Source organism: Nuphar pumila, chromosome 8, assembly GCF_984573655.1.
Source record: "Nuphar pumila chromosome 8, dmNupPumi1.hap1.1, whole genome shotgun sequence".
Taxonomy (NCBI): domain Eukaryota; kingdom Viridiplantae; phylum Streptophyta; class Magnoliopsida; order Nymphaeales; family Nymphaeaceae; genus Nuphar; species Nuphar pumila.
Genome location: NC_143256.1, coordinates 18,908,584 through 18,980,672, shown reverse-complemented (window position 1 = coordinate 18,980,672; position 72,089 = coordinate 18,908,584). Strand labels below are relative to the sequence as shown.

General features: G+C 40.6%; 1 pseudogene; it reads left to right on the top strand.

Moving 5' to 3' along the window:
• Window positions 1-31,591: 31,591 nt before the first annotated feature.
• On the top strand, window positions 31,592-43,572 carry LOC149829717 (actin-interacting protein 1-2 pseudogene; annotated as a pseudogene).
• Window positions 43,573-72,089: the final 28,517 nt, after the last annotated feature.

Below are 72,089 nucleotides of genomic sequence, written 5' to 3'. Positions count from 1 at the left end.
TGGCTGAGAGGTGAACCACCATATCATATTTAGGAGCACAATCGCACACAGAGTTTTAGTATCCTTACGGTTCTCCAAAACCGCCATTTAGGATTCCCATAATGTAAAAGGAACATTCAAGAAGAAACATTAATTACACTATTTTATCTTTTTTATCTTTTATCAAAAGACATTCTTTTCAAAAGATTTATTTTACAAATCAACATGCAAAATACAACATGTGACCTTGGCCCGTTACAAAATTTAACAGTGCAATTAATTCAGAAATCAATAGTTTCAAATGGATTTTTGCAATGCATAGAATAAACTTAGAGCAACACCTGCTCATGGTCCACATGGCCTACAGTGGATCACATCTGACCACTGGTGCATCTTATGCAAAGTGAACATGTGATCACATAATTATCCAAACATGTTCACAAATGCACATTCATTCACACACAATACGAATGTGCATGAATAAACAATTTACATATGCATATGAACACATGCTTTCAATATACATTTTTATTTTCATGATTCATCTCATGCATAATATACAGACGTACACATGATCATGCTGATGCAACAACAATGTAATTTCAGAATTCATGTGTTCACTATTGATGTCTTCTTTTAATCGTTGTAAATTTTGAAAAGATTTTTATATGAAAAACATGTGAAAACCAGACATCAAATAATAAAAACCGGTTCTCACTAGTGGATGAGACCGGGTCGAACTCAGGGAACGGGAATATTTCGTATTCAAGTACACAAATCTAAACTAATCTTTATTGCCGAATTATTTGAAATGTAAAATATTCAAGAAAAGTAAAAACAACTAACTATTACAACAAATGAATACCCTTCGCAGAGGGCGTAAAGTGCAATATTTACAAACCCAATTAAATTCCTAATTCTAACTGAAAAGTAAAAATCTTCTATCTTCATGTGCTTTGTGTCATAGGTGCACTTCAACTTCACTCCTTTGCGATCCTGCATAAATCCAACGAAACACAAGCAGTACACAATACAAGAATAAAACTAGAATGATGCTTTCTAAATTGCACGAAATGAATGTTGAAAATTATATTGATATAAGCAATGATAATACTACACGAGTGTAAGTATGACTAGGCATGCATTATTTACTAAATGAAATTTTTATGCTAAATTAAACATATACTAATGAAATCAAATACTCTTAACCTAACTGCTAAACACTAATATAATTGGTTGAAAACTATACACTAACAAATCATTTTAACAACTAATCAATTCAATTAGCAAATCAATTACTAGAAATTAACTAATAGCTAAGAAGAAAACTCAGTAGATGATACCCGAACACCTAATTTTTTTATAATGCTCAAAATCCACTAGTACTCAATCCACAAAACTCCTTCAACGATCAGTATTTTGTTACTCAAACCAAATCCAAAATTCCTGTGAATCTGTCGATCAATATTCACCAAATATCTTGGTAGGTAATAATTGATCAAGCTGGAAACTCAATAGATCTATGATCAATCAAGCCAAAACAAATAAAAAATTGATCAACACTTTCATTAGTTTTCACACATCATAGTTTTTAATCACCAGAAATCATCAACTTTTATTCCACCGTGAAATAGAATTTCCCGGTTAACAATTACTCCAGCAAAGCAAAGTGGATTTCCATTACAGCAAAAATGGATTTCCACGACATCACAAATGATTTCTGATCAGTCTTGCTTCACGGTGAATAGTTCCCACCAGAGATCGGCAATCAAACAATCATTGAAAAAGAAGAAAACACCGGCGATCAGAAATCAAGAACCTCACCGGAAAACAGGAATCCCATTAAAAATTGTTATCCGATATTCAGATTGCCGTCGGATTCTCAGTCACGATGATAGCTCTGAATTTTAATGGAAGAAACTCAATCCAGAACACCAATCAACATCAGATCTCAATAGATCAATTGATCGTGCTGATTTTTCACACAAACAAACACTAGTCCGATACTCAAATTATCGCTGGATTCTTTCACAGAATTTTTTTTTCTTTTTATGTTTTATTCTCTTTTTTTTTTATTTTCCAAATTGAAATTCAACATTATGCAGATTATCATTCAGAAAGAAAGAAATAATACGAAGAAAGAGAAGAAGAAGAAGAAGAAGAAGAAGAAGAAGAAGAAGAAGAAGAAGAAGAAGAAGAAGAAGAAGTTTCGATACTTACCAAACCAGACGGGTTAGAGAAGAAATGGCCTCCACCGTGCACTGTTGCCCGACTGAAATGCCTCCACCGGCAAGAAGATTAGGGAAAGAGAGAGAAGGGGAAGAAGGAGGAAAGAATGGCCGGTGGTGGAGAAGGGGAAAAGAGAGGGAAAAGAGGGGAAAGGGAAAGACTTGGCGTAAATGGTGAGAGACGCCCTTCCGCTCCCTGTTTTTGGGGTTTTTAAGAGCAACAAACCGGCTGGAACCGGTTTGAAACAAATGCAAACCGGTTCAAGCCGGTTTGTTTATTATTATTATTTTTTTTAAATTCAAACCGGTTCAGCCGGTTTATTTATGATTTTCTCAAATTTTTTTTTTTCAAGAAACCCAAACTGTGTAAACCGGTTGGTTATTTTATATATACTTTTTTTTTTCAATTTTGTAAAAACAAAAACTATGTAAACTAGTTTATTATAAAGTTTTCAAAAATTAAAATCAAAACTAAAAAAAACTATTCTAGCTATTTATATTTATATTTTTTTTCTTATCTAAAAAACAAACATTTAAAATGATTTTAAAAACTATTTTTTCTATTTTTTTATTTTATTTTTAATTGAAAACTAACACTATACTACTATGAATATAACAAAAACTAAAATATGTATAAAAATGTAAAATAAAACTATTTTTCATGCATTTTCTATTTTTAAATCATTTTAGCACATTTACTAAAAAACTAACATAAAATTGGGTTTTTAAAATATTATTTTATAAAATCATGCATATTTTAATGTTAATAAACCCTGAATTATATGCATGATCAACTATATGCATATTTAAGCCAACACAAAACTCAAGTTCATGAGCATATGTAAACAACCACATCTTTACCAAATTCGAGTATGCTCGGGTTACCAATCAAAACATACTGAGCCCGAAGGTATGTTAATCATACACGGCATAACACTAAGACCTCATTGGCAATCGGTTAGGCTTAGGCAAAACCATCACAGCCTCAACCGATAACCATATGCAGTCTCATATTAATTTCTCCACGTATGTGGTGTCTCTTTACGACACAACCATATAAAAATTTTGTGACATTTTTTGATACAAGAACAGTCACATAAAAGCATGCATAATCAGTCACATAACATATTTTTAGTAATATTCATAAGGCATGACAATCCTGTAAAAGTGTGCATAACAGTCATATAGAAGCACACATTATGTAACGTTTTATAAAGCATGAACAGTCTTATCATGACATACATGAACAGTCACATGATTATGTATTTAACCAGTCCGATAATTTGTCATGTAACCAACTGAAAATCAACTATATGACAGGCTGAAATTTTTGTTATGAAACAGGCCATAAACTGACTATATAATAGGTTGAAATTTTTATTATGTAACAGGCCATAAATTGGCTATATGACAGGCTGAAAATATGTCATATATCAGGCCAAGAATTCGGTAATGTACATGCAAAAAATCAACTATATAATAGGCCAAAAAAAATCAGACTTACTACAGTTCATGTGGCAGCAACAAAACAAGCCATATTCAATCTAACAGTGGCAGCATACCTGATCTTAACTTAGAGTTCAAGATGAAACTTTAAAGGTTGTTTTGATGCTGGCCTAAATGGCAGCATCAAACAAAGTTGGATATGGGTCCTAGACGATGATAATCGACTGGGCTAAAACCCACTGACATCAGCTCCATTTCATCATTTTTTTTGTTTGAGTCTATCCCAGCTGACTGCAGTCAGCTGGACTGTAACACATGAGATCTGCTCAGCTGACTACAGTTAGTTGGGCTTGACAGGCTTAGAAACTGCTCAGCCGACTACAGTTGGCTGGGCATGACAGATTATAAAATATGATCAGCCAACTGTAGTTGGTTGGGCACAGAAGTGTTTGAATTATACTTAGTCGACTGCAGTTGGTTGGGCATATTAGTGTCTCGTATTATTTTTTGAACCCTGCTCAGCTAACAACACTTGGATGGGCCTGTGTACTAGAGAAACTGCTCAGCCGACTTTTGTCAGCTAGGTTGTTCACAGTTCATAAAAAAAATGAAATAAATTTGAAAATCAATCCTAAAACCATAATTTACGAAATTTGGGGTTTGGTGACATAATGTAAAACATGAACAGTCTTATATAATGCATTAAACAATTATATTAGTATGTTATATGACCAGTCTGAACACTTATCATGTCACAGGCCGAGAACTGATCATGTACAGACCAAGAACCAGCCATATAATAGACCAATATCTTAATCATGTAACAGACCAAAAATCTAATTATGTAACATGCTGAAAATCTATCGCATAACAGGCCAAAAAAAAAAAAACAATCATTGACATCCGTAGATCCGGACCAAATTTGCACGTTTATGAGGCTTGTCAGATCTGTCCACCATTACAATAGGCAGATCTATCCACATTTGTCCATACACATGGTAGGACAGATTTATCCTTGTGAACAGTGGAACAAATCTAACTATATGCACCGAAAATCGAAACAGCATGCATAGGCTAAAAGAATAAAATTTATGGATGGTTATAATATATATATATATATATTATAACCATATATATATATATATATATATATATATATATATATATATATAAAACTAATGTAATGTTATCTATCAATCTCTCTCTATATATATATATACCTAGTAAAATCATATTCTCATTTTTTTCTTCTTTTTTCATTCCACCAAAAACATTACATAAACCTCATCTGTGCTATTTCTCTGCATTTGAATCAAGAAGGAAGCTTGTACCTTTTTTTGAAGCTCAAAAGAGACCAGGAGAAAGATCGAATGATCGGAGAGAAAAAGAGCCTTCTTCTCCTTCTTCTTTTCTTCTTATTTTTTCTTCTCTTTCTTTCTCTCCCACGGTTTCTCTCTCTCTCTCTCTCTTTGTTTCTTCTTTCTTTCTTTTTCAAGTTTTATATCAGAGGGGGCCTCTAGAGGGTGACGCCCCTCTAGGGCTTCCTCACATGGACAGGAGATAGAAGTTTCCATATGGGATTCTATCTCCAACCTCCTTTCCTAATCTTTCTAGATTTTTTTTGTTGACTTTTCCAACTCCTTCCTCTTTCTAATTACTTACTTTTTTTTAAAGCAACCAAAGGGGCTCTTATAGAGACCCCACTATTTGGTAACTACCATATCTAACTGAAATTTCAAATTAATTAATTTTTAATAATTAATTAATTAATTAATAATTAATAATTAATAATTATTCAAAAAATCTAGAGGGTGTCTTATCCCTCTAGGAGTCTTTTTAACCTTAAATTTTCTTAAATTAAACCTTTATACTAAATTTAAAGCTTTGATTTCGTTGGACCTAGATTTTGGATCTGAATTTGGATCCAAGATCCAAATCCATATTCAATATTCATATGGATCTTGAATTGAATCAGATCCTAATTAATATAGGTCTTCGACTGAGTCTAGATCTATATTAACTTGGATCATGCGGATCGGATCTAGTCTGATCCAACCCGAACCCGATCCTATCGAGATGGGCACTTTTTTAAAAAATGTAATTTTTGGGCGAACTATAGTTCGAATTCAGGAAAATAAAATATCATTGAATTCAATATTTCAAGGTGCATCCAATGATGTATAACTTGAATTTTGCCTCCGATTTTCACATGAATTTAACTCAAATTTTGCTTAAATTTTACTTGATTTTAAAGGTAAAAAATAAAAGTTTTTATCATATCTTGTTTAGCTCGTTCAGGACTTGTCAATGAGACTTGAGCCAAACCCAAACTCAATTGACACCACCTAAAATTGAGGATTTATCAATTTTTCTGCAACACAACCAAAATCTTTGAATTTGACTGTGTAAAAACACACGATATTACATCCCTACCTTCTTAAAAGAATTTCATTCACAAAATTAGAACGTACTGAATAGGTGTGGGTAGTGCTCACGCATATCGACCTTGGGCTTCCGAGTGCACTCGTCCAATCTGTGATGTTGCCAACACACCTTCACGAATAGAATCGTCCTACTGTGCAGTGTCCTCTCCTGGCGATCCACAATTTTCATCAGCTTCTCCTATGTCATCAAGTCAGGTTGTACATCAACCGCCTCATAGTGGATCACATGTGAGGGGTCAGTCACATACTTCTTCAAGATCGAGACGTGAAAGACATTATGAATCTAAGAAAACTAAGGGAGAAGTGTCACACGGTATGCGGTCTACCCAACACTCTCAAGGATCTCTAAGGGTCCAACATATTGAGGACTCAACTTCCCCTTCTTCCCGAACCGGAAGACACTCTTCGTGGGCGAGATTTGTACAAACACGTGGTCACCCATGGCAAAGTTGAGCTTCCTACGCCGCTGATTGGCATAGCTCTTCTGCCTGCTTTGTGCTGCGACCAACCTCTGTCGGATCAACCGTACCTGGTCTGAGTAGTGCTTGATGGCCTCTGGTGACTCCACTGCTCTCACTCCAACCTTATTTCAGCACACTGGGGATCTACATGGTCTGCCATACAGAGCTTCGTATGAGGCCATACCAATGCTGGCAGGGTAACTATTGTTGTATGAAAACTCTGCAAGCTTTACAGCCTATCTCACTCTCCTGCCCAATCTAACGCGCATGCTCTAAGCATATCCTCTAGTGTTTGTATCATGCGCTTTGTCTGACCATCAGTTTGTGGGTGAAAAGTCGTGTTGAACTTCAATGTGGCACCAAGGGCCTTCTACAACTGGTGCCAAAAATGAGACATAAAATGAGGGTATCGATCTGACATGATCGAATGTGGCACCCCGTGAAGCCAGACTATCTCATCCACATAGAGGTCTGCTAGACTCTCCAAGCTTTGACTGATCCTGATCGGTAGAAAGTGGGCACTCTTCGTTAACATGTTCACTATCACCTAGATGGCATCGTGTTGACAATGGGTCCACGGCAACCCTATGATGAAGTCCATTAAGTTGTCATCCCACTTTCACTCTGGAATGTTTAATGACTGAGGAAGTCCACCAGGTCTCTAATGCTTGATCTTCACCTACTGGTAGGTAGACACCGAGACACAAACTCTGCTACGTCCTGCTTTATCTTGTTCCACCAATACATCCGTTGGAGGTCCTTGAATATCTTAGTAGAACTTGGGTGAACAAAATACCTCGACCGGTATGCCTCACTCATCAGCTCCTCCTGCAGTGCCTTTGGAACCCACCATCTGTCTTTGAACATGATGGTTTCATCCTCCTCACGACAAAACTATGCATCATGCTTCTGGGCACTCATGCACAACCTCTCAAACTCTAGATCGATTGACTGAAGCTCCTCAATGTGGTCTATAATCTTAGGTTACGCCTGCATCCCCGCATAAAGGATGCATCCAGAATCATCTGCAAATGGTTGTCATCTCACAAACTCTTTGATCATATCCCAAATATGCCCTATTAAGCTAAGTATCATGACTAAAGCCTTCTGCTAAGCGTGTCTGCCACTACATTTGCCTTACCAGGGTGGTAGGTGATGGAGAACTTATAGTCCTTCAGGAACTCCAAACACTTGTGTTGCCTCAAATTAAAATCACATTGTGTGAATATGTACTTGAGGCTCTTATGATTAGAGAGGACCTCAAACTATTTCGCATACATGTAGTGACACAAGATCTTCAGTGCAAAGACAATTGCCGCTAACTCCAAGTCATACGTGGGGTAATTCTTCTCATGCACCTTTAGTTGTCGAGAAGCGTACGCGATCACCTTTCTGTGCTGCATCAAGACACAGTCCAGTCCGGTCCCTGAAGCATCATTGTACACAATGAATCTACCTGTCCCAAAAGGTAAAGTTAATAGTGGGGCTGTGGTCAACCTCCTCTTCAGCTTCTGAAAGCTCTCCTCACATCGAGGTGACCAAACCAACTTTATCTTCTTCTATAAAAGTCGAGTCATTGGAGCCGCTATACGAGAGAAGTTCTCAATGAATTGACAGTAGTAGCTCACCAATCCCAAGAAACTCTTGATCTCTAAAATTGTCTTCGGTTGCTTCCAAGACAACATTGCCTCCACCTTGGCTGGATCGACCTCAATGCCCTTCTTAGAGATCACGTGGCTGAGAAACATCACCCTGTGGAGCCAAAACTCACACTTTAAGAACTTAACATAAAGTTGATGTTCTCTCAGTGTCTGCAACACAATCCACAGATGCTCTCAGTGCTCCTCCACGCTCTCAGAGTAGATAAGAATGCCATCGGTGAATATAATGACAAAAGAATCCAACCATAAACTGAAGACCCGATTCATCAGGTCCATGAATGTTGCAGGGGCATTGGTAAGTCTAAAAGACATCACCAAAAACTTATAGTCCCCGTATCTTGACCTGAATGTGGTCTTTAGAACATCCTCTGCCCTGATTCACAACTGATGGTACCCGAAACAAAGATCTATCTTACAGAACCAGCTCCTTCTTCAACTCAACCAGCTCTGCAAGTGCCATGTGATACGGTATTCAGGAAACTGGTGTCATGCCAGGCATTAGCTCGATTGAGAACTTGATCTTCCTGTGAGGTAGCAAACCTGGCAAGTCCTCGGGAAAGACGTTCAAAAACTCATGAACCGCGTCCAACTGCTCCAAATGTGTCACCTAACTGTCTGTCGCAGACACACTGGCCAAGAACATCATACAACCTTGCTTATGGTACTTGGAGATCTTCAATGTCGAGACAATCTTCACCTCGCTCGTTGATCAAATCGCCTAAAACACCAATACAGACAAATCAGGGCGCTCTAACGGAACCTCATTTCTCCAACACTAAAGAGTAGCATTGTATTTAGACAACCAGTCCATACCCAAAATGACATCATAGAAAGTCATGTTCAGTATGATCAGGTCAGCAAACAACTCATGCCCCTCGATGATCACTCAGACTATAGGAAAATATTTCTCGCAAGAAGAAGATGTACCCATCGGTGACATCACGTAAAAAGCCTTCTCGAGGCTAGATGTAACAAGATCAAGCAAACTCGCAAAGGAGGAGGATATAAAGAATGGGTAGCACCCAAATCAAACATCACACGAGCATAGTGTTCAAAGACTACGAAAATACCTTCGAGCAGGTCATTTTGATTACCCTGTGTGGCAGTTGTTGCAGCGTACACTCTCCTGTTGGTCCTCTGTTGCGCCTATTGTTGAGGCCTATGTTGCTACTATTATTGTCCTCCATGAGTCGTTGGCTTGTTCGGACAATAGATAACGATATGTTCGGGCTGTTGGCACTAGTAGCAGACTCCCTTAAAGAGTGGACAAGAGCCCTAATGATGACTCTTGTTGCACCTTTGACACATGAACAAAGTCTTCCCCTATTGCTTCCTCTGTTGGGGTCGACCCTTCTGATGCCCTTGTTGTGTCCTCTGCCTCTTTACCTTACCCCCTGCCACCCACAAGTGGGTTCTTCCTCGCTTCGCCACTGGTGATGCCCTGGTTACCCCCCACTCTTCTGTGATTCATCCTTGAACCTCTTCCACTCCTCATTCAAGATGGATGCAGACTTGATCACATCACTGAATATAGTAGGACAACTCGTCATCACACGAACCTGGAGTCCGTCTTTCAGCCCACGAACATACTTCGTTGCCCTTGCCTTATCATTAGTAAAAAGGTTCAAGTAGTAGCGCTCCAAACTCCTGAATTTGGTGGTATAGTTCACCAAACTCATGTTCCCCTGAACAAACCCAAAAAAATATTGCTACATACGTTCTCGTGCATAAGCAGGGAACTAAGCATCTAAGAAATTCTCATTGAAAGTCACTCAAGGAATTACCTCCACTCTGTCGTATTTCACTCATCACAGGGTGTCCCACAATTTCTTGGCATCACCCTTCAATTGGAACATGCCAAAATTAGTCTGACTATCCTCAGGCACAGGCAGGATACAAAACGCCCTTTTAGTCTCCTCAACCCAACTCTCAGCTGCCTCTGGGTCGGCCTTCACTGAGAAGGTTGGAGATTCAACCTAAGAAACTTCTTGAACATCACCACGGTGGGGTTTGGAGTGACCTCGGCAAGATAGACACACATGATCTGTTGCGCCACCTGTGCCTGGACATATGTGGTCACTATCGTTGTCAAGGTGTTCAGGGCATTCAACATGAAGTCCCTTTGCTCCTGTCAATCAGCGGGAGCACCAGAAGTCAAAGCTCGGGAGCGGGTATACATCTAAAACATGAAAAATAGTTAAAAAATTTGCACCCTTATCAAACCTACCCCCTTAGGATTGATCCCCTCAACAATCATAATTGCATATTCACATCAAATTCCTAATTCACATAAAAAGGAATTAAATTAAGCCATTCTCACAGTCTATCATATGAAATTTAAATAAATTGATATTAGTAAAAAAAATACCAGGTAGCCCTTACTAGTGATGGAGACTGCTCTAGAATACAAGTCATGACTTTCTGATAAAATTTGGACATGGCTTGATTATCAAAAGAAAATTCTGGTACACAAAAATGATTAAAATATAATATTTTATGGTCGACTCTGATACCAAACCTGTAGCGACCCCAACTCATCCCTATTGAAAAGTAATTTTTTTTTAAAGCAATCAAAGGGACTCTTTTAGAGACCTCACTATTTGGTAACTACCATATATAACTAAAATTTGGAATTAATTAATTAATTAATAATTAATAAATATCTAGAAAATTTCATAGAGTGCCTTATCCATCTTGGAGTCTTTTTAACCTTAAATTTCCTTAAATTAAACCTTTATATCGAATTAAAAGCTTTAATTTCGTTGGACCTAGATTTTAGATCTGGGTCCAGATCCAAGATGCAAATTCATATCCAATATTTATATGGATCTTGAACTGGATCACATCCTAATTAATATGGGTTTTGGATTGAGTTCAGATCCATATTAACTTGGATCATACAGATTGGATTCAGTTTGATCCAATCTGGACCCGGTCCCATCGAGACAGACCCTTTTTTAAAAAATATGATTTTCGAGCAGACCATAGCCTGAGTTCAGAAAAATAAAATATAGTTGAATTCAACATTTTGAGGTACATCTAATGATGTATAACTTGAATTTAACCTGAATTTTGCTCAAATTTTGCTTGATTTTAAAGGTCAAAAATAAAAGTTTTTATCATATCTTGTTTGGCTCATTTAGGTCTTATCAATGACCCATGGGTCAAACCCAAACTCAATTGACGCTACCTAAAATCGAGGATTTATCGATTTTTTTATGGCACTTAGCCAAAACCTCAAATATCTCTAAATTTAATACACGATATTACAAGATCTCGGCACTCAAGCACACCCTCATAATTGTTAGGGAAAAGTAATATGTTTGACTCTATATAATTAGGGGTGTCAACGGGTTGGGTTTACTTCGACCAAACCCTATAGGGTTCGGGTTTGGTGACAAAAAAGAATACCCGATTAAGACTCATGTCCCGACTTGAAGAACCGATTAATATATGGACCCGAGTATAGTTTGTGAAATTTTATACCAGACCCAAGCTTGACTCAAGCTTTGATTAAGACCATAAATTTTCAATGTAAAAATGATAAAAAATTATTATTTTATCAGGTATGATCTGGGTCTGGTTCATGTAGTTCTTATTGGATCTAGGTATGATTTATCTTATAGTAGGCTCGATTAGACCTGGGTCTAGACTCGATATCCTACCTGTAAGACCCGCAATTTTTCAGAAAATATCTGAATAAAATTCATGAGGCATTTACCGGTAAAAATAGCATTTCTTCTCAGAATGCGAAACGAATCAATTCCTGCGAGCCAGTTATACTTAGGGTATTCGTCGAATTGCGAATATATGCTCAAATACTCGGGAAGCCATAACTTCCTAACTAAACGAAATCAATAGATTCGTACGAGCCAACTTTCTTAGTTACGTCAATACGAAGAAAATGGCGTACTCAGAGTTTTTCGGAAAAAATCGCCGGAAACCCGAAATTCTTGCGGGACCCACGGAAATATTGGTGGGACCCACAGAAATATTCCTCAGAAAATATCTGGTGGGACCCACAAAAATATCCCATGGAATATCCAAGTGGGCCCCACACCAAGGAACCTCTTGGAATTAAAAAGAAGCCAAGGGGGTAGTTTGGGCATGAGAAAACCCAAGAGGAGGTGGGCTTGGGCTATAAATAGCCCTCCCCACTCTCTCTCTTCTCATAAAAATCGACCCCCCCTCTCTCTCTTGCCTTCTCTCTCTCTCCTAAACCTCCCCTACCTAGCCTATCCCACCTGAGCCCACCTGACCTGGTCTGAGCCTGCCTGACTTAGCCTGAGCCTGCCTGACCTGGTCCTAACCCACCTGACCTGGGTCTGAACCCACTTGACCTGGTCCAAACCCAGTTGACTTGACTTGAACCTAGTTGGGTTTAAAGTCAAAGTCAAAGTCCTTTTTGGTCCAGATTCCGGTTTGGATTTCTGAACCCAGACTTAGCCTACTTGAGCTGAGTTCGAACCTACTGAACCCAGTTGACTTGGATTGAACCCTGTTAGGTTCAAACCACTTAGGTTGAGTAGCTTGACCTGCTCTACCTCTTTCTCAACTAAGTCAGCTTCATTTGACTTAGTCTGACCTCTCGAAGGAAGGCTCGAAGCCAAAGAAGCAACCCGGAGCCGTTTCTTCCACGATTTGAAGTAAGTTCGCTTCATTAAACCATCTCTCTCAAGTATTTGATTGTTTGTATATAGAATATACTTTCTGAAGTAGTATCTTGCTTTAGTTCTTGGTTGAGCCCTCTAGGACACTTCGGTGTTCACGCGCTCGCCTCGTAACTATCGTCGGATATATATGTTCGAATACGCAGTATATGCGTTCTTCAAAATAGTATCTCACCCTAGTTCTTGGTTGAGCCCTTTAGGACACTTCGGTGTTCACCCGCTCGCCTCGTAACTATCGTTGGATGCGGATCTAGGTGTATATCTACTGATTCTGCCGACGCGTCTTATATCGCACAGGCTATGTAATTTACCTTTGCCGTCGCGTCGTATGATGCCAAGGCTCCCTGCTTTCTGTACTTCCGATTACTGCACTTCCGATTATGCATTTACTTACGCCGTCGCGTCGAACGATGCCAAGGCTCCTGCTTTCTGCAATGTATTTACTTACGCCGTCGCGTCGAACGATGCCAAGGCTTCTGCTTTGTTATATATGTAGAATATTTCGTTCAGTTACACACCCTGAACAATAGTATATGCATTTCCTTTACGCCGCCGCTGTATAAAGCACAGGCTTCTGCTTATATTACATATATGGCGCGTAAGTGAGCGTTCAAACGGAGATCAACTCCAAAATCGCCCATGCGATTCCCTTACCGCTCCTCGTACAAGATTCTGCTTGACGAATGAAGCCCCTATTGGAAAGGCTTCGCCTTTTGGCAAAATGCTCTTTACGTAAAGACTAAATCAATTACGTATGGCCTAGCTATGGCCCAAGGTTCCTGCAACCTTGATGGATGCAAAGTACGCACAACGGTGCGCATCCATTTCCCGAGTTAAGCGTAGCGATTTCCCACCAAAGAGGGGAGATGCCGCTGAAACGGATAAAAGAAACGCACGCTTTCTCCGTAAAAGAGAGGAAGTGCTGCTGAAATTCCTGAAGGAGCTAAGAATGGCTCAGAAAGAACGTAGCAGAAGTGCTACCCAGTTATAGAATGCCTTCTACGATGTAGAAAGGTTCGTCGCACCACTGCCGGTAGAGCAGAGAAGGTGTTGACAGAATGGTTGGCAGAAGAGCTGCCGAAACCAGTTAAGTGGCACAATGATGCCCTTTGTTGGAACGATGTCAGAATGACTCGTCTCCCTGACACCTGCAAGGGCATCATACTTGTAAGAGCCGTTGCGCCAAAGTAGTGGTAGCGCCTTGACGAGGTCCTGAGCTCGTTGCGTAAAAATACGCCGAGTAGCCGATCCGTAGAGATCGAGTCATGTGCATGCTCATTGAGAATTATCAGACAACCAGACTCGTAAGGGCCGCTGAGCCGGAGTGTGTTGTTTCCACCGAAAGAGGTGAAGTGCTCGTCAAAGCCGAAGTGCCGAGAGCAGAGTTAAGCATGCATATGAATAAAACTTTTGTTCCACGGTGAAAACCGTGTGGTTGATTGGGGTCGGGTACATACTTCTCAAAGGCTGCCCTATAGGCATGCAATGTTCGTCAAGTAATTGTAAGACCGGCAGGCCCCTTTCAGAATTTCTCACCGAGGAAGACGGTGATGGCGCAGCCTTGAGTGACATATATTTCACCCGAACCTGATAGAGTTCATTGATGGCCTTCGTCACTCAGAGGTATGGAGGTCGTGGTTATCCTTAAATATCTAAGGATTGAACCCAACTACTGCAGTAGCAGAATGCATTCGGATACCTAGTAAGGATCTCTTCCGGTATGATGTACCGTCCTACTAGGGGGATGGGGTCAACAGGCCTCTGGGGTATCTAAAATACATAGAATAATCAACCCCCAGATCGTCGCGTTGTCGCCCAGATATGAGTCCCCTAAGCCCAGGGGGAGGTGCAATTATCGAAACAAAGCATTAGCTTAGGTACAGCGCTACTTTGAATGTATGAGTGGATGACGTTGTTGAGTCAGTCCTGCATAACCTTTGTGAAGGTGTCATGGTCGGTATACTACTGGACCGATTGGGAAAGAACCCCATTGATATCCGTACGACTAAGTGAAGCTCGGAGAGCTGTCCTTAGATTCGTAGGATACGGATGTGCCAAGCATAAAGGCTTGAGCTAGACATCCATTCGTGACTCTGAGGAAGTCAAGGCTAAGTCGTAGAGACTTGAGAGGTTATTCTAACTCACAGCCCTGAAGAGGCTCATGCGAAGTCATGACGACTTGCGTGGATGTTCAACTCATAGCCCTGATGAGGCTTGTGCGATATACGCTAAGTCATGGAGGCTTGAGCGTCGTATTACGAACTGCGACCCTGAGTGGTCTATGCATTTACTTGAGTTAAACAGATAGGTGTTTGCCTACTTACCAGACCATCAGTGGTTCTGACCCCGTTTAATGGGGATTTCAGGTGTTGAACCTGCGTGGCGATATGCGGAGCAAGGCGGCATCAAGTTTCAGGGTTTCTCTAGACAGAGTTGTACTGCTTCCTTTTTATTGAACCTACACTGCTTTCCTAAGCAGTAGTGTTGTAATAAACATATGTTTTCGATAAAATGGAACACTTTGGTGGTCAATGAGTTGCTTGGCCACATACCTGCAACGTGCTCGGAGTTTTCTAAAACTGACGACTCATTATCGTCTTATTCCGCTGCTAAAAGCTTTTCTAAGTTCCGCTGCAATGAAAAAAAAAAAAAAAAAAAGAAATTCATGAAAATTTTAACTTAGCTTTGTTTTGGAAATCCGGGGCGTTACAGAATTGGTATCAGAGCATGAGTCTGAGAAACCTGGTTCAAGATCCGTCATGGTACCGATATCGCACTGTAAGTATATGTTTTTATACTTTTGTTCTGATCTGGGTGCATCTTTGTATAGATGGCAACTCATGACTCGCGTGGATATTGCTATCGCTGCAAGGTCATGCACGATGAGTGGATATGCCCGTATGAAGTCCAAGACTGCCAATACTGTGGCGAAGATGGGTATTCTGCCAACGAATGCCAAAGGAAATATACCGCCGATATGGGTCGGCGGGCTTCAAAGGGTCTCAGGGATGAGACTTCGCGTGTCAGTGGACCGCGTCACTCTAGTGTTGGGAGCAACCATACCCCAACATCTTTTGATGAATTACCAAGGCTGAGGGATTTTGATTTGAACTTCCCTGCAGAAGTCTATCACTCGCCAAGCTACCATCCGGCATCACATATGCCGAGCTTAAATGGCAGGAACAAAAGAGGAGATTCTTTCTGTTCGCCAATCCTTATTCCAGACTCCCAGAGTCTTGATCTTGCTAACTGGGAAAGTGGACTGGAGTCTCTCATATATCCCCAGTATTCGCTTGCTAGTGCGGAAGTGCCGCCCAAGCCAAAGCTAGTAGTGCCTGCACCAAGGCCATGTGGCAATAGATGGACCTTTTGGAGTTCGTCTTCATCAAAGAAATCCAAGTCTTAAAGAGACTGGTGATGTTTTGGAGTCAGTAGACTCATGTATATAGTTTCTCATTGCCTAAAGTCTGCCAGTGCGGCATGACGTTTTGTTTAAGGCAATGCTTGTGTAAATGTGATGTATATTAAGTAAATAAAGCTTTTACTTCCTCATATACATCGAGAAACTAAAAACAAGTGCTTGTGTGTGCATAGATAAATGGCTCCTACGACGAGGAGAACCATACCAAGCGAGGAGTCTCATACGCAAGGATTCCTGTTAGAGACACTCAACAACCTGGTTACCGCCATCCGTGAAACGAGGCCAGAACCAGTCGCACCACGAAACGAGCACCTGGGAGGAGTAACTTATGAGAAGTTCCTCAAGCTTGACCCGCCAGTTTTCATTGGCAGAGCCGATCCTGAGCTCGCGGAGAGTTGGATCGAAGAGACAGAACGTGCCTTCTTAGTACTGGGAGTACCAGAGGAAAAGAAAACCAATTTTGGCACGTATCGGCTGAAAGACAACGCACGGAAGTGGTGGGATACCACTAAGATTATCCAGTTCTCGGAAGTTGAAGTCATTCCTTGGACTGACTTCCGGAGAGCTTTCATGGATAATTACTTTCCATTACACTCCAGGAACAAGAAGAAGATGGAGTTTCTGGAATTGGAGCAGGGTGGCATGAATCTGATTGACTATACCACCAAATTTCAAAATCTTGAACGGTACTGCTCCCGGTTATTTGAGACCGACCAAGAAAGGGCCGACAAGTACATCAATGGACTGCGAGAAGGGCTAAGGTCACGGGTTATCACCAGCATGCCCCAAACGTTTCAAACGGCTGTGGCAGCAGCTTCAAAAATACAAGTGGATTGGGAGCGATCAAAAGTGATCATAGCAAAAAGGCCCATAGTTGATGGTGGGAACAAGAAGAGAATGTTTCCAAGTGGCCAGGGTTCACGACAACCCTTTCAGAAGAAAAGGTTCCAAGGTGGGAACAACACTCAACAAGTTGTAAGGCCAAGGCAGAACATGGCTCCAAACAACCTGCAGTTCAACCCAAACTGCCCAAAATGCCATGTTAATCACGCAAGAGGACCATGTCCACGTGACACAGGTGGATGCTTCTACTGTGGCAAAGTGGGCCACATTGCAAGACAATGCAGGAAGAAGCTTATTGATGAGCAGAGGAGGAATGCCGGATCTGCCGGACCCTCTCAACAAGTACCACAACGAACACAAGTCCAACGACCCCCACCTAGAGTAGAACAAAGGCCTGCTGCAGGTCGTGTATATGCTGTAACGACTGAACAAGTCGAAAATGGTGACCTGATTGAAGGCACCGTACCTGTTAATGGACATGCAACTTACGTCTTGTTTGATTGTGGTGCTACTCATACGTTTATCTCTGACGATTTCACCGAACAACTCCACGCTTCGGTGCAACCGATTGATAAAATGATTGAAGTATATAACCCGTTGGGTTCACGCACCAAATGTATTCGGTGTGTGAAAAATTTGGATATTGAGATAGCAGGGCAACACTTGCCTACTGATGCCATCCTGATCGATATGATACAGTACGATGTCATTCTGGGAATGAATTGGTTGGCTCAGAATAATGCCAAGATTCTGTGCCGCGAGGGCAGAGTGATTCTATCTCGACCCGGATTACCTAAGATGGAATACCGGTTATCCAAACCAGTTCCACAGAAAAGGCTCATATCAGCACTTAAGGTACAAAAATACCTTAGGAAGGGTTGTGTGGCCTTCCTGTTGAGTCTCTCGGTGGAAAAATCCAACGACCAACCCCTTGAGAGTTTGGAAGTGGTGCGGGAGTTTCCCGATGTGTTTCCTGAGGAATTGCCAGGACTTCCGCCACTTCGTGAGGTTGAATTTGGAATTCAATCCTTACCTAGAACAGCGCCGATATCCAAAGCCCCGTATCGAATGGCGCCAGCTGAACTCAGTGAGTTGAAGTGTCAGTTGGAAGAACTGATGGAACAAGGGTTCATCCGACCAAGTATGTCACCATGGGGAGCCCCGGTACTATTTGTAAAGAAGAAGGATGGATCCCTTCGGTTATGCATCGATTATCGGATGCTTAACCAGGCAACCATTAAAAATAAGTACCCATTGCCTCGGATTGAGGACTTATTCGATCAGCTCAGAACAGCGAGAGTGTTCTCCAAGATCGACCTCAGGTCTGGATACCATCAGCTTAGAGTAAAGGAAGAGGATATACCCAAGACAGCCTTCAGAACGAGATACGGCCATTATGAGTTCGTAGTAATGCCCTTCGGACTCACTAATGCGCCTGCTGCCTTTATGGATCTAATGAACCAGATATTCAGACCATATTTGGATAGCTTTGTCATCGTCTTTATTGATGACATTCTCGTATATTCTGAGAACAAGGAACAACACGTGGAGCACTTGAAAATCGTCTTGAAAACCCTTCAAGATAACCAACTCTATGCTAAGTTTTCAAAATGTGAATTCTGGCTAGATAAAGTGATGTTCCTTGGTCATGTGATCTCAAAAGATGGAATCGCAGTGGATCCTGCGAAGGTGGAAGCTGTGATGGACTGAAAGCAGCCAGAAAATATCACTGAGGTTCGTAGCTTCCTTGGACTTGCCGGATATTATCGGAAGTTCATACAAGACTTCTCCCGAATCGCCGTACCGATGACGAAATTACTTAAAAAGGGAGCCAAGTTTGAATGGACTGACCAGTGTAAGGAGTGCTTTGAGGTTCTCAAACAGAGGCTTACCACTGCCCCTGTCCTTACCTTACCTTCTGGTCAGGGAGGCTTCGTGGCATATACCGATGCCTCAGGAACAGGTCTGGGTTGTGTGTTGATGCAGCATGGCAAAGTAATCGCCTATGCATCACGACAGTTGAGGGTCCATGAGAAAAACTATCCAACCCACGACTTGGAGCTTGCCGCGGTAGTGTTCGCGCTTAAAATCTGGCGACACTACCTGTATGGAGAGAAATTTGAGGTCATGTCGGACCATAAAAGCCTAAAATACCTCTTTTCTCAAAAAGAACTCAATATGCGGCAACGGCGATGGCTGGAATTCCTCAAAGATTATGAATTCACGCTTTCCTATCACCCTGGAAAGGCGAATGTTGTAGCAAATGCCCTTAGTCGCAAGACTGTTGGCACTCTGGCCAGCCTAACCGGACAATAGAAGTTGATGGAGGATTTCGTCAAGTGGAAGCCATTTTTGGCTGATTCAGGTAGAATCAAAATGTCATGTTTGACGATCCACATTGAGTTCCTCGATCGCATCGTAGCCGAACAGTTCAAGGATCCCCAGTACTTGGAATTGAAAGCTCGTGCTGAAAAAGATAACACTTTCTTCCATTTGAAAGAAGATGGAGGAATATGGATGGAAGAAAGAATTTGGGTTCCAAATAACCCTGAGCTAAGACTGGAAGTACTCCAGGAGGCCCATAGTAGCAAATATACTATCCACCCTGGGGGTACAAAGATGTTCCGAGATTTGCAGAGAAAGTACTGGTGGAAGGGTATGAAGCGTGATGTGGCTACGTTTGTCTCGAAGTGTTTGATCTGCCAGCAAGTTAAGATCGAACATCAGCGACCTGGTGGAAAGATGCAACGGATCGAGATTCCAGAATGGAAATGGGAAGGCATTACGATGGATTTCATCGTTGGATTGCCTCGGTCCAAGAGACAACATGACTCAATATGGGTGATCGTAGACAGACTCACCAAGTCTGCTCACTTCCTGCCAATCAACACTCGATACTCAACTGAACGATTGGCAGAGATCTACATTCGGGAAATCGTTAGACTCCATGGAGTGCCGATTTCGATCATATCCGATCGTGACCCGAAGTTCACCTCTCACTTTTGGGAGCAGCTTCAGAGAGCCCTGGGGACGAAACTCAAGTTCAGTACAGCATTCCATCCCCAAACAGATGGGCAATCAGAACGAACCATACAGACTCTTGAAGATATGCTAAGAGCCTGTATGCTGGAATGGAAAGGTGATTGGGATTCCCACCTAGCGTTGGCTGAATTTGCTTATAATAATAGCCACCACGCTAGCATTGGGATGGCGCCGTATGAAGCCTTGTATGGACGACCCTGTAGATCACCGATCCATTGGGGTGAAGTGGGTGAGCGAACCTTGGACTCGCCCATTGTGTTACAGCATTACACTGAGCAGGTCCACATGATCAGAAAGAAGCTACTGGTTGCTCAGAGTCGACAGAAGAGCTACGCCGATCAGCGGCGTAGGGAACTCGCTTTTGCGGTTGGAGATAAGGTTTTTATCAAGGTCTCCCCAACCAAGAGTGTGTTTCGTTTCGGAAAGAAGGGGAAGCTCAGCCCCAGATTCGTTGGTCCCTTCGAGGTTTTGAGCCGGATAGGAGAGACCGCCTACAGAGTAGCATTGCCACCGCAGTATACACAGATACACAATGTATTTCATGTGTCAATGCTTAGAAAATACGTTCACGACCCTTCCCACGTCATCCAACATGAAGATATTGACATCCAGGAGGATATGACGGTGGAAGAAAGGCCAATAGAGATCATGGACCGACGGGAGCAAGTGCTAAGGACAAAGGTCATTCCACTTGTCAAAGTAAGATGGCAACATCACGGAGTCGATGATTGCACTTGGGAGCCCGAATCGGATATGCGGGATAAATATCCTGAACTCTTCACCTTGTACTCTTAGCTGAATTTCGCGGACGAAATTCCTTTAAGGGGGTAATGATGTAAGACCCGCAATTTTTCAGAAAATATCTGAATAAAATTCATGAGGCATTTACCGGTAAAAATAGCATTTCTTCTCAGAATGCGAAACGAATCAATTCCTGCGAGCCAGTTATACTTAGGGTATTCGTCGAATTGCGAATATATGCTCAAATACTCGGGAAGCCATAACTTCCTAACTAAACGAAATCAATAGATTCGTACGAGCCAACTTTCTTAGTTACGTCAATACGAAGAAAATGGCGTACTCAGAGTTTTTCGGAAAAATCGCCGGAAACCCGAAATTCTTGCGGGACCCACGGAAATATTGGTGGGACCCACAGAAATATTCCTCAGAAAATATCTGGTGGGACCCACAAAAATATCCCATGGAATATCCAAGTGGGCCCCACACCAAGGAACCTCTTGGAATTAAAAAGAAGCCAAGGGGGTAGTTTGGGCATGAGAAAACCCAAGAGGAGGTGGGCTTGGGCTATAAATAGCCCTCCCCACTCTCTCTCTTCTCATAAAAATCGACCCCCCCTCTCTCTCTTGCCTTCTCTCTCTCTCCTAAACCTCCCCTACCTAGCCTAGCCCACCTGAGCCCACCTGACCTGGTCTGAGCCTGCCTGACTTAGCCTGAGCCTGCCTGACCTGGTCCTAACCCACCTGACCTGGGTCTGAACCCACTTGACCTGGTCCAAACCCAGTTGACTTGACTTGAACCTAGTTGGGTTTAAAGTCAAAGTCAAAGTCCTTTTTGGTCCAGATTCCGGTTTGGATTTCTGAACCCAGACTTAGCCTACTTGAGCTGAGTTCGAACCTACTGAACCCAGTTGACTTGGATTGAACCCTGTTAGGTTCAAACCACTTAGGTTGAGTAGCTTGACCTGCTCTACCTCTTTCTCAACTAAGTCAGCTTCATCTGACTTAGTCTGACCTCTCGAAGGAAGGCTCGAAGCCAAAGAAGCAACCCGGAGCCGTTTCTTCCACGATTTGAAGTAAGTTCGCTTCATTAAACCATCTCTCTCAAGTATTTGATTGTTTGTATATAGAATATACTTTCTGAAGTAGTATCTTGCTTTAGTTCTTGGTTGAGCCCTCTAGGACACTTCGGTGTTCACGCGCTCGCCTCGTAACTATCGTCGGATATATATGTTCGAATACGCAGTATATGCGTTCTTCAAAATAGTATCTCACCCTAGTTCTTGGTTGAGCCCTCTAGGACACTTCGGTGTTCACTCGCTCGCCTCGTAACTATCGTTGGATACAGATCTAGGTGTATATCTGCTGATACTGCCGACGCGTCTTATATCGCACAGGCCATGTAATTTACCTTTGCCGTCGCGTCGTATGATGCCAAGGCTCCCTGCTTTCTGTACTTCCGATTACTGCACTTCCGATTATGCATTTACTTACGCCGTCGCGTCGAACGATGCCAAGGCTCCTGCTTTCTGCAATGTATTTACTTACGCCGTCGCGTCGAACGATGCCAAGGCTTCTGCTTTGTTATATATGTAGAATATTTCGTTCAGTTACACACCCTGAACAATAGTATATGCATTTCCTTTACGCCGCCGCTGTATAAAGCACAGGCTTCTGCTTATATTACATATATGGCGCGTAAGTGAGCGTTCAAACGAAGATCAACTCCAAAATCGCCCATGCGATTCCCTTACCGCTCCTCATACAAGATTCTGCTTGACGAATGAAGCCCCTATTGGAAAGGCTTCGCCTTTTGGCAAAATGCTCTTTACGTAAAGACTAAATCAATTACGTATGGCCTAGCTATGGCCCAAGGTTCCTGCAACCTTGATGGATGCAAAGTACGCACAACGGTGCGCATCCATTTCCCGAGTTAAGCGTAGCGATTTCCCACCAAAGAGGGGAGATGCCGCTGAAACGGATAAAAGAAACGCACGCTTTCTCCGTAAAAGAGAGGAAGTGCTGCTGAAATTCCTGAAGGAGCTAAGAATGGCTCAGAAAGAACGTAGCAGAAGTGCTACCCAGTTATAGAATGCCTTCTACGATGTAGAAAGGTTCGTCGCACCACTGCCGGTAGAGCAGAGAAGGTGTTGACAGAATGGTTGGCAGAAGAGCTGCCGAAACCAGTTAAGTGGCACAATGATGCCCTTTGTTGGAACGATGTCAGAATGACTCGTCTCCCTGACACCTGCAAGGGCATCATACTTGTAAGAGCCGTTGCGCCAAAGTAGTGGTAGCGCCTTGACGAGGTCCTGAGCTCGTTGCGTAAAAATACGCCGAGTAGCCGATCCGTAGAGATCGAGTCATGTGCATGCTCATTGAGAATTATCAGACAACCAGACTCGTAAGGGCCGCTGAGCCGGAGTGTGTTGTTTCCACCGAAAGAGGTGAAGTGCTCGTCAAAGCCGAAGTGCCGAGAGCAGAGTTAAGCATGCATATGAATAAAACTTTTGTTCCACGGTGAAAACCGTGTGGTTGATTGGGGTCGGGTACATACTTCTCAAAGGCTGCCCTATAGGCATGCAATGTTCGTCAAGTAATTGTAAGACCGGCAGGCCCCTTTCAGAATTTCTCACCGAGGAAGACGGTGATGGCGCAGCCTTGAGTGACATATATTTCACCCGAACCTGATAGAGTTCATTGATGGCCTTCGTCACTCAGAGGTATGGAGGTCGTGGTTATCCTTAAATATCTAAGGATTGAACCCAACTACTGCAGTAGCAGAATGCATTCGGATACCTAGTAAGGATCTCTTCCGGTATGCTGTACCGTCCTACTAGGGGGATGGGGTCAACAGGCCTCTGGGGTATCTAAAATACATAGAATAATCAACCCCCAGATCGTCGCGTTGTCGCCCAGATATGAGTCCCCTAAGCCCAGGGGGAGGTGCAATTATCGAAACAAAGCATTAGCTTAGGTACAGCGCTACTTTGAATGTATGAGTGGATGACGTTGTTGAGTCAGTCCTGCATAACCTTTGTGAAGGTGTCATGGTCGGTATACTACTGGACCGATTGGGAAAGAACCCCATTGATATCCGTACGACTAAGTGAAGCTCGGAGAGCTGTCCTTAGATTCGTAGGATACGGATGTGCCAAGCATAAAGGCTTGAGCTAGACATCCATTCGTGACTCTGAGGAAGTCAAGGCTAAGTCGTAGAGACTTGAGAGGTTATTCTAACTCACAGCCCTGAAGAGGCTCATGCGAAGTCATGACGACTTGCGTGGATGTTCAACTCATAGCCCTGATGAGGCTTGTGCGATATACGCTAAGTCATGGAGGCTTGAGCGTCGTATTACGAACTGCGACCCTGAGTGGTCTATGCATTTACTTGAGTTGAACAGATAGGTGTTTGCCTACTTACCAGACCATCAGTGGTTCTGACCCCGTTTAATGGGGATTTCAGGTGTTGAACCTGCGTGGCGATATGCGGAGCAAGGCGGCATCAAGTTCCAGGGTTTCTCTAGACAGAGTTGTACTGCTTCCTTTTTATTGAACCTACACTGCTTTCCTAAGCAGTAGTGTTGTAATAAACATATGTTTTCGATAAAATGGAACACTTTGGTGGTCAATGAGTTGCTTGGCCACATACCTGCAACGTGCTCGGAGTTTTCTAAAACTGACGACTCATTATCGTCTTATTCCGCTGCTAAAAGCTTTTCTAAGTTCCGCTGCAATGAAAAAAAAAAAAAAAGAAATTCATGAAAATTTTAACTTAGCTTTGTTTTGGAAATCCGGGGCGTTACACTACCCAAAAATCTGATCCAAGTTTGGTTCCACCTAGGTCGAACCAAAGCCGACCTATTGACACCCTTACATACAATGTCGTAAGCTTAAAGTAAAAACAACCACGATCTAACATTAATGTAAAAGGCTGACATGATTCCTGAATGAGTAGATGCATCATTACGAAGGGCAATATAAGATGGGGAAAGCATTTGACCGTCTAATTGGAACTCACAGGAGAAGGTTGGTTTGAGCAAATGTATTCAACATGGTCGAATTCGTAAGAATGAACACTTAGATCATATTTTTTTATGTAAAAATATTATTTTTTGAAGGTTGAAAGTTTGGTACATTGTAGGCCGTTGATTTTTTAACCCTGAAAAAATCTCACATGCATGTTATAATAACATGTTTCAAAGGTCCTTTTCTACTAAACTAAACATGTAGATCGTGTCAAATGTGCAAAAAATAATAAAAATATTACAGTTTTTCACTGAGGGGTTCCTTACCCACGAGGGGTAGCAAATATTGTCCCATAAAACGGTCCTGGTTTTTTTGTGAGCAAACTTTCTTGGATGACATCCAATCACTAAAGTGTCATAGTGAGTTTCCACTTTCTCAGTAGGATAGAGTATGCGCTTAATTGTTGGGTAGTTCTGGGGTAGGACCTTGTCTCTGTGTGCTGGAACAGGTCGCTAAGGACAAATTTCACCATTGTGCGCTCAAAAAGTGACTATTTAGAAAATATTTAAAAAATTTTAATGTTTAATTCTTTAGGATAATGACAGCATCTATTTTACAATTTAACAATATTTTAATCTAAACTTTATTTTTTAATGACAAGAAAACCCGTATCGAAGACCGGGTTGCTTAATGGGCTCGGCCCACTGCGATATAAGACCCTCAAAGATTAAGACACAACCACCCTATTTTGTGGATTCTGATCAGGTGCAATCACATGGCACAAAATTTGTGCATTATGCACTTGACTGCCCTCCATCAGGCCCTGAGCCCCATAACTGACAGGCTGTCCTCAAGATGGAGGATGATCAGGTGCTTAATGTTGGTGCAATTATATTGTATCTGATATTTTCATTGTTTTTATGTCCCCCGTACACCTGACGCCCGAACCGGATAAGCAATTCAAATCTTGTGCAGGCCCCTGTCAATTCCTCTGAGTTTCGATCTCGCGACCCTATCGTTGAAGTAAACTTTTCAGTTCAAACTTGATAACTGACAAAATCAATATGCTTCCCAGAAAGTGAATCAACTCACCATGTCAACCAGCCATTAGAATAATTTGGCAATCAAATACTTAAATTGTAAACCATTTTAGATCTTGAATAATTTGGCAATCAAGTACTTAAATTGTAAACCATTTTAGATCTCTCTCTCTCTCTCTTGTAGGGGAGCAATTCTCGTGGTCAAATATGAGGTCTCGCCCTTGCTTGCGGATACTTGATCGCGTTTTTCTCTCCCCAGAACTATTTCACGCAGTTCCGGATGTCACTGCTTGTCTGCTCCCACGGACCATGTCCGATCATGGACAAATGACTGTTTCGTGGGGCGCAGGCTTCAAGGCATGTCGTAGGTTCTTCTTTGAGGAATGGTGGCTTCGGGTGCCAGACTTTCAGCAGTTGGTAGGTCAATCGTGGGCTCAACCTGCTACGGGATCTTAGGTGGCCATCCGCATCCATGTTAAGCTTCTTCGTCTTCGAAAACGTATTAAGGAATGGCTAAGTTTTAATAACCTGAACAAGTTTAGGTTCATCGGCCAGTGGGAAGCTGAGCTCTCCGATTTGGCCCAACGTCAGGTCGATCTTGTTGGTGTACCGAAGGGTCAAGTGCTTCAATTGCAAGAGCGTATCGTCGTACTCTCTACTCTCGTTGCAGAATGGAGAGCACGAGATGAGCTTAGATGGAAGTTGAGGGCTAGAGTTGCATGGTTGGCTAATAGCGATGATAATACACAATTTTTTCATATGAACGCATCAAATAAATACAGTAAGAACTGTATACTCTCGATCGAGATCGATGGATGCCAGTTTGGTCCGCACAATTGCCTGCCAGCTATTACTTCTTATTTCTCCAGGTTGTATTCGGCCGACTTAGGCGTCAGGGGGGTCATCGGCGATATGGGCTATAAGCAGTTGGCGGCAAACCAATTTGTTTCTTTGCAGGTTAGATTCACTGAAGTGGAGATTTCGAATGCTATTAGCGAACTATCGGGATGGAAGGCACCAGGCCTTAATGGTTTTCACATTGACTTCTTTAAAGCATTTTGGTCAACTGTAAAAACTGACCTGCTCCACTTGTTCGATGAATTCTATCGTAATGCGAGGCTGCCTAAACCATATCATGTGGCAGTCATCTCTTTGATTTCTAAGAGGCAAAGGGCATCAGACATATCCAACTTTAGGCCGATTTCGGTGATGGGTGCTCTGTATCGCATTATATCTAAGGTGTTGGCTAATCGGTTGCACGCTATCATTGATCAACTTGTTTTGTCCGAACCAGGGTGCTTTTATTCCAGGTCGAAGTTTGCAAGGATCCTTTATTTGTGCAACTGAGCTTCTTCACTCTTTACAGTCGACTGGATCACCGCACTTCATGCTAAAATTGGATTTTCACAAGACTTATGACAGAATGGCATGGGATTTTCTGATTGAATCTCTAACAAATATGGGGCTTGGCAGCCGATTTATAGCATGGGTTAAGGAGTTGGTCACAAAATCAGTATCATCAGTTTGCATCAATGGAATGAGAGGGGAAGAATTCAAGTTGGCTAGAGGTGCACAACAGGGTTGTCCTCTAGCACCTATCATTTTTAATATCGCGGTAGATGGTTTACCTATTCTCATGAAAAGGGCAGAAGAAACAGGCTTCTTGGAATCCTTGGGCATTCCTGGTTTTGTTGGTCACACAATTCAATATGCAGACGATACTTTAATATTTGGACATGCGAATGTTAATCAAATGTCTAGGTTGTACTTCATTATTAAAGTCTTTGCTGCAATTTCAGACCTTCGCCTGAACGAGAGTAAGTGCGCTCTGGTCTTACTCAATGTTGACCCTCTTCTCCAATCGGCTGCTGCAAGGATCTTCAACTGCCCAATATCCGACTTTCTGTCAATTTCTTGGGTCCATCGTTGCACTCTCTACAATCAGCGGGAACTTCTACTTGGATGTCTACCATAGAGCGGGTGCAAGGAAGATTGCAGGCTTGGAAGGCTCAATATTTATCTTTTACGGGACGAGTGATGCTCATTCGCCATGTTTTAGCCCGATTACCAGAGTTTCGAATGAGCATGTCTATTATACCGACGACAGTAGAGCAGACGATCAATCGTTTGCTTTCGCACTTCCTTTGGTCTGGGAATGTGTCGCACAAAAAGTACATGCTTGTTTCTTGTCAACAGATCGTGCTTCCGAGGCACCAAGGTGGCTTAGAGATTCCAACTATGAGAAAGAGGAGCATTGTTTTAGTCTTGAAGTGGGCTTGGGAAGCTTCCACATCTCAATCTTCTTGGGATATGATTGTTAGGCAAAAATATGGTAGTCTACATGAATCCCTTCTTTCCACGCCCAGTTCAGTGTGTCATTCGTCCCTCTGGCTAGAGTGGCGGAAGACACTTCGATCCTTCAGTGGCAGAGATTTTAGGCCTGTCCATGGCATGACATGGCTTCACTGGGCCATGGCGAGCGGAGATAGGTTCTCCATTAAGCAAGTTTACCATTCCTTGTTGCCATCCGGGATGAACTGGTTTCCCAGTGATTGTATGTGGGGTAAGGGGCCAGCTCCAAGGGCAAAAGCTTTGGCGTGACTTGTGGCTCTGGATCGTGTTCAAACCCAAATTAATGTCAGGAAACGGGGGATTCAATTTCCAAGCATGTGTGTTCTTTACGAGAAGGTTGTAGAGGACACGACTCACCTATTTTGGCTCTGCCCGGTCATTCTAGACTTATTTTTTCAAACTTGGGGTGCACCACTTTTTCAAACTCGTCCGTGCTCCGTTATTCGGGACCTCTTGCTTGGTCCCAGGATTGTACGACAAAAAAAAAATGGAGATTACTGTGGCGGGTTTGGTTGCTTTCAGCATGGTGGGTCATATGGACTGAAAGAAACGACATCTTCTAAAGGGGCATCAAATTCGATTTCGGAAGGCTTCGACAACGGGTCATGTCTGATGTGTATCTGGCTCTTAAATTACATAGTAGGGGGGGGGGGGCTGATCGGCTTGTACTCTGAACTATGTACAATCGCCATCTAGATTGTGGCTGTTTTGCTCTTATGTTTCTCTTTTGTCTCTCCCATCCAATATTCTGTTGGATGTATTTTGGTAATGTTGAATGGTGAATGTTCTCTCTCTCTCTCTTGTACATGCGCTACAGAGTTTGTAACCCAAACTGAAACTACAACACCACACATATATTTGTGCGGATGCATAAACATGAAATTTTGCCCATCCAAATGGATGGGTTTCATAGATTTAGGCGATGTTTGGAAACTAGTTGTCAGAAGTAGCCAGAGTGGGAATACCAACACCAGAATTGTTGGTGATGGATGGAGTTGTAAGAAATGATGCAAGTGAGATGGTATTTGACACGTCCAATTCCACATTTTACATCCCACTTACATGAGGTGGTAGTTACCAAATACTACACCAGATCTCACACAGGTGACTGCTTCAACAACCTTCCTAACGTTCTTTCAGTATTATTTCCAACTTTTTAGTTGCATTCCAAACAGATGCACATGTGGAAGTGGTAAATCTCCCGTAAAATCAAAGTGGGCGATAAAGTAGTCGGAAGTCATAGGAAAAAAAGTTTCATTTCAAAAAAATTTCCTAGACCGGATATGTCTTATTTGCAAAATGGGACACCAGTTGATATGGCATTCAATCCATTAAGAGTACCTTCACGAACGAATGTGGGACAAATATTTGAATGCTCACTCGAGTTAGCGGGAGACCTGTTGGGCAGATATTATAGAATAACACCCTTTGATGAGATATATGTTGGGTTTCCCTCCTTTGTGGGATCCATTGGTTCGATGCACATTCAGTATCACTGCAGAATTTCAAGCACGATGCTTGATCTTTTCGAAGATGATTTGGAGTATTTGCTAGATAGCGATTTGTAGAAGTCCTCTCAGCTAAATGACTATTCAACTGTTCAGAGTTTGAGGTTCAGCGAGTTGTCGATGACGATTTGTGGTGAGTGCCTTCAGTTGCATAGCGATTTGTGGTTAGCGTTATGTGTTTCAGTCGGATGACGATTTGTGGTTATCGTTGGATAGCGATTTGTGGTATCGCTGGATAGCGATTTGTGATAAGGCGCATCGTAAGTTATGCAAGATATTTAGTCTTCCGCATTTAATGTGAGTCTTGTCTTCTATTTAAGGGATGGATGAGAGAGCAAAAGCAATGGAAGAGAGCAAAAAAGGCAGAATATTAGGAAGAGAGTGTGAGAAACACTTTTAGGGCACCGAAAGGGTGCGGAGGAAAAAAAAAACAAGAAGTGTTGCGACACTTCTTTCAAGACAGCTTCGTCAAGCTAGTTCTTCAAATCATTCGTTCTTTGTTCCTCAGTGAGGCATATCCTCTTGTTCATTTCGTTACACCTTGTGTGTTTGTAAGGCTTATGCCTTTTGGCCACTTTGTAATCTTTGTTTGAAGATAGTGGAAGTTGTTGACCTATTGGTCGTCGTGGACATACCTCAGTTGAGAGGGAACCACGTAAATCGTTGTGTGCTATTTTTATTTTCGCAGCTAGTTTGTTTTGGTTTATTTTTCTACCACTATCATCATCGTATTGTTTTCATCAATTCACACTTGTGGGGAGACCCGGTACGTCCATTTTAACCCCAACATATGGTATCAGAGATTTGGTTAGTATATTTGTGTGTGAAGTCATGGAGAATAACATTGGGCGTATGATCAGTTTGAATGGCACAAACTGGATGGCATAGAAAACTAAAATAGAAGACCTCTTGGGTTATAAAGATTTGGATGGACCCATAGACGGTGTGAGAGGCAAACAAGAAGAGATGAAAGATGTCGAATGAAAAAAACTAGACCGAAAGGCGATCAGTTTCATTCGACAATGGATAGATGATAGTGTCTTTCATCATGTATCCATAGAAACTTTGACGCATGGTCTTTGAACCAAACTAGAGAGCCTTTATGATAGAAAGGCAGCAGTGAATAAGGCCTTTCTATTTCGAAAGCTTGTGAACCTCAAGTATAAAGAGGGCGGCTCTATTGCAGAGCATTTGAATGAGATCAAAAGCATTGTAAATCAGTTGGCCACAATGAAAATCACTTTTGATGATGAGTTACAAACTTTGTTTCTCTTATTTCCCTTCCTGAGAGTTGGGAAACCTTGGTGGTCACAGTCAGTAACTCTGCACCTGATGGAATGGTAACGATGAGCCAAGTTACCAGCAGTCTGTTGAATGAAGAGTCCAAGAGAAAGTCATTAGGTCCTTCTACCTCAAAGGCGCTTGTGATTGAAAACAGGGGGAGAAGCAGAAGTAAGAGCAGGGCTCTGCACTACCATGGCAAATCCAGAGGCCACTTACACTCGAGCTCAAAGAAAGACGTCGAGTATTATTATTGCCACAAGAAGGGGCATATGAAGCGACAGTGCAGGAAGCTCAAGCTTAAGGAGTAGAATAGAGAGAAGAGCTCAGAAGAAAAATAAGGTGCCACAGTCACAGATGGAGAGCTCATGGTTGTCTGTGATGGCACTAGCATAAATTTGATCGATCAGGAGACCGATTGGGTGATTGACTCTGGAGCTTCATTTCATGTTACCTCACGGGTTGATTTCTTCACTTCCTACTCGCAAGGTGATTTCGGTAATGTCTGAATGGGAAATGAAGATGTGTCAATGATTGTTGGCATGGACGACATTTGCTTGGAAACAAGTGTTGGCTGTAAGTTGTTGCTGAAAAATGTGAGGCATGTACCAGACATCCGACTGAATCTGATCTCTGCTGGAAAGTTAGATGATGAGGGCTATAACAACACCTAAAGTGATGGAAGGTGGAAGCTAACCAAAGGCTCATTGGTGATAGCCAGAGGAACAAAGGCTCGTTCCCTTTACACTTTGTAAGCAAAGATCTGGAAGAGTGTTGTGAATGTTGTGGAGACTGGCTCGTCCACAAAATTATGGCATAGAAGGCTTGGGCATATGAGCAAGAAGGGGCTGCAAGTCGTAGTTAAGAAAGAGTTCCTGACAGGTGCAGCAGGTACATCTTTGGAACCTTGTGTTCATTGCTTCCATGGTAAACAAAATAGAGTTTCTTTCCATAGATGCATTGCATCTAGAAAATCTCATGTTCTAAATCTTGTACATTCTGATGTGTGTGGACCTTTAAAGGTCAAGACACTTGGTGGTGCATTGTACTTTATGACTTTCATTGATGATCACTCTAGGAAAGTCTGGGCTTATACACTGAGGACTAAAGACCAAGTTCTAGATGTATTCAAGCACTTTCAGGCCATGGCTAAATAAGAAACTGGCAGGCAGTTGAAGTGTGTTCGCTCGGATAATGGTGGCAAATACATTGGGACATTTAATCAGTATTGCACCAATCATGGCATCAAGCATGAAAGAACTATAAGGATGACACCTCAACAGAATGGGGTTGCTGAGAGGATGAAGCACATCATTCTTAAGAGAGTCAGATGTTTGCTGTCACACTCTAAATTGCCAAGATCTTTCTGGGGTGAGACAATGAGGACAACAATTGATCTTATCAACTTGTCTCCTTTTATTCCCTTGAAGGGAGATGTTCCAGAGAAAGTTTGGATAGGAAAAGAACCTTTCTATGGACACTTAAGAGTGTTCGACTGTAGAGCATTTATTCACATTCCGAAGGAAGAGAGGTCCAAGCTTGATCCAAAAGTCAAGCAATGCATATTCATTGGCTATGGACATGAAGAATTTGGCTACAGACTGTATGACCCTATTGATAAAAAGGTGGTCAGAAGTCAAGATGTTGTCTTATTGGAAGATTAGACCATTGAAGACATTGGTGAGTCTGAGCCATCAGAGTCCAGTACAGGTGATCTTATTGATTTAGATCCCCTAGATGCGCCGACTGTTCATGATTTCGTGGAGGAGATTCCACCTCCTCGCAATGATGCAAAGGAAGGAAGTGTTGAGTCAGAAATTGAGGGGGAGCCAACACCCCAAGAGTCACTTCCTCAGACTCCGATAAGGAGATCCACTAGAGAAAAACAGTCATCCAGAAAATACTCATCAAATGAGTATGTGATGATTACAGATCAAGGTGAGCCAGAAACTTTTGAAGAAGTTTTGGAGGATGAAAACAAGTCTGAGTGGTTTAAGGCAATGAAAGAAGAAATGGATTCATTGCATGCGAATCACACCTTTGATCTGGTAAAGACAACTAAAGGGAAGAAGGTGTTAAAGAACAAATGGGTCTTCAAGTAGAAGACTGATGAAAACAACTCTCAACCTAGATACAAGGCACGTCTTGTTGTGAAAGGTTTTGCTCAGAAGAAAAGAGTTGACTTTGATGAGATCTTCTCACCACTTGTGAAGATGCCCTCCATCTGAACTGTGCTTGATATAGCTGCAAGCATGAATTTGGAAGTTGAGCAGCTTGATGTGAAGACTGCATTTCTATATGGTGACTTGGAAGAAGAAATTTATATGGAGCAACCTGAGAGTTTAATTGACAAGGGTAAAAAGCACCTAGTTTGCAAGTTGAAGAAGAGCTTGTATGGATTGAAGCAAGACCAAGGCAGTGGTATAAGAATTTTGATTTCTTTATGAAGGAGCATGGATACTCAAGAACCTCCACAGACCATTGTGTGTTTGTGAAGAAATTTCCAGATGGTAATTTTATCATTCTCTTGCTTTATATGGATGATATACTGATTGTGAGCCAAGACATCAGCAAGATTTTATAAACCAATCGACATCCTATAGTTTTCTTCCCTGAAGGAAGATCTTGAATATTCCATGTAGAAGCCTTTTCAAGTGCATCTAATTCAGCTTTCATGGCTTCTATCCATTTGATATCATTTTTTGCTTGAAAATATGTGGATGGTTCTTCATATGAGTGAATTAATGCAATAATTGCCCTATATGTGGGTGAGAAAGACTCGTATGATACAAACCAGTGGCGTAGCTAGGATTGACGTGGGGGATGGGCAAACAGGGGTGTAGCAAAAAAAAAAATGGCGTGATAGTCGGGGGCTCGGGGGCAGCGCCCCCGAAAAAAAAAAATTTGAGATAAAATAAAAAATGGCTACAATTATTAATAAAAATCTATTTTATATGGACAAATCAAACTATTTGCTGCAGTCAGGGCTGAGCTGGGCTAGGACTGGGCTTTTAAAAAAAAAAAAAATTAACTGTTTCGAGAGGCAGGACTGGGCTACAGCCCATTCCTGCCCCCGCCCCCCCCAGCTCCGCCTCTGACCACCAAGATTGGCCGTAGAACCCCGAAAAAGCTTTAAGCTTAAAAATGAATACATTTTTTATGACACCGATGATGACCAACATGCACCATATGCAGAATTCAAGCAAAAAGAGTATAAAAATGCCTGTTAGACAAAAAATACAGACGCCCAATTATTAAAATCTGTCAATGGCCATAGTTACTCACTACAAGAATCCTAGACAATCGAGAACAAGCAATTCACTCACCAACTATCTGGTAGATAAAGATACGCTATCCGTTGCCTTCGTTACATTGATAGACATCCATACCTTGTTTTAGCAGCAGGCATAAAAGGAGAGTCCTATGCACGCACGATGACCAAGAAAGGATAGCAAGATTGACTCTTCCAATGAGGTTGCGCCCAAAAAAGAGGAAAGAAACTAGACCCACGTTCAGTTGTGCCCCAAAAAGAAAGGATCAAGAACCAAATTGAAGGATTGGCCTGTATTGCTCCTGTAGAATGGATAACTGGATACTGTATCACCAGAGCCACTGAACATGAACAAAACCCACCCTCAAATTTAGGAGATAAGAGGGTCTTCTTCAAACTGCTAGCGATGGTTGCCGGAGATTGGCAAAGGTCCGACTGACTGCGACACCGATGCCTCGCGTCGTCGGAGATTGCAGCCGAGAGGGAGAAGCTCGGAGGGGGGCACCGCCACCGCGGGTTCACCGAAGGGAAGCCGGCGGCACTGCAGAGCACAAGGGTTGCCGGCGAATGGGGTTGCCGTCTTGCCTGTGACTGAAGGGGAATGCTAGAACGGAGGGGCAGAGCTTTAGAAAACTGGCTAGGGTTTTACCCCTCGCCTCTTTTGGCAGGCTCTAGACTCATCGAGAGCCCGGGTCTCGGTCGACTCGGTTTCACGAGTCCTGATTCGACTCGGTTTTCCGAGTCATGAGTCGACTCGGTTTCAAATTTTAGGGTGGGCGGCCGCCCACCCATGCCCACCCCTGGCTCCGCCACTGATATAAACTTTCCTGGAGGCCTCGAGATTCGGGATGATTGTCTAGTTGGAATGTTAGAATATTTTTCAAGTGCACATGGAGGATTAGACTCTTGTCGCCTGGAATATTGAATACTAGTATCTCTATGAACTTCTTCATTTTCAACATTAAGATCAATAATTCTTTGATCATCATCAAAGTTACAATCAAGGTCATATTCATCAGATGTTGATATTAGATCTAGCAAAAAGGAGTACTCAGTGACGTCTTTTAATTTTCTAAAATCAAAGAAGCTCTCCTTTTCAAGAAAGGAAACATTTCTAGACACATATAGTTTATTATTTTTGAAGTCAAAACATCTATAACCTTTCTGGTTTTCAGCATATCCTAAAAAGGCACAGGGAATCACACGAGGAGAAAGTTTATCATTTTTGTCAGTAAATATGAAACATTTGCACAGTTTTACATTTTAACAAAGCAGTCATCTGGAATTGCCACAAGCACTTCTTGTGACAATGTAGAAGTGATATAGGCAACCAACGCCTGATCTCACTTTATCCAGGATACATACTCAGGATTTCTAACATAGGTAATAGAAAGATCTTTCTCACTATTCTTTTCTTCTTGTGGTATGAATTCTGGAGGAACAGGAACAGAACCATCCAGATGTCCAGAAAGGTCCTGACTTCTTATGAATGGTATGATTTGTTGCTTCCAAGTTAGGAAATTGGAATTGTTCAGTTTCTCAGACACGAGTTGGCTGAGAAAGTTTGAGGAAAGACCAGACTGAGAATGAGGGAATGAGTCCATATTCTTTTGAAGCCAAAAACAAGAAGGAATAAGATCCAACCAAGAGAAGGAATAAAAAATAAGAAATGGCCTTACGACAAAGACCCAACCACAATTGAATTCTAGTATAATTCAGAACATAAATTTTAATATCAGAGAAGTCTAAAGACCAGACTAGTTTTTTTTTTTAACTGATGAACACGAGGCAGAAAAAAAGGACTACACAGTAAAGAATCTGTTCTGAATAAAATTCAATCAGTAATAGGTACGTTATTTTGAAAATAATGTGTTTTCCTTTTAGAATAATGAGAAAACAGGCAAAACAGAGATGAAAATGAATTCGAAGATGAAATTATTTTAATCAAGATAGATCTGGGCGTGCAGATCACAATCTGATCTGACGTCAATATGCAAATGAGTTTGGAGTGATCCTTTTCAACTCTTGTAATCACACATAGATCAAAAAAATTGATCTTGCTTGATTATTTTGCTTATGGATGGGTAAGATCACGTGCAGCAATGTGAAAGAAGTAGTAGATATGACAGAAGAACAACAGGGAATGAAAGAAGGAGGAAATATGCCAACGTGACCAAATTTCAGTTTTGGATTTTGGAAATAAGAGAAACACGTTGGCTTAAATAAAAAAGGGGAATCAAAAGAGGTACTTGAAGAAGACAATAAGCAGATTAATGATGTATTTCAAAAGAGCAAAAAGAAAGAGGAGAGTACGAAGAAGAGATTTCAGTCCGGACTGCAGATTTAAATACAAGAGAAATCGATAGGAAAAATGAGAAAACAGGTACCTTAGAAGGAGACAAATCAGTCATAGAAGGAACCGATCTTCAATATTGAACCTGCTGCTCTGATACCATGATAGAAATCATGGGTTCCTTTCTTCATCTACAAGCAACAACACAGCATGGGGAGAGAGAACGAGGCTGCAGCAAAAATCCCTAATCAGGGTATTCATTTTTGCTTCTCTGATTAAATACACACAGATACAATAGCTAGGGTACGAAAATACCCATTACATGTTATGATAAAATTATAGCATGTCATTAAGGAAACATTAATGAGCATGTGTTTAAAATGAATTGGGTCTGGATCCTGAGATCCAGACTTTATACTAAATGACAGTATCTTTTCACGCCTAACCCGTTTATTAAACGGGTCGGGTTCGTGTTAGGGGTATGCCAACCCAGCTGACCCGTTTAATAAACGGGTTAGGCGGGCGGGTCAACCTGCTAACCTGCCAATCCGTTTACCCGACCCAACCCGTTTATAAACGGGTTGGCGGGTCGTGTCGGGTTACCCGTTTAATAAACGGGTCGGGTTCGTGTTTGCCACAGCCGACCCGTTTAATAAACGGGTCGGGTTGAGGTATGCTGACTAGCCAACCCGCCGAGTCGACCTGCCAACCCGACCCGATTGCCACCCCTAATTGAGATAGGCAACAATGCTCCATCTTGAGGTGTTGCAAAGATATCTATCGAATTGATTTATGAAGTCAAGCCTTGAACTCTCTTGGAGCATTTGCAATTCTGTTTAGAAAATTTGAAGTGCTAAACATCTTGAATGCAACTCTTTCTTATTAAAGTGGCAAGTCACCAATATATGGTTGCTTCTTTTCATAGATATTATTTATCACCATAAAGCTTCCTAGAAGTTTCACCTGAATCTCTGCCTTTTGTAATATTGCTTTTACATGAATTCTTTTCAAATGGCCCAAAAGACATGGCTTTATAATTTGGCTTCAACATTTAAGTTTATGATCATTTGTCTCTTTTCTATTCAATGGTACGGAATTCACTCTCAAAGAAAATAAAACCAGAGGCGGTTCTTTTATGCACATACATGCAGGTCATCTATTTTGTACTTCAAAGGAATTGGCATAGAAGATTCCTTTTTGATGAGTAGCCTTCAATTTTTTGAATATTCATGGCCCATCTCAGTATCATTTCATTGTGCATGAATTGATTAATCAGGCTAATCGGATAACATATATGTTAGTTAATTCACAAGGCTCCAAACTGACTAATAACAGTATCTTCCAACATATTCTCTCTAAAAGATAAATATACTCTTTGTTGTTCTTGTAACTTCAATCTCCAAGAGGTACGTAAATGAGACCAATTTATTGATGTCAAATTCTTGAATTAGAAACTTAAATAGCCTTTGAAATTCTATATAATATTCCATTGAAATAGTTTGACCAAAATATGCAAGTAATATCATTTTCAATACTCCTTGAGAAGAAATAAAAAATGAATTGAGATTTGTTCACGCCCATGCTTGAAATGAGCAGTACTACATCTTTTAAGCAAGTAATTCAACTTTATGTTCATGTGGTGAAGACGAAGAATAGAGAAGAGATAACAGGAGGTACCACAGGGCTGTAAAGTGCCTCATATGGTGGGTGATGTCGCAGTCAACTCTCTTGTATGTTATGTCTAACTTTAGGTTAACCTAATTACACATATACCTTTTGAAAGGTACACCTTGCCATGTAATGATATAATATGACGAGCAGTGCTTCATTGGCCTAATCATAGCACTATGGATATTGTTTTGTTCTGACATTGTTACCGTGCCAGTTGTAATTTTGACATATAAAATGTCATGAGCAGAAATTCTCTTGATCCAATGTTCACAGCATAAGGAATTGATTTGTATGTGACAGTTGACACTATTTGTTATTCATTATGTAAGTTGTACAAGTGGAATTTGATTTTCGCACGTGCATGGTATAGTCAACCTCTCTCACGCTCTCTATAAACAGGCAACTAACTACAATTTTTATTCATACATGTGCATATATGTATTGGATAAACTGGGAGCTATGTCACATAGGTACGGGTGCAGATGCGGGGGCGGCGATGCGGCACTTTAAAAGAACTTGGGTGTGGGGGTGCGGGAGGGTATATATATATATATATATATATATATATATATATATATATATATATATATATATATATATATATATATATATATATATATATATATTTAACACCACCCCTTTACCCTTTCTCGTGGTACCCCATTCTCAAGCCCCATCCCTCTTTACCCCTTCTCGAGGTACCCCCTTATTTTTTTAATTGGGGGGGGAGGGGGGTGCTCGAGGTACCCTTACCCATTATCGAGCCCTGTCCCTTTTTTTAATGGACAAAGTTAACCAAGTCCATTTTGGACAATGATAACCTTGGGTGCGGGTTGACCGAATTGGGTGCCACACCCGCGTCGCGTCGACGTGGGTGCAGAGGCCTCTTTGGTGAGTCCCTGTGACATAGACTGGGAGCATGTCTGTGCTCGCTAGTATGTCTAATGGCAATAACATGTGAAAGATTTCCAAAGGCTATTCGGTTGGAGATTTTCTCCTCGTTTTTAAGTTATATTGTCCTAGTCCAATTTGATGATTTTATCAGGTGTTCTCCAAATATTTGGTCCTCTTCTTTGATGTTCGGATAGTAAATATCAGGGATAGTCCATATATTCTTGTCTGGGAAGTTTTGCAGCCAATTATAAAAGTTCAATACACGGTAGTATTGCTCACCAAGTCTGATGAATAGCATATTCCTTTAATAAGGAACAATTTCTTAATCTACCTGCCAAATTCCAATTGATGATATCCTGCTGTGGGGCTTATATTTTGCTGACTGTACAACAACTGTAGCTATGTACAATATGTTCAACTTGCTTTTGCTACAAGAGATGATCCTTTTCCCAAAATTTTACAGGTAAGGAGAATTCCGCTGCATGCTGATCAGTGTGGTGATGAAGAACAAATTGATATTGGTGCACAACCAAAGGACTTAAATATTGCACTTGATAAGCCCGAGCTGGCATTGCTTTCAACTGATTCAGGAGTAATCATGCTTCGTGGATCCAAAGTGTTGTCAACTCTGAATCTTGGGTTTGCTGTGACGGCATCTGCAATTTCACCTGATGGAAGTGAGGCCATTGTTGGTGGCCAAGATGGGAAACTCCACGTCTATTCTGTCAATGGGGACACTCTCACTGAAGAGTCAGTCCTTGAGAAGCATCGTGGTGCTATTAACGTCATTCGTTTCTCCCCAGATGCCTCTATGTTTATTTCTGGTGATCTCAATCGAGAAGCTGTTGTATGGGACCATGTCACTCGAGAGGTACCATCTCTCTCTCTCTCTCTCTCTCTCTATATATATATATATATATATATATATGTGTGTGTGTGTGTGTGTGTGTGTGTATCAATCCTTGAACACAAGCACACACACATAACAAAAAGAAAACAATAATTGGTGTATGTACAGAGTCTACAGACAGTATGCTAGGGAGATGCACATTATAACACTTTGCAAACCATGTAAATCCTTTTTTTTTGTCTAAGAGAAATAATTTAAGCCAGGGGATAAGAAATCTTTCAACAAGCTTACAGAATAGATCAAATTAAGATTCTTAACCACCAGGCCTATTCCGACCAATCCAAGCTAAATCCCCATCTGGCCATTTTATTGGCACAATCCAAAGCTTGTTTGAACAACCACTGAAATGCTGGATAAAACCAAAACAAATGCTCAATTGTTTCGTTCTCATCGAAACAGAAGTAGCAAGTACTTGCAAGCTGGAAACTTTTGTCTTTCAATTTGCACTGGTTATTAACCTTATCAAGTGCTAAGAGCCACACAAATATCTTGGCTGTAGGAGAGGGATGGAAACCCTGGACGGTGTCATTTGGAAAGTGGTCTACATCTTTACAGCCAAAAGCATGGCTAAATGAAGCTATAGAGAACATAACACATCCGTCACATTTCCATATAAGGAATTCTCGCTGTCAGAAATTTTCCATGGGCCTAAAAATCCAATAGCCATAACCAAAACCAATCTTCTACCTCTTGCTCCTTGAAATTCCTTCTGAATTCAGTGAACTAACTAGCTCTTCCTTTCCAACATTCACTTACAAGTATGCTGTTATCTCTGTTTATGTGAAAAAACGGTGGATATCTTTCAGCAAGAGTTACATCCCTGGACCATAAGTCAGTCTGGAACCTCAGCTTGACCCCTTTGCAAGCTTGATTTGAACCATAAACTTAATTACCAATTCAATCACCCCCCTTTGCAAGGTCGTACTCCCTTGAAGATTTGATTATTTGGTTCCAGCCAACCACACCACCAGCTGAGATAGAGCTACCATTTCCACGTACCAATCCATTTATCCCCTTCACCCAAGCCTATGGGACCAAAAAACAAGTTAGATTCCAGATTTGTTCAAAGCTAACAGTCAGATCTGCCTATGATTCCAGTATGTGTTTTAAAATTTAACATTCAAAACAAAGAAATCTTCTGAAAAATATTAAATCCATAAAGAAGAAAGAGGTTAGAAGATTAGAGCAAAAAGCATGAAGATGAGATTAATAGATCACTTCGTCATGGCTGCTCTAATTCTGTGTCAATTTTTGTCATTTCAATTTGACTCAATGAAATAGGAAAGAGAAAATGAATATTCCAACTTCAACAGGTTGATGTCCCAACTCATTAATCACATGGGATGATCTCTCATAATAGATTAATCCTCACTAGGATTGAGTTAATTTTTTTTTATTAGTCAAGCTAGGTTTGCCTGAATATGGCCCGGTTGAGATAGTGTGACTCCAACTGGTACTACAAATCAATTACCCGAGCCATTGATGACAATGATACAATACTAATGCATGTTACGTAAAGCAAAAATAAAAACACATATTGAAGAAATGCCACGTATCCTTACATCTTGTCCTTAAGAGTTAATTAAACAGAAAGATGAGCATTGTCAGGGATAGAATGGGCATGTTACAAGCTGTCTGAAATTACAGAACACAAAAAATTTGACATGAAGCAAGTTGAAGGAACTGGGAAAAGGAGGAGCCCAGTAAAGATTGGAGATCAGCAATAGGCAGGAATATTACTATTGGGGACCATAAGTTTAGCTTTAAGCAACAATGGGATTACAAAGCAAATTGTGGTGCATAAGACAAATACCAGTTTTGATAATAATGGTGTACTTTGCTATTAATTGCATGTTCTGGATTTTCATGAGAAGGTGACAAAGCAATCAAGACCTAGAATGAATTGATTCGGCGCAATATCCCTGTTATGAAAAATGTAGTAGACATTCATTCTATTGTATGTCAATGGCATTCTAGATCCAAAAACCTTGAAAATTCTTAAGCATTTATGGCCTTGTGTGCGGTATTATAATTACCCTTGTTTTCCTAGACTACAAAATGCCTATGTCACACGGACTCGGCTAGGGAGGTGCCGCACCCGAGTCGACACGCCCCGACACGGGTGCGGACACGGGTGCGGCTTCGGACTCGGCCCAGACTCGGTCAACGCCGAGTCGGACTCGGTCAACGCCGAGTCGGACTCGGTCAACGCCGAGTCGGACTCGGTCAACGCCGAGTCGGACTCGGTCAACGCCGAGTCGGACTCGGTCAACGAGTCTAGGCCGCGTCCGTCCACATTTTGGACTCGGTCAACTTTGACCGAGTCCAAAAATGTCCATTTTTAAGACAAAAAACAAAAAAAAACAAATTTTATATATCTTTTTTTTAATATATAACCAGACTGTGCAATGCAGTTGCACAGTCACAAACTGTGCAACTGCAACTGCACAGTCATTGCACACAGTCTGTGTGACTGTGCACAGTCTGCACAGTCACAGACTGCATTGCACAGACTGTGTGCACAGTTTGTGTGACTGTTTCACAAGTCACAACTTATGTAAAAATATGTATAAAACACGATAAAAGGTAACCCAACCATTTGAGATAGCTAAATAAATGCTTTTCCAGTTTAAAAAAATACTAGTTTCACAAGTATTAGAAAAGCTAGCTTAAGAACTACCATAAAGAAATGGGAATGCCAAATTGAAACTTTCGAAAAAATTAAGGTCATAGTTTTGGCTACTTAATTTTAATTGTTTACTAGAATTATATATATATATATATATAGCCGAGTCCCCGTGTCCAAAATTTTTGAAATTGCGCCGCACTCGTGTCGCACCCGCACCCATGTGACATAGCAAAATGCCATGGTTCAATTTATCAGGCACAATGTAAATCCTATATGGTTTTTTAATTTTCTTTTTGTTTCCTAAATTCTTTTTACACACATTAAAGTAGTGGAAGGCTGTCATGCTTCATCCATGTTTTTTTTTTCTTTATTTTTGATAGATTTTGTCACTATATTTAAGTTGTTCATACTTCTAACTTTTTGGTTCCCATTTGCATAGTCCATCTCTCTTTCTTCCTTTCCCTTCCGCATTAATCCTTTTTAGAAATGTAATGTTAATTACCAAGGTGTGATTTTTAACTTCCTGAACATTTGTCTCACTAACCAGTTGACTATCTTCTGCAGGTTAAGCTTAAGAACATGTTGTACCATACTGCTCGTATAAATTGTGTGGCTTGGTCTCCTGATAGCACAATGGTTGCTACGGGATCTCTAGACACAAGCATAATTATATATGAAGTTGATAAGCCAGCTTCAAGTCATATAACCATAAAGGGTGCTCACTTGGGAGGTGTTTATGGATTAGTTTTCAATGATGATTGCACTGTTGTAAGCTCTGGTGAAGATGCATGCATTCGTGTGTGGAGATTAGTGCAGCAGTAACGGGATCGTAACTGCAATTGATGGTTGATTTGGTTTTGGAAGCAAGTTGTGTGGCCTTACATTTCTTGCTCTGTGCAGTCTTCGTCAAAAGAATTCTCTGTTTTGTTTGTAGGAAAACCCTTTCCAGTTTGTCTTTGATTGAAGACTAGAAGAACATAGCAGAATGGCTCGTGTTTTGATATGATTTTGCTGATGTGAGATTTTCGCCTTTTTTGGGTTATATTGGGTGTTTTTTTTTTCCTTCTCCTTTTGTCGGTCTGATCAGCCATGCATACACCTAAATATTTTCCATGATCATATTTGTGTATGCAATGTTCATTGCTGGAATTGTGATGAAATAATAGAATGCTTAATCCCTTGGCCTATTCGCACTCTCTTCTTTGTTCAAGCATGGATATTGCTTTCTTTTCGGGGGGGGGGGATGAAAGAGACACTCTTTCGTAGGAAAAAAAACTTTTACTAAGGGAGGTGAAACAAACATCTCCATGGAAAACATGTGGTGGTGTTTACATAATAAAGGCAAACAAGCATCTTTCCTGTCAAAATGGGTTCACACCACTGTTGTCTGTATTAGAATCGGACTTGTATCGTTTGGCCCAATGATTCAGGTGAATCCTCCAATATCCATTCTCAAGTGAATTATTCTGAATTGGCCAAAAAATAATTAAAAAATATTGTGTCAATCAGAACGTGACACATGTTAAAGCCATTAAAATAATATAAAAAATTAATTTTAATCTATTTTTTACATTTTATTAAAAAATAGCCAATTCAGGTCAGTATTTTCTGGTGTATCGACATTCAGGCCAATATCGACAACACTGGTTCACACCTTCCCCCCATGGGAAAGAACTTTTTCTCATGCGTCCCTTCAAGAAGTGGCTTCCCTTGGGTGGGGATGCAATAAATGCCCTCTTGATGATATTTCGATCTTAAGAATGTGAAATAAGTCTCCATATGCGAACTGGTAGTTGGAGGGAGTTTATGCATTTGACAAAGTGGCAGCAGTCCATTTCTGGATTTGGCATCTACCATTTTATGAGGTGGTAGTTGCTAAATCCAGTTTTCAATGCAAATACAAAGGCCGTCTCACCTCCTTTCTCAAATGCATAAAGTGCCTTAACATCATTCTCTGGCACAACTGCCACTCAGTGAATCATATTTTTGATCCTATATCCGACCAAATTTGATTGTTCAGTTGCATTTGATAAGCTAAAACTATTCGAGTATAATTCGATTCTGATTTTGCTATCAAATCTGATAAATATCCAAATTTGAAGGATATCTGAATCTGTTTATATGTAACATATAGCGATTACGTAATGATTTATTGTGATAGGTATTATTATGTACAGTGATTACTGTGATAGCGATTACTATGTATAGTGATTATTGTGACCTATGTATAGCGATTAGTACGTATATCGATTACTTTGATATTGATTATTGTGTATATGATTACAGTGATAGCGAGTGTGCAACGATTATTATATATAGGAATTACTGTGTATAGCGACATGTAAAAGTACAAATGAGAGTAATTTTGATTTGATACAAATAATATGTTATTTTGTGCTACACAGAGGTCAGAAGATAAGTAGAGCGCCAGGTGAAAAGCTCAAAGGGTGGTGTCAGTGGCCTGCAGTTCTGTCGTAATATGGACATCTGAGTGAATATCAGAATGATCAATTATGAAATATGCACTTCAGTGGCTTTCTCGTGTTGGAACACTATGACCCACCTGGTCAATAAGTGAAATCATAAGATGAACACATTCCAGTTTGATTCTTTTGAGATCACCATGACCCTAGAAGATGTGCCACAAATTACGGGTCTTAAGTGCCATAGAATTGTTGTCCTAGCATGAGATTCAAACTATAATGCAAGGGACAAGTGCACGACCCTTCTAGGAATGTCGATGGAGGATTGGGGTCAATGTATTTTTGGTGAAAGCAATTTCACATTAATGAAAGTTTCTTCTTTTCGTAATAAATGGGAAGGCCGGTCTGCTACATGTGCATCTGAAAGAGCTGAACAAGAGTTGCGCAGCTTCCTTCTTTATTTTTTTGGACTTACTCTATTTTCGGATTTGTCTGGTTCGAGGTTAAGTTACCTGTGGCTGCAGTTCTTGAAAGACTTCGATGAAGTAGACAACTATGCATGGGGTGCTACTATTCTTGCATTCTTATGCAGTCAACTTTACCGTGTGAGTAAGGGTACAAAAACCGTCGAAGGGTTTTAGCCATTTGTTAAGGTAATTATTTATTACATATTTGGTAGTTATAGACTAATGTCGTTGAAGGTTATAGTCTTACTAATATATTATTTTTGTAGGCCTGAGCATGAGAGCATATTGTCGCCTTTTGTCCTCAGTGTGGCCCTGCGATTTATGGTTTTTCCAAGATCGACCGATAGGATACAATAAATGTCAAGGAGGATAATGCTAAGTTCATTTTAGATGGTCTGCAATTAAATGAGGTAAATGGTTTAAAATCGTTTATAATCGTTTAAGCATTTATCATTCATTAGTATAAATTGTTGAAATGTTTAGCATTCTTAAGTAATCATCGCTGCAAGAATTTGTCTTCGTTAGTACAAATCATTATCGCATTAGCATTTAGCATTCATTAGTATAAATCATTCTAATGTTTAACATTCTAAAGTAATGATTGCTTATAAGATTTTGTATTCCTTAGTACAAATCGTTATTGCTTTAGCATTTAACTTTTATTAGTGTAAATCTTTGAAATGTTTAGCATTTTTAAGTAATCATCGTTGTAGGATTTTGTCTTCGTTAGTACAAATCATTATCGTATTAGCATTTAGCATTCATTAGTATAAATCGTTCTAATGTTTAACATTATTAAGTAATGATCGTTGCAGGATTTTGTATTCCTTAGTATAAATCGTTATCGCTTTAGCATTTAACTTTTATTAGTGTAAATCGTTATAATCTTTAGTATTCTTAAGTAATGATCGTTGAATGATTTTGTCTTCGTTAGTACAAAGCGGTATCGTTTTAGCATTCATTATTGTAAATTGTTGTAATATGTAGCATTCATTAGTGTAAATCATTTTAATACAAAACATTCATTAGCAACAATCGTTGTAATATATTTAGCACTCGTTATTATAAATCATTTTAATATTTAGCATTCATTAGCATGAATAATTATGCCTATACCTAAACCATAATCTCCAATGTACAGGTTGTGTGGAGACTGTATGAAGATGGGGAGGACGAGGACCAAGAGGTTATTGCTGAGGCTGCGAGACTGTCTGGATGCAATATTTGGCTATTTAGCAAATCTGAAGCCAAGTTGCAGCATGGTAGTCAAGTTCTCCTGTAAGCTGGCTTGGGACAGTCTACCCCAAAGCAGCTTGTGGAAGTGAGAAGGAAGATGAATAGTGGTGGGGTCAGGAATGAGAATTAGCACGAACGCTTTAGGAAACAATTGGATAGCTGGAACAAATGAGGTGTTTGTAACATAGCATATGATTATAAAGAACGACAATATGACCTCAACTATTTTAAAAAATATTAGGAACCCATGCATCAAAATCTGGAGATTGAGAAGAAGCAACGTGAAAATATTGGGAACCCATGCATCCCTCCCGTCCCCCAACATGTCATCTCCCAGCATAGAAAAAATGTTCATCGTGTCCCTCTACCTACAACAACGATTCCCTCAGTTGTAGTACACGGTGAGGAGCAAACACAACTCACAAAAAAGAAGGTAGTCTCTGTCACAAGGTTAGAGATGTTGGAGAGAGAGAATAAGGAGTTACGGAAGTAGGTGCAGAATTTGGAGAGATAAATGCGATCACAATATGGTACACTGGTAGAGATGATTACCAGTGGTTTGAATAAGTTCGAGGAAACCAAGAGGCCACCGAGAAAAGAGAGTCCACCAAGGAAAAGAAAGAGACGATTTGTATATCATAGTCCATCTGAGTCGTCAAGTGCTACTGAATAAACATTATGTGATTTTTGTATCCCGATAATTATTTATTGTAATTCTATAATTCTTTGTTGTAATTCTATAATTCTTTTTTGTAATGTGACATTCTATAAATATATAATTCTTTTTTTAATAAGTTCAACACACAAGTGCTACTGAATAAATTGTTGTAATGTTCGGCCTTCATAAAAAAAAAATGAAGAAGCATTTAGCGTTGTGTACTACAGAAATTATGATTTACTTTTACAACCTTTCTTCCTATCGTGATTTACACAAAAAATGATAAAAGGCTGAAAGGATTTGTACGTATAAAGGCTACATGTTATCGCGATTTGCTTGATACCGATTGGCTTGCAATCAGTTCTATAAGAGATCGCGATTTGTTTTTTATAGAAGAAGTGTTCTATCACGATCTGTACACCCATGAACATAAAGCAAAAATGATTTGTCCTATCGTGATTTGTGTTTACAAGCTTTGTCTATAAGAATGATATGCCCTATCACGATTAGGGTTTAGGTTTTTGTGTTTTAAGGGTTTAGGGTTTTAGAATTTAAGGTTTAGGGTTTAGGGTCTAGGGTTTAGGGTTTGGTGTTTAGTGTTTTAGGGTTTAGGGTTTTAGGTTTTAGGGTTTGTAGTTTAGGCTTTAGGGTTTGGGGTTTGGGGTTTGGGGTTTGGGGTTTGGGGTTTAGGGTTTAAGTTTTGGATCTATCTATATTTCAAATAGATCATCTTAAATAAAAAAAATTTGGGTTTATTTGATACCCAAATAAATTTAATTAAAAAATATATATGTAAATGTGTATATATATATATATATATATATATATATATATATAATAGTTTAGATTGGGTTTGCCTTTACGAGCTTTGTCTAAGTGAACAACACGTCATATCGCGATTTACACAATGACTGATTCATAAAAGGTAAAAAAAGAAAAACAATAAACAAATCGAGACGATGTTTAGACTTAGTAAAGAACAAATCGAGTTAACTTCAATGATACAAATCAATGTAACTTTATAAATACAAATTGATTTCGTTCACAAAGACATATCATTGTCGCGGTAACTTCATAACTACAAATCGATGTGATTTACAACCACATTCATTTACAAAAAATATGAGTATTTAGTTATAATACATCATAATCAATGGTTTGGCTTAGATACAATACATGACCATCATGGATATGGAAATAGTTTAGACTCAGATCAGGGTTTGGACTGGACCTATAAGAGATTTGGATCCGTTTAAGACCCAAATAAATCTAATCTAATGTAAAAGTATTTTAGATCCATTTAGAGATCAAATTGGATCCTACTAAGAAAATAAGATATCGAATCTACTTAAAGACTCAATTTGATCTCATTATGTATATTAACATTTAGACCCATTTGGAGATCCAATTGGATTCCAGTAAGTAAATAAGGCTTTTGGATCTACCTGAGACCTAAATGGTTCTCATGAATGTAAAATGAATTTGTTTAAATCTGAATTCAATTCGAGGTCCAAATAACTCCTACTTAAGAAAAAAAGAATTGGATTCACTTATGATCTAAATGAATCATTTTAGTGTACTGTGAATTTTACTAAAATATAATAAGTTTTTGATCTATCTAAATTCCAAATGGATCATACTTAAATATAATAACTTTTGGGTTCATTTGAGACCCAAATAAATTTAATTAAAATATATATATGTAAATTTGTATCTCTCTCTATATATAATAGTTTAGATTGGGTTTAAATTTGATGAGAGCTAAATAGGTCTCACATCCAACCCAATCCAATCACTCCCCTACCTAAACCCATCTGACAATCAAATACATCTCATCCCACCAAATCCATTTGAATATCCTATTACGATTTGCCTTTACGAGCTTTGTCTATATGAATGATATGTCCTATCGCGATTTACAAAATGACTGATTCATAAAAGGCAGAAAAGAAAAACAACAAACAAATCGACACAATGTTTAGACTTAGTAAAGTATAAATTGAGGTAACTTCAGCGATACAAATCGAGGTAACTTCATAAATACAAATCGATTTCATTGAGAAAGACAAACAAAGGCATATTGTTGCTTGATATTGATTGACTTGCAATCAATTATAATTCATTTTTGCAAAAGGCAAATGAAATGATGTTTTTTAATTAATGTGCAATGCAATTTATTTGTGTGCGCTTTTTTAAAATGAGCGGTATGTGAAACGATGTTTCCTTTATAAATGAATGACAGGTCGCACAAGTTTAGGAGGGTGTCGCTTCGCTTTGCTTCGTCAGTAAAGAATAGACGAAGTGACATTTCCTTTATAAATGATGAGTTTGTGGTTTGAACATATAACAGACAAATTATGTAAATCTCTCTGGGTTGAAATAAAAATTGATTTTACTAAACACGTCAATAAGTTGGACTGTTATTTGTAGCAAAGGTAAATCGTTGTCTCCGACATAGATGTCATTGTGTAAATCACTTAAGGACATTATCTGGTATAACGATTCAAATACAATATATGTACAACAATTTGAAGAATTTTGCAAAAGTTTTGAGAAGAAACTTGGAGAAAGAATGGCAATTTTTGTGTTTTGAGCCAAACTTGGAGTATTCGAGCTTGGAGGAACCGAGTAGGATGCCTTCCATCCTCATGGTATCGTGATGGACATGAAGGGCATCCACCATTGTTGTTTTAAGTGCATCTCTGCTACTGTTCGTGACCCATAATGTTGCATGTGTTCCTTGGTGGCAATTTTAGATTACACTTCTTATCTTGTGACCACTAGGATTGAAGAAACATGTTTGTGGCTTGAACTGGCCAATTTTTGTCTCCATCAGTTTGGCTAAAACCCAATTGCTCTATTAAATTTGTGTTGTGGATGTTGTTATTGCTTCTTAAATCTGTCATCTCATTGTTAGAGTTGGATTGTGTTGCACCATATTTGAAACATGCATGTCTTTTGAATGAATACAGATTTGTTAAGTTATTTTCTTGAAAGCTTGTGTGGTTGATTATCTTTCGTGTTTGAGTTGAGCATTGTCTAACCGGAGTTGGGTTTCAGAGAAAGGGCAGTTGAAAATTTGATAAATCACCATTGGAAGTATATTTTTTGTGCAGGTCAAATTTTAACCACCAAAAAATTAAAATCGAAAATCAAAACTTGTGCATTTGTGCTTGATGTGTGTTTATGCATTTTGGTTTGTCTGACCCAGTCCTGATAATCAGAGTGTATCTTCGTAGATATAGGTCTATTTTGTGCTTACTTAGATTTGTTGAAAATCTAATGAACTCTCCTATATTTCCAGTGTTCAGTCCGCTGACAGATTTTTATTTGCAGTCACCAAAAATAGATCTGAACAAAGAGTACAGTCATTCGAGTGACTGTATTTCTGGTGCATCATTCAGACCAGTTATTCATACCATATCATGGCACCCCGATATCAAAAAATTACAATTATTGATTCGTTGGAAAGATATTTTTGTTTTCTGTGTTTTCTCTGTTAATCAGTTTTTTCAAATTTAGTGACCTACTAAGTCAAATTCTAGTAGTATCAGTCATTGTCATATTCCATAAAATTTCACTTTGACTGCTTTTGCAATAGAATTTTATTTCGATGTCTTGATCACGAACTGACTTATTGTCGGTGTGCACCATATTCCATAAAACTAAATAAAAGGATAAAGAAACTACACAAAAATACCTTTTCAACGATACCTGATTTGCAGAAAAACTACGAACGAGATACAACCCTGACAACATTCTTAAAACAAGAGCTGAACAAGCATGGTTATTCCTATCCCAATTATTCTATACTATTTTTTAGCCATTTATACTAGAAACCCAAAAACATAATAAAAAGAATAGAGGCATATCTAGGTGTTATATTTCCAATGCCACCAAGGTTACCATGATCTAATGAGTGGTTGGAGAGAAACATCATTTAAAAGTTAGACTATTTGGTTGTTCCAGTCTACAAAGCATGTTTCGTTTCCAATTTTGTAACTCCAACGAGAACCTTAGAGGGGTTTTGAGTTCTGACTCAAAATAGAAAACTTATTGACATGTATCTTAACTTTCCAACAACTTAAAAATATATGTTTTCAACGTTGAATCAGAGAGATACATATCTGAGAACAATGAATGTTCAACAAAAAATTGTAAATATGCGAATATGCGAATTTTCTCCTAAATACACGATCTTCCTCTTAAATATGCAAAATTCCTCCTAAATATGTGATTTTTCTCTCAAATATTTAAATTTTCTCTTAAATATGTGTCTAAGTATTGCATCCAAGATTTGCTACAGACTTTACCACTTATTTTTTACCCAAAAAATGAAAGATTATGAAAAAATATAAAGAAGAACAAACAAACTAGGCATAAATACATTACCAACGATACTTGATTTGCTAGAAAATGATAAACGGATGCAGGGATACAACCCTGATAACATTTTTAAAATAAAAGATGAACAAATGTGATTGTGCCTATCCTGATTATTCTATGCTATTTTCTAGCCACGTACCAAAAATCTAAAAAAATAATAAAAAGTGCAGAGAGATCATGTTGTTCGCTTTTTAATGCCACTAAGATCAGCTTGATCAGATTAGTGGTGGGGAAGAAACATTCTTTGAAAGATAGATTGTTCAATTATTCTAGTTTGTAGGGCATATTTCTGTTCTATTTTTTAAACTCAAAAACATAAACCTTAGAAGGGTTTTCAGTTCTTACTAAAAACAGGAAAGTTACAGGCCTATATCTTCTTCTAACGACTATAAAAATATAGGTTTTCATTATTAGATCAGAGAGATACAGATATGAAAAAAAAATGGTTTTGCAGAAAATACGTGAATATGCAAATTTCTCTTAAACATGTGAATTTTCTCCTATATATGTATTTTTTTCTCTCAAATATGAAAATATTCTCCTAAATATGTGAATTTCTTCTTAAATATGAGAAATTTCTCTTAAATATGTGAATTTTCTCTTATATATGCAATTTTTTTTCCAAATATATAAATTTTCTCCTAAATATTTATTTTTTCTCTCAAATATATGAATTTCTTCCTAAATATGCAAATTTCCTACCAAATATGTGAATGTCCTCTCAAATATATGATTTTCCTCCTAAATATGTGAATTTCTTCATAAATATGCGGGTTTCTTTCAAATATGCGATTTTTTGCTTAAATATATGATTTTCTTCTCAAATATTTAGGAGAAATCACATATTTAAGAGAAAATTCACATATTTGGAAAAAAAATTGTATATTTGGGAAAAAATGCATATATTTGGAAGAAAATTTATATATTTAGAAGGAAATTTGTATATTCAAGAGAAAAATATCATATATATAAGAGGAAATTCATATGTTTAGAAGGAAATTTACATATTTAGGATGAAATTCGCATATTCACATATTTTTTGCAGAATAATTTTTGTTCTCAAATCTTTATTTCTCATATTCGAAGTTGAAAACCTATATTTTTATAATAGTTGGAAAGCGGAAACACAAGACTGTAACTTTTCTGTTTTAAGTCAGAACCGAAAAGCCCTTTAGGGTTCCCCTTTCTCAGTTTCAAAATCAGAACAGAAATATATTCTGCAGACTGAAACAACCAAACAATCTATCTTCTAGTGGATATTTTTCTCCAACCTTTCATCAGATTAAGGTGATCTTGGTGGTGTTGGAAAGCTAAGGCCTCAATCTGTCTCTTTTCTTTTTATTATTTTTTTGGATTTTTGATGCAGGTGGGCAGAAAATAATATAGAATAATCTGGATAAACACAATCACACCTATTCATCTCTTATTTTAGGAATCATGTCAGGGTTGTTTCTCAATGCTTGTTCATTGTTTTTTAGCGAATTAGGAATCGTTGAAAATGTGTTTTGTCAAGTTTCTTTGTTTTTTTATGTATTTTTCAAAAATCCTTCATTTTCTAAGTAAAAAATTAATGGCAAATTCTAACACATATCTTAAATGCAATACTTTGACACATATTTAGAAAAAAAATCACATATGTAGGAGAAAATCACATATTTAGGAGGAAATTCATATATTTGGGAGAAAATTCACATATTTTAAAGAAAATTTGCATATTTTTTGCATGACAGTCTTTGTTCTCTGATATGTATCTCTCTGATATGATGTTGAAAATTTACATTTTTATAGTTGTTGAAAATGTGATACATGCATGTAACGTTCTTGTTTTGTGTAACAACTAAAAACCCCTTTAGGATTCTCGTTTTTGAGTTCTAAAACTGAAACAAAAACATGCTCTGCAGACTAGAATAACCAAACAGTCTATCTTTCAAAGGATATTTCTCCCCAACCACTCATTAGATTAAGGTGATCTTTATGGTATTGGAAAGTTAATGCCTCGATTTGTCTTTGTCCCTTTTGTTGTTTTTTCAGATTTCTACTGCAGGTGGTCATTAGCATAGAATAATAAGGATAACCATAGTCGTGCCTTTTCATCTCCTGTTTAGAAATGTTGTAAGGGTTGTATCTCAACATTTGTTCACAATTTTTCAGCGAATTAGGTATCGTTGAAATGGTATTTATGTCTAATTTCTTTGTTCTTTTGTGTGTGTTTTTGAAATCATTTATTTTTTAGGTAAAAAATCAGTGATAAGGTCTGTCATAAATCTTTGATGCAATACTTGGGAACATGTTTGGGGGAAAATTTGCATATCTGAAAGAAAACCACTCATGCAAAGGTTAAAATGGTCTTTTTAATGACAGATATTTGCAATTTTGGACATCAAACAAATTTTTGAAAATTATAAGGTTTTTCGTGAAATGCATCATTTTTGTCGTACAATACTTATGATAATTTTTCATACTTTTATTATCTCCCTTTCTGCCCCTCTTAAAACATATTGGCATCAATGCACTCTTAAAAAGTGTTTGCCATGTAGAACATTTGTCGGTCGAACAAGCAAAGCGACAAATGTTCTGGATATAAGAATCTTGAGTGAGAGACAAATGTTTTGGACTTTTGCATCCCCTCAATTAAATTGAGCACAGAACACACATGATAGGTGAATCAAATGCGGGACAACACCTCTGTAACGCCCCGAATTTCCAAAACAAAGCTAAGTTAAAATTTTCATGAATTTCTTTTTTTTTTCTTTGCAGCGGAATTTGGAAAAACTTTTAGCAACGGAATCAGACGATAATGAGTCGTCAGTTTTAGAAAACTCCGAGCACGTTGCAGGTATGTGGCCAAGCAACTCATTGACCACCAAAGTGTTCCATTTATCGAAAACCACTTGTTTATTACAACACTACTGCTTAGAAAAGCAGTGTAGGTTCAATAAAAAGGAAGCAGTACAACTCTGTCTAGAGAAACCCTGGAACTCGACGCCGCCTTGCTCCGCATATCGCCACGCAGGTACAACACCTGAAATCCCCATGAAACGGGGTCAGAACCACTGATGGTCTGGTAAGCATGCAGTCATACATCCATTCAACTCAAATACAATAATGACCACTCAGGGTCGCAATGCGCAATAACGACGCTCAAGCCTCCAAGACTTAGCGTATATCGCAAGAGCCTCCTCAGGGCTATGAGTTGAACATCCGCTCGAGTCCTCATGACTTAGAGCAAGCCTTTTCAGGGCTGTGATTTGAATAGCCGCTTAAGTCTCCACGACTTAGCCATGACCTCTTTCGGGTCTCAAAGTGATGTCTAGCTCAAGTCTTCATACTTGGCACATCCGTATCCCACGCATCTAAGGACAACTCCTCGAGCTTCGCTTAGTCGTGCGGATACAACATGGGTCTTTGCCCAGTCGGTCCAGTAGTATACCGAACATGACACCTTCACAAAGGTTATGCAGGACTGACTCAACACGTCATCCACTCATACATTCAAAGCATCGCTGTACCTAGAGCTAATGCATTGTTTGATAATTAACCGCTCCCGCCTTTGGTACGCAGGTAGAGCTATTGTCCGGGCATCAACGCGACGTTCTGGGGGTTGATTATTCTATGTATTTTAGATACCCCAGAGGCCTGTTGACCCTATCCATAGTAGGGCAGTGTGTTTCAACTGGGAGAATCCTACTAGGCCCATATTCGGATGCATCCTCTACTTGCAGTAGTTGGGTTCAATCCTTAGATCTTAAGGATAACCACGACCCCAAAACCCATGAGTGACTGAGGCCATCGTGGACTCTATCAAGTCCAAAGTAAAATACATGTCACTCAAGGCTGTACCATCACTGTCATTCCACAGTGAGCATAATTCCTGAAGGGGTCTGCCAGTCTTACAATTACTTGGACAGAATCTGCATGCCATTTAGGCAGCCCGTGCTTTCAGCACTACGGGAGTATGTACCCGACCCCATTCAGTCTTCCCCAACACAATCATTATTGAGGGGGTACCCCTAACACGATCTTCAACCGCGGGGTATATGCGACCTTAAGTCTTATTCATATGCATGCAGAACACCGCTCTTTGGCACTTCGGCCACCACGAGCATCACACCTCTTTGGGTGGAAACAACACACTCTGGCTCTTCGGCCCTTACGAGTCTGGTTGTGTAACCGTTCTCAATGAGCATGCATATGACTCGATCTAAATAGATCGGCTACTCGGCGTATTTTTACGCAACGAGTCCAAACCTAGCCAAGGCGCAACCTCTACTCCGGCTCAGCGGCCCTTACGAGCAAGGTGCTCTTGCAGGCACAAGGATACGAGCCGATCTGGCATCGTTCCATCAACGGACATCATTATGCCGTTCCATTGGTTCCGGCAGCTCTTCTGCCAACTATTTCGTCAGCACCTCCCCTGCTCTACCGGCAGTGGTGCGACGAACCCTTCTACGTTGTAGAGGGCAAACCATGAACTGGGTAGCACTCTGCTATATGTCAGAGTATCCTGCTACGTTCTTTCTGAGCTATTCTTAGCTTCTTCAGAAATTTCAGCAGCACTTCCTCTCTTTTACGGAGAAAGCGTGCGTTTCTTTTATCCATTTCAGCGGCATCTCCCCTCTTTGGTAGGAAATCGCCACGCTTAATTCGGGAAATGGATGCGCACCGTTGTGCGTACTTTGCATCCATCAAGGTTGCAGGAACCCTTGGCCATAGCCAGGCCATACGAAATTGACTTAGTCATTACGTAAAGAGCATTTTGCCAAAAACCGAAGCCTTTCCAATAGGGGCTTCATTCGTCAAGCAGAATCTTGAACGAGGAGCGGTCAAGGAATCGCATGGGCGATTTGGAGTTTGATCTCCATTTGAACGCTCATTTATGCGCTATATATGTAGTATAAGCAGAAGCCTGTGCTTTATACAGCGGCGGCGTAAAGAAATGCATATACTATTGTTCAGGGTGTGTAACTGAACGAAATATTCTACATATATAACAAAGCAGAAGCCTTGGCATCGTTCGACGCGACGGCGTAAGTAAATACATTGCTGAAAGCAGGAGCCTTGGCATCATACGATGCGACGGCAAAGGTAAATTACATAGCCTGTGCGATATAAGACGCGTCGGCAGAATCAGCAGATATACACCTAGATCCGCATCCAACGATAGTTACGAGGCGAGCGGGTGAACACCGAAGTGTCCTAAAGGGCTCAACCAAGAACTAAAGCGAGATACCATTTTGAAGAACGCAAATACTGCGTGTTTGAACATAGATATATCCGACGATAGTTACGAGACGAGCGGGTGAACACCGAAGTGTCCAAAAAGGGCTCAATCAAGAACTAAAGCAAGATACTACTTCAGAAAGTATATTCTATATACAAACAGTCAAATACTTGAGAGAGATGGATCAACGAAGCGAACTTACTTCAAATCGTGGAAGAAACGGCTCCGGGTTGCTTCTTTGGCTTCGAGCCTTCCTTCGAGAGGTCAGACTAAGTCAGATGAAGCTGACTTAGTTGAGAAAGAGGTAGAGTAGGTCAAGCTACTCAACCTAAGTGGTTTGAACCAAACAGGGTTCGATCCAAGTCAACTGGGTTCAGCAGGTTCGAACTCAGCTCAAGTAGGCTAAGTCTGGGTTCAGAAACCCAAACCGGAATCTGGACCAAAAAGGACTTTGACTTTGACTTTAAACTCAACTAGGTTCAAGTCAAGTCAACTGGGTTTGGACCAGGTCAAGTGGGTTCAGACCCAGGTCAGGTGGGTTAGGACCAGGTCAGGCAGGCTCAGGCTAAGTCAGGCAGGCTCAGACCAGGTCAGGTGGGCTAGGCTAGGTAGGGGAGGTTTAGGAGAGAGAGAGAAGGCAAGAGAGAGAGGGGGGGTCGATTTTTATGAGAAGAGAGAGAGTGGGGAGGGCTATTTATAGCCCAAGCCCACCTCCTCTTGGATTTTCTCATGCCCCTTCTACCCCCTTGGCTTCTTTTTAATTCCAAGAGGTTCCTTGGTGTGGGGCCCACTTGGATATTCCATGGGATATTTTTGTGGGTCCCACCAGATATTTTCTAAGGAATATTTCTGTGGGTCCCACCAATATTTCCGTGGGTCCCGCAAGAATTTCGGGTTTCCGACGATTTTTTTCCAAAAAATTCTGAGTACGCCATTCCCTTCGTATTGACGTAACTAAGAAAGTTGGCTCGCAGGAATCATTTGATTTCATTCAGGTAGGAAGTTATGGCTTCCAGAGTGTTTGAGCATATATTCGCGATTCGACGAATATCCTAAGTATAACTGGCTCGCAGGAATTGATTCGTTTTGCATTCTGAGAAGAAATGCTATTTTTACCGGTAAATGCCTCATGAATTTTATTCAGATATTTTCTGAAAAATTGCGGGTCTTACATCATTACCCCCTTAAAGGAATTTCGTCCGCGAAATTCAGCTAAGAGTACAAAGTGAAGAGTTCAGGATATTTATCCCGCATATCCGATTCAGGCTCCCAAGTGCAATCATCGATTCCATGATGCTGCCACCTCACTTTAACAAGTGGAATGACCTTCGTTCTTAGCACTTGCTCCCGTCGGTCCATGATCTCCACTGGCCTTTCTTCTACCGTCATATCTTCTCGGATGTCAATGTCTTCATGTTGAATGACGTGAGAAGGATCATGAACGTACTTTCTAAGCATTGATACGTGAAATACATCATGTATTTGTGCGTATTGTGGTGGCAATGCTACTCGGTAGGCAGTCTCTCCGATCCGGCTCAAAACTTCAAAGGGACCAACGAATCTGGGGCTGAGCTTCCCCTTCTTTGCAAAACGAAACACACTCTTGGTTGGAGAGACCTTGATAAAAACCTTATCTCCAACCGCAAAAGCGAGTTCCCTACGCCGCTGATCGGCGTAGCTCTTCTGTCGACTCTGAGCAGTCAGTAGCTTCTTTTTGATCATGTGGACCTGCTCAGTGTAATGCTGCAACACAATGGGCGAGTCCAAGGTTCGCTCACCCACTTCACCCCAATGGATTGGTGATCTACAGGGTCGTCCATACAAGGCTTCATACGGTGCCATCCCAATGCTAGCGTGGTGGCTATTATTATAAGCAAATTCAGCCAACGCTAGGTGGGAATCCCAATCACCTTTCCATTCCAGCATACAGGCTCTTAGCATATCTTCAAGAGTCTGTATGGTTCGTTCTGATTGCCCATCTGTTTGGGGATGGAATGCTGTACTGAACTTGAGTTTCGTCCCCAGGGCTTTCTGAAGCTGCTCCCAAAAGTGAGAGGTGAACTTCGGGTCACGATCGGATATGATCGAAATCGGCACTCCATGGAGTCTAACGATTTCCCGAATGTAGATCTCCGCCAATCGTTCAGTTGAGTATCGAGTGTTGATTGGCAGGAAGTGAGCAGACTTGGTGAGTCTGTCCACGATCACTCATATTGAGTCATGTTGTCTCTTGGATCGAGGCAATCCAACGATGAAATCCATCGTAATGCCTTCCCATTTCCATTCTGGAATCTCGATCCGTTGCATCTTTCCACCAGGGCGCTGATGTTCGATCTTAACTTGCTGGCAGATCAAACACTTCGAGACAAACGTAGCCACATCACGTTTCATACCCCTCCACCAGTACTTTCTCTGTAAATCTCGGAACATCTTCGTACCCCCAGGGTGGATAGTATATTTGCTACTATGGGCCTCCTGGAGTACTTCCTGTCTTAGCTCAGGGTTATTTGGAACCCAAATCCTTTCTTCCATCCATATTCCTCCATCTTCTTTCAAATGGAAGAAAGTATCATCTTTTTCAGCATGAGCTTTCAATTCCAAGTACTGGGGATCCTTGAACTGTTCGGCTACGATGCGATCGAGGAACTCAATGTGGATCGTCAAACATGACATTTGGATTCTGCCAGAATCAGCCAAAAATGGCTTTCACTTGACGAAATCCTCCATCAACTTCCATTGTCCGGTTAGGCTGGCCAGAGTGCCAACAGTCTTGCGACTAAGGGCATCTGCCACAACATTCGCCTTTCCAGGGTGATAGGAAAGCGTGAATTCATAGTCTTTGAGGAATTCCAGCCATCGCCGTTGCCGCATATTGAGTTCTTTTTGAGAAAAGAGGTATTTTAGGCTTTTATGGTCCGACATGACCTCAAATTTCTCTCCATAAAGGTAGTGTCGCCAAATTTTAAGTGCGAAGACTACCGCGGCAAGCTCAAGATCGTGGGTTGGATAATTTTTCTCATGGACTCTCAATTGTCGTGACGCATAGGCGATTACTTTGCCATGCTGCATCAACACACAACCCAGACTTGTTCCCGAGGCATCGGTATAAGCCACGAAGCCTCCCTGACCAGAAGGTAAGGTAAGGACAGGGGCAGTGGTAAGCCTCTGTTTGAGAACCTCAAAGCACTCCTTACACTGGTCAGTCCATTCAAACTTGACTCCCTTTTTAAGTAATTTCGTCATCGGTACGGCGATTCAGGAGAAGTCTTGTATGAACTTCCGATAATATCCGGCAAGTCCAAGGAAGCTACGGACCTCAGTGATATTTTCTGGCTGCTTCCAGTCCATCACAGCTTCCACCTTCGCAGGATCTACTGCGATTCCATCTTTCGAGATCACATGACCAAGGAACATCACCTTGTCTAGCCAGAATTCACATTTTGAAAACTTAGCATAGAGTTGGTTATCTTGAAGGGTTTTCAAGACGATTTTCAAGTGCTCCACGTGTTGTTCCTTGTTCTCAGAATATACAAGAATGTCATCAATAAAGACGATGACAAAGCTATCCAAATATGGTCTGAATATCCAGTTCATTAGATCCATAAAGGCAGCAGGCGCATTAGTGAGTCCGAAGGGCATTACTACGAACTCATAATGGCCGTATCTCGTTCTGAAGGCTGTCTTGGGTATATCCTCTTCCTTTACTCTGAGTTGATGGTACCCAGACCTGAGGTCGATCTTGGAGAACACCCTCGCTGTTCTGAGTTGATCGAATAAGTCCTCAATCCGAGGCAACGGGTACTTATTTTTAACAGTTGCCTGGTTAAGCATCCGATAATCGATGCATAACCGAAGGGATCCATCCTTCTTCTTTACAAACAGCACTGGGGCTCCCCACGGTGACACACTAGGACGGATGAACTCTTGTTCCATCAGTTCTTCCAACTGACACTTCAACTCATTGAGTTCAGCTGGCGCCATTCGATACGGGGCTTTGGATATCGGTGCTGTTCCAGGTAAGGATTGAATTCCAAATTCAACCTCACGAAGTGGCGGAAGTCCTGGCAATTCCTCAGGAAACACATCGGGAAACTCCCGCACCACTTCCAAACTCTCAAGGGGTTGGTCATTGGATTTTTCCACCGAGAGACTCAACAGGAAGGCCACACAACCCTTCCTAAGGTATTTTTGTACCTTAAGTGCTGATATGAGCCTTTTCTGTGGAACTGGTTTGGATAACCGGTACTCCATCTTAGGCAATCCGGGTCGAGATAGAATCACTCTGCCCTCGTGGCACAGAATCTTGGCATTATTCTGAGCCAACCAATTCATTCCCAGAATGACATCGTACTGTACCATATCGATCAGGATGGCGTCAGTAGGCAAGTGTTGCCCTGCTATCTCAATATCCAAATTTTTCACACACCGGATACATTTGGTGCGTGAACCCAACGGGTTATATACTTCGATCATTTTATCAATCGGTTGCACCGAAGCGTGGAGTTGTTCGATGAAATCGTCAGAGATAAACGTATGAGTAGCACCACAATCAAACAAGACGTAAGCTGCATGTCCATTAACAGGTACGGTGCCTTCAATCAGGTCACCATTTTCGACTTGTTCAGTCGTTACAGCATATACATGACCTGCAGCAGGCCTTTGTTCTACTCTAGGTGGAGGTCGTTGAAACTGAGAACGTTGTGGCGCTGGTCGAGAGGGTCCGGCAGATCCGGCATTACCCCTCTGTTCATCTGCAGCCTTCTTGGCGCAATCCTTTATAAAGTGGCCCATCTTGCCACAATATAAGCACCCACCAATGTCACGAGGACATGGCTTTCTAGGGTGGTTCATACGACACCTTGGGCAGCTGAAGTTGGACTGCTGACCATTCGGAGTTGGGTTCTGTCTTGGCCTCACGACTTGTTGAGTGTTGTTCCCTCCTTGAAACTTCTTCTTTTGAAAGGGTTGTCGTGAACCCTCGCCACTTGGGAACGTCCTTTTACGATTCCCACCATTCACTATGGGCTTCTTTGCTACGATCACTTTAGATCGTGTCCAGTCCTCTTGGATTTTTGAAGTTGCTGCTACCGCAGCCTGAAAAGTCGAAGGCATGCTTGTTATCACTCGAGATCGCAGCCCTTCGCGCAGACCATTCACATATTTGTCGGCCCTTTCTTGGTCTGTTTCGAACAATCGAGAGCAGTAGCGCTCTAGATTCTGAAATTTGGTGGTATAGTCCATTAGACTCATACCGCCCTGTTCCAACTCCAGAAACTCCATCTTTTTCTTGTTTCTGGAATGCAACGGGAAGTAGTTATCCATAAAAGTCCTCCGAAAGTCAGTCCAAGGAATGACTTCGACTTGTGAGAACTGGATAAGTTTAGTGGTATCCCACCACTTCCGTGCATTATCTTTTAATCGATACGTGCCAAAGTTGGTCTTCTTCTCTTCTGGTACTCCCAGTACTGAGAAGGCACGTTCTATCTCTTCGATCCAACTCTCCGCGAGCTCAGGATCGGCTCTGCCAATGAAAACTGGCGGGTCAAGCTTGAGGAACTTCTCATAAGTCACTCCTCCCAGGTGCTCATTTCGTGGTGCGACTGATTCTGGCCTCGTTTCACGGATGGCGGTAACCAGGTTGTTGAGTGTCTCCAACAGGAATCCTTGCGTATGGGACTCCTCGCTTGGTATGGTTCTCCTCGTCGTAGGAGCCATTTATCTATGCACACACAAGCACTTGTTTTTAGTTTCTCGATGTATATGAGGAAGTAAAAGCTTTATTTACTTAATATACATCACATTTACACAAGCATCGCCTTAAACAAAACGTCATGCCGCACTGGCAGACTTTAGGCGTTGAGAAACTATATACATGAGTCTACTGACTCCAAAACATCACCAGTCTCTTTAAGACTTGGATTTCTTTGATGAAGACGAACTCCAAAAGGTCCATCTATTGCCACATGGCCTTGGTGCAGGCACTACTAGCTTTGGCTTGGGCGGCACTTCCGCACTAGCAAGCGAATACTGGGGATATATGAGAGACTCCAGTCCACTTTCCCAGTCAGCAAGATCAAGACTCTGGGAGTCTGGAATAATGATTGGCGAACAGAAAGAATCCCCTCTTTTGTTCCTACCATTTAAGCTCGGCATATGTGATGCCGGATGGTAGCTTGGCGAGTGATAGACCTCCGCAGGGAAGTTCAAATCAAAATCCCTCAGCCTTGGTAATTCATCAAAAGATGTTGGGGTATGGTTGCTCCCAACACTAGAGTGATGCGGTCCACTGGCACGCGAAGTCTCATCCCTGAGACCCTTTGAAGCCCGCCGACCCATATCGGCGGTACATTTCCTTTGGCATTCGTTGGCGGAATGCCCATCTTCGCCACAGTATTGGCAGTCTTGGACTTCATACGGGCATATCCACTCATCGTGCATGACCTTGCAGCGATAGCAGTATCCACGAGAGTCATGAGTTGCCATCTATACAAAGATGCACCCAGATCAGAACAAAAGTATAAAAACATATACTTACAGTGCGATATCGGGACCATGACGGATCTTGAACCAGGTTTCTCAGACACATGCTCTGATACCAATTCTGTAACGCCCCGGATTTCCAAAACAAAGCTAAGTTAAAATTTTCATGAATTTCTTTTTTTTTTCTTTGCAGTGGAATTTAGAAAAGCTTTTAGCAACGGAATCAGACGATAATGAGTCGTCAGTTTTAGAAAACTCCGAGCACGTTGCAGGTATGTGGCCAAGCAACTCATTGACCACCAAAGTGTTCCATTTATCGAAAACCACTTGTTTATTACAACACTACTGCTTAGAAAAGCAGTGTAGGTTCAATAAAAAGGAAGCAGTACAACTCTGTCTAGAGAAACCCTGGAACTCGACGCCGCCTTGCTCCGCATATCGCCACGCAGGTACAACACCTGAAATCCCCAAGAAACGGGGTCAGAACCACTGATGGTCTGGTAAGCATGCAGTCATACATCCATTCAACTCAAATACAATAATGACCACTCAGGGTCGCAATGCGCAATAACGACGCTCAAGCCTCCAAGACTTAGCGTATATCGCAAGAGCCTCCTCAGGGCTATGAGTTGAACATCCGCTCGAGTCCTCATGACTTAGAGCAAGCCTTTTCAGGGCTGTGATTTGAATAGCCGCTTAAGTCTCCACGACTTAGCCATGACCTCTTTCGGGTCTCAAAGTGATGTCTAGCTCAAGTCTTCATACTTGGCACATCCGTATCCCACGCATCTAAGGACAACTCCTCGAGCTTCGCTTAGTCGTGCGGATACAACACGGGTCTTTGCCTAGTCGGTCCAGTAGTATACCGAACATGACACCTTCACAAAGGTTATGCAGGACTGACTCAACACGTCATCCACTCATACATTCAAAGCATCGCTGTACCTAGAGCTAATGCATTGTTTGATAATTAACCGCTCCCGCCTTTGGTATGCAGGTAGAGCTATTGTCCGGGCATCAACGCGACGTTCTGGGGGTTGATTATTCTATGTATTTTAGATACCCCAGAGGCCTGTTGACCCTATCCATAGTAGGGCAGTGTGTTTCAACTGGGAGAATCCTACTAGGCCCATATTCGGATGCATCCTCTACTTGCAGTAGTTGGGTTCAATCCTTAGATCTTAAGGATAACCACGACCCCAAAACCCATGAGTGACTGAGGCCATCGTGGACTCTATCAAGTCCAAAGTAAAATACATGTCACTCAAGGCTGTACCATCACTGTCATTCCACAGTGAGCATAATTCCTGAAGGGGTCTGCCAGTCTTACAATTACTTGGACAGAATCTGCATGCCATTTAGGCAGCCCGTGCTTTCAGCACTACGGGAGTATGTACCCCACCCCATTCAGTCTTCCCCAACACAGTCATTACTGAGGGGGTACCCCTAACACGATCTTCAACCGCGGGGTATGTGCGACCTTAAGTCTTATTCATATGCATGCAGAACACCGCTCTTTGGCACTTCGGCCACCACGAGCATCACACCTCTTTGGGTGGAAACAACACACTCTGGCTCTTCGGCCCTTACGAGTCTGGTTGTGTAACCGTTCTCAATGAGCATGCATATGACTCGATCTAAATAGATCGGCTACTCGGCGTATTTTTACGCAACGAGTCCAAACCTAGCCAAGGCGCAACCTCTACTCCGGCTCAGCGGCCCTTACGAGCAAGGTGCTCTTGCAGGCACAAGGATACGAGCCGATCTGGCATCGTTCCATCAACGGACATCATTATGCCGTTCCATTGGTTCCTCCCCTGCTCTACCGGCAGTGGTGCGACGAACCCTTCTACGTTGTAGAGGGCAAACCATGAACTGGGTAGCACTCTGCTATATGTCAGAGTATCCTGCTACGTTCTTTCTGAGCTATTCTTAGCTTCTTCAGAAATTTCAGCAGCACTTCCTCTCTTTTACGGAGAAAGCGTGCGTTTCTTTTATCCATTTCAGCGGCATCTCCCCTCTTTGGTAGGAAATCGCCACGCTTAATTCGGGAAATGGATGCGCACTGTTGTGCGTACTTTGCATCCATCAAGGTTGCAGGAACCCTTGGCCATAGCCAGGCCATACGAAATTGACTTAGTCATTACGTAAAGAGCATTTTGCCAAAAACCGAAGCCTTTCCAATAGGGGCTTCATTCGTCAAGCAGAATCTTGAACGAGGAGCGGTCAAGGAATCGCATGGGCGATTTGGAGTTTGATCTCCATTTGAACGCTCATTTATGCGCTATATATGTAGTATAAGCAGAAGCCTGTGCTTTATACAGCGGCGGCGTAAAGAAATGCATATACTATTGTTCAGGGTGTGTAACTGAACGAAATATTCTACATATATAACAAAGCAGAAGCCTTGGCATCGTTCGACGCGACGGCGTAAGTAAATACATTGCAGAAAGCAGGAGCCTTGGCATCATACGACGCGACGGCAAACGTAAATTACATAGCCTGTGCGATATAAGACGCGTCGGCAGAATCAGTAGATATACACCTAGATCCGCATCCAACGATAGTTACGAGGCGAGCGGGTGAACACCGAAGTGTCCTAAAGGGCTCAACCAAGAACTAAAGCGAGATACCATTTTGAAGAACGCAAATACTGCGTGTTTGAACATAGATATATCCGACGATAGTTACGAGACGAGCGGGTGAACACCGAAGTGTCCAAAAAGGGCTCAATCAAGAACTAAAGCAAGATACTACTTCAGAAAGTATATTCTATATACAAACAGTCAAATACTTGAGAGAGATGGATCAACGAAGCGAACTTACTTCAAATCGTGGAAGAAACGGCTCCGGGTTGCTTCTTTGGCTTCGAGCCTTCCTTCGAGAGGTCAAACTAAGTCAGATGAAGCTGACTTAGTTGAGAAAGAGGTAGAGTAGGTCAAGCTACTCAACCTAAGTGGTTTGAACCAAACAGGGTTCGATCCAAGTCAACTGGGTTCAGCAGGTTCGAACTCAGCTCAAGTAGGCTAAGTCTGGGTTCAGAAACCCAAACCGGAATCTAGACCAAAAAGGACTTTGACTTTGACTTTAAACCCAACTAGGTTCAAGTCAAGTCAACTGGGTTTGGACCAGGTCAAGTGGGTTCAGACCCAGGTCAGGTGGGTTAGGACCAGGTCAGGCAGGCTCAGGCTAAGTCAGGCAGGCTCAGACCAGGTCAGGTGGGCTAGGCTAGGTAGGGGAGGTTTAGGAGAGAGAGAGAAGGCAAGAGAGAGAGGGGGGGTCGATTTTTATGAGAAGAGAGAGAGTGGGGAGGGCTATTTATAGCCCAAGCCCACCTCCTCTTGGATTTTCTCATGCCCCTTCTACCCCCTTGGCTTCTTTTTAATTCCAAGAGGTTCCTTGGTGTGGGGCCCACTTGGATATTCCATGGGATATTTTTGTGGGTCCCACCAGATATTTTCTGAGGAATATTTCTGTGGGTCCCACCAATATTTCCGTAGGTCCCGCAAGAATTTCGGGTTTCCGACGATTTTTTTTCGAAAAATTCTGAGTACGCCATTCCCTTCGTATTGAGGTAACTGAGAAAGTTGGCTCGCAGGAATCCTTTGATTTCATTCAGGTAGGAAGTTATGGCTTCCAGAGTGTTTGAGCATATATTCGCGATTCGACGAATATCCTAAGTATAACTGGCTCGCAGGAATTGATTCGTTTTGCATTCTGAGAAGAAATGCTATTTTTACCGGTAAATGCCTCATGAATTTTATTCAGATATTTTCTGAAAAATTGCGGGTCTTACAACCTCAGCAGGGAGTGTGGTGTCCCTCCAAGAGATTCTTCGGTGAATCAAACACCCCCTTAACATGAATGCACATCCACAAAATCATTTTTCGAGTTGCTGGTCCATAATAATTCTACATCCACACACAAGGGCTAGTACCAAGATCTAATCAGTCACCAGCAAGGCACAATCTAATCGGTCAAACCCACCATTAGGTGTAAAAAAACTAATAAAAATATGTAAGTGTGCACAAGTCTCTTTGAGTTTGAGATTAAAGGAGCAGCTAACAACCATGACTATATGACACTAGCCAATCACACGACAGCATTGCATGGGGCCCACAACTACAAAGTTTAGACCCCACGTGAAATGTTGTCATGTGTTTGCCTGTGTCAAATAGCCATGGCACTTAGCCATTCTTTGAAATACTGCTCTAACATCTTATGAAATTGGGATCCTCAAAGGATTTTTAGCTTGACCCCCTTGCCAAAAAGCCTTGCATTTTTGGCAGTTTTGAAGATTTTAGATCCACGGATTTGAGATCTCTCATTTTAGTAATTGGAGGATTTGGCATGAGTTACCAATGGGGCTCGGCGTGATTGGTAAGAGCTATCAGTGTACGTCTCCTTGTGGTGGGATGTTTGTTATCATCGCAAAAATTTTTCCCCTCCCTTGCGAGAGAGAAACGAATTTGCGAGTCAAACTCGACCAAAGTTTTGAAAATTGTTTTGAAAATTTACTCGCCTCCGTTTTGAAAATTTGCGGGAAAATTCCATGGAATGGGATCCGCCTGTCGGTACGAGGTTCAATCGTTCCTGGCACCTTTACCAGGGGTAATTGAACCAAGGACCAATTATGTGCTCTAACTTGATTCAAGTATCTAAATTATGCTCTATTTTTCCTAGAATGCACAAAGAATCAGGCTTGTGCTATGAAATTTTGAAAATAATGCAAGTTTGAGAAAATATGATGTTTGCTTTGGAAGATTGAAATATGCTTGAAAATTGATTGAAAAAGTACTTGAAATTGGGATTCCTGGGAAAATCATTGAAGTTCATTGAAAATCAGAAATTGGATTGAAAATGAATTCTTAGGAAAATTTGAACTTTGGAAAATCGATTTTGAAATTTGGAATTGCTTTTCTGAGAAAATGGATTTGAGAATTCTTAAGAAATCTAAGAAATTCATTGGAAAATGACTTTTGAAATGACAAATGGATTCTCAAGAAAGGGAGAAATCTGAGAAAATCGATCTTTTTTAAAACTTGAGACTTTGAAATCTGAGAATTTTAAAACATTGGAAAATCTTGGTTTGAACTTGGGAAATGCTTTGAAATCTCTTTTCAACACTTAGGATTTTGAGAAAATTAGATCCTGAGAAAGACTTGGAAATTCTTGAGAAAGCTGAATTTTCTGAAATTGAAATTGGAAAACGAATTTGAGAATAATGCGATTTGAATGATATGAATGAATGAATATGAATTTGAAAAGGGAATTTCAATTGAGAAATTGGGAAATCCTTTTAAAACTTTGAAAAATGCAGTACATTTTGAAGTTAGCCTAAGTGTGTAGGCTGAATGTGGCTAATACGAAGATCATAAATCTTGGTTTTCTTCGTATTCTGACTATGGCCATAAATACGAATCCCACCGAGTTTATAAACTCCATAAAAGCTTGTGCACGTGCCATTCGTGTAAACCATAGTGAATTTGAAACAAATATGCATGAATCATACATCACATATTAAAATTTGCATAAATTAAACTATATGCAATGCAGTCCTATTCTAAGCAGAAATGTAACTCTTATTCCAAATTATTACATTTGAGATTACATTGAATTGAAATAAAAAAAATAAAATCTAAGTCTTCTTCTTGAATGTTCATGCAAAACTAGAAAACAAGGTTAGCACAAAAATGTAGGTTTTTCTGAATTTATCCGAAAATATGGGAAATTGTCGGACATTATTCAGATATAAACCCAAAATCATACCCCCTTTGATATAAACATGAGAAATAATGAATAAATTTTGAAAATAAACTTGAAAATTCGAAATTGGGGTCAAAATGACCAAAATACCCCTGATGACCTTGAAATCAGGTTTTTCTGAAAGAATTTTTGTAAATTTTGGAAATTTGAAAATCAAATGAAATAAATCAAACATAATATGATGAAATATGATGATATGCATGAAATTTTGGGAGAATTAGAAATTGAAATTTCGAAATTTAGGTCAAAATGACCAAAATACCCCCAATAACAAGACTATGGCCTTGAAACCAGGGTTTTCTGAAATAATTTTTGCAAAATTGAAAAATATGAAATGCAAAGGAGATTAAAATTAACCCTAATATGATTCTACATGCTTATGTACATGATAAAAACCCTAAAATGGCGAAAATATCATAAAATATCGAATTTAACCTGATGTTCGCTTGATTTTCGCTTCTGAATTTAAAGATAAACTAACACATGGAGCAAATGAACTTGGAATTAAACCAAATTTGGCATGTACACCTAAAATAACCCTAAAAACAGAATGAAGCTCGAAAATCTAATTTTTTTGTATTTTTAAATATGGAAATTCAAATAAAAACCCTAAATTTCATGATTTTTGCCTAAAATATTGATTCTAAAGGGGATTTAGGATATCAAACTTCCATAAAAATTTCCCAAATTTTATGGAGTGACATAGGACAGTAAGGCAAGAATTTTTTACTTTTACACTTTCTGGTTTTGACCTATGGTCGGAGCTGTGCCACTCCGGCAAGTCGGATCGGAATCCGGCGACTCTAATAAATGAAGGAAACAGACAGGTTTTGGTAGAAAATGTGGGAAAATTAGTAAACAGATGGGAAAATTTCTTAAATTGTGGGAAAAAGTCCCTGACACATAGGTAAAGAATTGATATTTTGACACCATTGGGATTCGGGTTACGGTTTGGAAAAGGCCACACTGTTATCAGAGACCTAAATCTCTGGATATTCTGGACATTGGAATCTGTTAGACAGAAAGATAAAGTCCGGGAAAAATAATGAAACAAATCCAAAAATTCCCAAATTTTGGGAAATTGCAGAACATTATGTTAGAAAAAACTTTCATGTTGAAAGTTTTTGCATACGGGTTACAGATTTGGCGTACTTGATGCATTAGAGTCTGTCTATACCCTGACGAAGGAAAATCGAGATTTTCCCATGGGTCTGGAAAATATGATTTTTTTAAGAGAGCAAAACTACTTGGAAAAACATAAAAATTTCCAGATCACTAGTAGATTCAATTATGAATCCACTGTGATTTTTATAGAATGATTCGAATCCCACATAAGGGTGGATTTGAAGGTTTTTGTCTGCTAAAGCAGGAATTGAAATTTCTGGATGACAGAAAACCCGATTTAGAGTTTGGTTGGTTTAGAAAGGTTCCGAAACCCGAATTGAATCAAAGTTTTGACAGTACAACAAAGACATGTAAACCTAACTACTCTAAAATTTACAAAATTTTTAAATGCATAAAATCACATAAATTGCTGTATGGACTTTGTCTAAAAACTAAAATTTTACAAATTTTAAACTAAGTAAAGCATGGTTCATATATAAAACGAAATAACTAGCAAAACGAATTAATCTAAGTGCATGCAAACATAAGATGACATGAATCATAAAACTAAAACCTAAATCGAGGAGGATATGATCAATTTAATATTGGCTCTCCAAAATGAGAGATTCGATCCATTGAGTGGACGGATCTTTTCATTTTTTAGCCTACACATAAAGCACAAGTTTTGTATTTATCTATATATATATATATGTATATATATATATATAGAGAGAGAGAGAGATTAAATGAGAGTTTTCAACAATATGAAACCAGCTTTGGTCTGATCTCACGTTGTGTTTAAATAAACCATGTAATAAATATCTTAAAAAAAAATGAAAGCCAAAGGGTAAAGCAACACTTTACCTTGAGAGAGGGCTGGAAGATGGGGATGGCTTGGATGTGGAGCAGCTGCTGCCAGGCGTGAGGGAGGTGTCCCTGTGGTGCTGCCAAGGATGGAGGTGTGGCTGTTGGCTGGGAGCTTGAAGGTGATGCTTCCAAGTGGAGACCGGCTGAAGCAAGGTGGAGGCTGCAGCTGTTTGTTGAAGCAAATGGTGGCTTGAACCGGCTAGGCGTGGAGGCTGCAGCTGGAGATGACCGGAGGTGCTGGTTGGAAGTGTAAGCTGTGGCTGTTGTGGCTGCAGCAGCCAAGAGAAGGGAAGGAGAGAGCTAAAGGGGGAGAGAGAGATAGGCGTGAGATGGGAGAAGAGCCGTAAGTGGCTTCTTCTTTTTTCCTTTTTTTTTTAACCAAACCCAACTTAGGTCTTTAATCAGCCTCAACTTAGGGTTTTTAGGGGTTAATGAAAAGAGAGGGAAAGAGTGTACGTGAATGGGCTGGAGAAGGGAAAGGAAGGAAGGGAAGGGAAGAAGAAAAGAAAGGGAAGAAGAAGAAAAAGAAAGAAAAGGGAAAAAGAAAGGAAAGAAAGAAAATGAGGGAAAAAGGAAAAGGGAAAGAAAAAAATGAGAAAATGGAAAGTGGGGCTGGAGGCTTGGGTGACCACCTTGTGGGTCCCACCTCCTCTCTAAAAAAATAAAAAATAAAAAAAATAAAAATCAATAAAAACAAAAATAAACAAATAAAAAGAAGCATTTTTTTATAT